At 36.0% G+C, this 72,089-nt stretch overlaps 3 protein-coding genes across 4 annotated transcripts in view; 1 reads left to right on the top strand and 2 right to left on the bottom strand.

Moving 5' to 3' along the window:
• nr5a1b (nuclear receptor subfamily 5, group A, member 1b) overlaps positions 1-430 on the bottom strand; it is a 12,998-nt gene extending 12,568 nt beyond the window's left edge. Inside the window, exon 1 of the mRNA XM_079847212.1 lies at positions 264-430. The gene's annotated coding sequence lies outside the window, so the exon portion shown is untranslated. The remainder of the gene's footprint in view (positions 1-263) is intronic.
• A 12,945-nt stretch (positions 431-13,375) lies between these two features.
• On the bottom strand, positions 13,376-44,121 carry nr6a1b (nuclear receptor subfamily 6, group A, member 1b). Of its 2 annotated transcripts, XM_079898510.1 has the most exons (10): positions 43,903-44,121; positions 35,274-35,309; positions 26,022-26,249; positions 24,542-24,597; positions 21,921-22,081; positions 20,529-20,735; positions 18,877-19,131; positions 16,694-16,815; positions 16,448-16,600; positions 13,376-14,784 (listed from the first exon to the last, which is right to left on the bottom strand). In XM_079898510.1, exons 1-10 carry the CDS (start codon positions 44,063-44,065, stop codon positions 14,669-14,671), a joined length of 1,497 nt encoding a protein of 498 aa, XP_079754636.1. In that variant the 5' UTR covers positions 44,066-44,121; the 3' UTR covers positions 13,376-14,668. The 2 variants fall into 2 exon arrangements, with proteins under 2 accessions (XP_079754636.1, XP_079754637.1); XM_079898511.1 differs by lacking the exon at positions 35,274-35,309.
• A 2,373-nt stretch (positions 44,122-46,494) lies between these two features.
• LOC307145168 (olfactomedin-like protein 2A) lies at positions 46,495-66,472 on the top strand. The gene is made up of 8 exons (XM_079848027.1): positions 46,495-46,653; positions 52,402-52,662; positions 55,440-55,547; positions 56,673-56,861; positions 57,644-57,902; positions 61,688-61,951; positions 62,190-62,375; positions 64,061-66,472. The coding sequence occupies exons 1-8, from the start codon at positions 46,585-46,587 to the stop codon at positions 64,672-64,674; spliced, it is 1,950 nt and encodes a 649-aa protein (XP_079704153.1). The 5' UTR covers positions 46,495-46,584; the 3' UTR covers positions 64,675-66,472.
• Positions 66,473-72,089: the final 5,617 nt, after the last annotated feature.

Raw genomic sequence — 72,089 nt, 5'->3', positions numbered from 1 at the left:
TCACATTAAATTAACAAGTAAATATGATCATTTAGTGCATTTAATTGAGCAATAATACTAATGCTGCCTATCTGTATTATTTTGTTAAATATCAATAGCCTATATTTCAGATGCTGTCTAAACATAGGCTAATTATGTGATATAAAAATATTACTTAAGGCCAACTAATAGAATAATCATTCTTTCACGCTGTTTGGTTGGAATGCAAATGGGTCCAAATGAACTCACGAAAGCATGTGATGTTGAAGTGAAAGAACTGTTACCTGTCAGTGACTCCTGCTCCTCTGCGGTGCTTCAGTGCTGCTGATCTCTGCGCGAGGAATTTAATCACTAGAGCCGCGACACCCGCGCGAGCCTGCCGGTTCACTTCGTGCGTGTTTCCCCGGTAAAAAACTGCGTGATGTCTGCGAGGACAGCGCGAGGGCAGCAGCTCTTTATTAGTGTTTGGCCTCGTGCGTTCACACAGTAGACATGCCCTCATATTCGCGCACACGCGCGCGCACGCACACACATACAAAAAAGGAGTGAATGAGCGACAGGAAGAAGCGCCTATCTGCAACAGGTACTGAGAATGAGGAGGAGACGTGAAAACGTTTTAGTTCAAATTAACGCTGAATAATTTCTGATTAAAATGAACTCTTATATGAAGTCAGCTCCCTAAGCAAACACTTAAATCAACAATGTAAAAAAGTTGTTTCCTTAAGGACAACCAACTTCATCTCAACTTAATTTACACGAAACTGATTAAAAAAATTAGTTGAACTTGTAAAAAAGGTTGAAAATTGCTTTGCGAAAATTTCGATGCGTTGTAAAAACATATGTTGTCATAACATATTGATCATAAAATGTTTTAGTGAACGTGTTAACATTATTTTTGCTGATTTTTTTTAATAAAAAACATCATGTGCACAAACAATTTACATTTATTCATTATTATAAGAATTATTTATAAATAGCATTTGCACGCTCATAAATGGTCCAAAGCGGCATGAATTAGAGTAAATTTTTGCTCAAATTTTAAAATAAATAAATAAAATAAAGGGCTTCAACACGTTTTTCCTCGCAGCGATGCCATAAACGAACTATTTTGGGTTCCTCTAAGAACTGGTAAGTGAACAGTTCTTAAAAGAACAATTTTATTTAGTGTGAATAACATTTCAAAAATCTAAATAGCCCTTATAAAGAACCTATTATATAGGCCTAATTGAAAGGTTCCATTGATGTTAATGGTTTTTTATGGAACCACTGATACCAATAAAGAACCTTTATTATTAAGAGTGTATTAAGAGCTGAACGATCAAGATCCACGTGACATTCAAAAGCATGCAGTGAATTAAATACGCTAATAGCAGCCGCAGCCCAATGACAGACTGTGATCTGATAGCTCACATGCTTTAGTTCAACTCTTAAATCAAAAGTTGTCCATTATTATTGTATTTTGACTTACACGACCCGTCATGCAATCGTTGAGATTTATGCATACATACAATCATCATCTTCATCACAATCATAACCGACTGATAAATCCCAGGTTTCCACAGACGACCTCTGATTACATTCGCATCTAACCAATAAAATAAGAATATAGATAAAACGAATAAAAGAGAGATAGCCTACCCATTTCAAAGACGGTAAACTATCACTGAATTATTATAACGTATAAAGATGTAGCCTATGCCTTTTTATCAGGGCATTTTTTGTTTTATGTTTTGCCTGAATGTCAAGTGCAAAAATGGTCACACTTAAAACATTTCGATTAAAACTGAGGAAGATTTTTCTTATGAAATATTATAACATTAGTGGTGTCAGAAAATTAGAGAATGTCCCCATTAATTTCACTATCAAAAGAGAAAGTGGCCCCTTGAATAACGTAGGCCATATATATATATATATATATATATATATATATATATATATATATATATATTGGATATTCAATATATATACATATTAGGATATAATGAAGTAATCGGCATTGGTTTTCAAACCGCACACACACGCGCAAACAAAACATCTTTCATTCTGTGACTCCTGCACGAGTGTCTCCATATGGCGCATTTCCCATCAGTCATTGTGCTTCTTAATCAATAACGAACACGAAACACAGCGTGCAGAGGTGCTGAAGATCGTTCTCCATCAAAGACACGTGGAACATGTGTGCGCACAATAAATACAATAGCTGACGGGCCCACTTTCATTTCTCATTAGCATATTAATTAATACACTTCAGGAAATATTTGAGTGGCACAGATCAGAGGGTGAGTGCCAGAACAACATCCGAACTAAAACATTGGTCATATGTCACCGTTTGATAAAAATAATCACATGAATCTGACTGCAGCCAAAATATACCCCCTCCCCACAGATGAAAAAAAAAAAAAAAAGATAATCACCGTAAAAACTGTGAATTCATTCAATTGTGATTGTTGAAGCTGGTGTCTCCTTTCATTTAAAAAAATAAAATAAATAACAAAAAATAATAATTATACAAATATTTGATCATATTATTAGAATAAACTATTTATTTGTTTAAAATATTTATATTTTATATATTATTTTATTAGCCTATTTATATTTTACATGGGGCTTTTATATTAAAGCATCATCACAATTCTATAATTTATTATCATGTATCACATAAAAGAGAAAGGCCCACATCCAAAATACTGGCCCACATCCATACATTTAGTATAATAGCTCCAAATAAAAAAGAAGCAAAAAAATAACAAAGCATATGTTTTTACATCATTATTTTGTTTGGCACATTATTATAATTCAATATATCATTATTAGGCCACACCCACACATTTGATACCACAGAACCAAAAATACTTTGCCATATTGCTTATTAACCAAAATTATTAGCCTACATTTGGATCATAATATAACACAACTATACATATTGGCCATTTATCATCACATTGAAAAGGATCTATTTAAGACCACCACCTAAAGCAGTGACAAAGTCTAAGAAATATTAATAAAAAGCCTAACAGAATTGGTTATTATTGAACTGTCATGCACGACACATGGTTCCCATTCACTGACGTGATAGATGTTCATCTCCGATATATATTTATAGTCTGTTGATCAAAATATTCTTCTGAAAAATGAAACAACAATAAGCACACACACACACACACACACACACACACAAAAAGATAAAGACTTTGTTCGCCCCAACAAGGTCGAAACCCCAAATGTCCAAGGAAGTTGTCACTTCTCACATAAGACCTGAACATCGCACCTGATTTTAGTTTTAAAAGAGAGGAGAGAAAGGGGAATAAAGAGAGATTCAAAAGAGTCTTTGTAGTCTTTGACCTTCGTGGCCTTTCCACCGCATGACTCAACTATAGTTGAATTAAAATGATATTCCAGGATAAAAGATGAATATCTTAAGAACAAGAATGAGAATTAAGGGGGGGAAAGCCTGAAAAAGGACTCGCTTTCATACTAGCCATACTTCAGTGCAATCTGTTAAAAGTGAGATTAGGTAATTAACACAGCTCATATAAAAATGATTCCTATCCTTTATTGGTCTATATACTCTACTATAAATGTGTTTACCAGGGTGTGTGTGAACGTGATTTTACTAAGTGCAACATGGTAAAATGGTTGTCTGTATTCTTATCTGTCCTTCACCAGCACACACTTTCTCTACACCACACTTCTGAAGATTGCTTTCCAAACACACACACTTACACATGTCAAGTGTGTTAAGTATGTAGGTCTGTAACAGCAGGATCTTGTCACTCCATCATTTGCGTCACATAAATTGAAAGCAGCTTTTTTTACGCTCACAGAATGGTAAACTAGACTTTGTTTACACAAAGTCAAAACTGAAAACACGAAGGACTCGATCTGACCTTTAAAAATTACTTGGTTTTGTTGATGTAACCTCCAGGTTGATTCACACATTGTATTTGGACCAAAATCAGCTCATTTAGAGATTTCCACACAAAGCTTGTTTTTTACGTTAACGATAGTTTTGATCAGGAGTCTGTGAATGTCTGGTATGGGATCCATGGAGGGATAGAAATTTAAAATATAAATTCAGAGTATCTATTTACACCAAGTGCAAATAGCCCACCTTGTTGGCAAAAGCTATTGACACGAACTCGCCCATCATTATCTGATTGAGTCAGGCAAATGACAAAAGAAATCCCACTACAGAATCAGTGGTGCATGTGGAGAGTAAGCTTTTGATGCGAGCCGAGTTTGAATCCGCCTTTTACCGAACTCATTCTTCTCCCTTTTCCCATCGCATATCAGCTCAGACTCAGAGTAGCATTTATTTTAAATAAAAAAATAAGAAAATATTCAAAAAGTGGAAATAAAGTGTTAGTTTATAGTTGGAATAAAGTGTTAAGTGGTAATTTCATGTACAAGTAATGTCCCAATCAAGCAGCATCCATTTATTATTTTAATAAATGTAAGCATATACACTGAATATGTTGTTATAATTGCATTGTAGCCTAATGTCTACTACAATACACTGAGGTGCAAATAGTATATATATATTTTTTTTTTCATGACATTTCTTATAGGCTACTTGAAGATATGATAAGCATTGCTTATAAAGTTATTACAAAATATAACATTAAATATATAGTATATTATAATATATACATTGTTAAAAATCTATTTGAACTATATTTGACTATCTATGACAGACAGACAGATAGATAGTAGCACTTGCTGTATGATTGCAGCAATATAAAGATTTTATTTGCTCTCAAATCAAGCTGCATGCACCACTTGTCACCCTGAACCTAAAACCAACATTAACAGAAATTCTTCTAAATTAGCATAACAAAATATTAATCACTGCTAAATCTCCCACTTAACATTAATCTTGCACAAAACCCCCCCCCATTATATTACACTTAATTTTAGCATTTACTCTCCCGTTCGAGTCCCATCAGCAAAGCATGCTGGGAAATAGACATCCCAGCCGTTTCAGTTAAACTTAAGTTCGTCTAAATTAAAATAAATAATTTCATAAAACTCAAAACAATGAAACAGTATATATCAGTAAATATATCAGTTCTGTGAACTTGAAAGAAAAAGAAAGTGCTAAATACTCATAAAAGTTAATTTGACTGAACTAATTAGTTTAAGTTTGTCCAACTCAAACCAATTCATTATTAGATAGACAGACAGACAGACAGACAGACAGATAGATAGATAGATAGATAGATAGATAGATAGATAGATAGATAGATAGATAGATAGATAGATAGATAGATAGATAGATAGATAGATAGATAGATAGATGGATGGATGGATGGATGGATGGATGGATGGATGGATGGTGTGTGGTAATGTGTGCGTTAGTGAGTGTGGCATTAGGCAGTGCCCCGACCCTGAGATGTGTTCTGCAATGACGTAAAATATTTCACCCCAAGACCCTCAAAACCTTGAGCCTGTTACACAGCTTATTTCAAACACTCTAATTTGTATAACACACACACACACACACACACACACACACATACACAAAACCATATAACTAACTCTGCCACGAGCGCTAAAACAGCCACGTGTGTGTGCATCAGGAGTGTTTAGTGTGTGAAGGTCTCTGTGTGTTTTAGTTTCTTATCTGAGTCATCAGGAGTATTTCGAACGTTCTGCACAGATAAGATTACTCATGACAGAGTGAACCTGTATGACTGTGTATGTGTGTTTAACACAGATGACCAAAAATGGAAGTGAAAAAAGAGAGATTTGTTCATCTTGAAAGAAAAACCAATGAGATATTGCGTCCTGTTCTTGTTTCCTCTACAGTAAACTAAGACAAGACAATTTGGCCACGAGAGGCCAAAAAATAGCTTATTTTCCTGCCATGTATTGATTCTGTACTTATAGTATTAAAAATCACTGCAACTCATGGACAGAATGGCCTATTGACACAAAAAATGGCCAGGGCAGGCAATATAATGTTCAATAATGTTAATTAAATATTTTTTATTATTAATTAGAGGAATGATTTTTTATTTTTTTATTCAGATATAGTTCAATGCTGCCCGTTCAGCTTTAGGAATAAATCTTGTTTCTGTGGAAATCAACAACAGCACTTTCCCGTTATCACAGGCTCACTTCCTGCAACTTATTTCAAATATTATATATATTAGGGCAGTTGCAGGAAGTGAGCAATATGGCTGTTGAGCAAACAATCAGTTGGTAAAGTCATTTACATCTGATTTTTAGGGCTGTCAAAAGATTAATCGCGATTAATCGCATCCAAAATAAAAGTTTGTTTACATAATATATGTGTGTGTACTGTGTATAATTATTTTGTATATATCAATACACACACATGCTTGTATATATTTAAGAAAAATGTGTAATTTATATATATAAAAACATTATATTTATATATAATATAAATGATATATAAATATACACAGTATATGTATGAAAATATTTCTTAAATATATACATGCATGTGTGTGTATTTATATATACAAAATAATTATACACAGTACACACACATATATTATGTAAACACAAACCTTTATTTTGGATGCGATTAATCGCGATTAATCTTTTGACAGCCCTACTGATTTTATATTCGATTTCGAAAGAAGCTTAAGCATTTTATTCCTAAATATTAGTAGGCTATATCAACAACAGGCAATTGATAGCATTAAAACAGAAGCACTGTCTTCTGACAGATAACTGTAGATTTGATAAGCCATCAAAAACTGAATGTTGTATCACAACGTTAGGCATTAAAGAAACTACTAATCTATCTGAGACTGCTTTCATTTTACAGCTTCTCAAACTAAGCCAACATGTGAATTGGAAACAACTGAGAAATTAACTTTGAATATTTGTCTTTGGCTTGTACCTGTCAATGTCGCCGTTGCTGCTGTGAACCGCTCTCACAAACCGCGGGAAAATTAAGTGTTATGTTTTAAAATGAACAGTTCCAGTTTCTGAAAACGCAACGAAGCACGCATGCGCAAGTGAAGTCGCCATGCATGACGGGTGCACTTAAAGGGATCGTTCGACCAGTGAATTTTAATATTTTACATTTGCACGTACACATTTGCCCGATGAAGGAAACACACAATGTAGGCCTACGTTTGTTCCTTGAAAATGTGCAAAAGGAGAATTTTTTGTTTTATTAAAAGTAAAGGCACACCCCTTATTTGGAGGGCCCTGTTGCATTGATATGTAAATGAGACATACATTGAGCTATTAGAGATTTAAAAAACAACAACAAAAAAATTACATTTATATGTAGTTCAATAACAATAACATTTTTGAGTACAATATTTGAAACTGCAAAGTTGTGGAGTGGTGAAAGAGATGTTTGTTTGCAAATTTTTACGAGAATTAGACACCAACCAAAATGTCAGATGAGAGGATATGGAAGTAAGTTTTCTTTTTAAGAATGGAGTGAGAGAATTAGACTAAGGAAGATAAGGTTGTGCTAAAAACAGTCACGATTTCTGTAGGCTACTCCCCGCAGGAAGGGGCGGAGCCTGACACAGGAAACAGGATCTTCACTTAGAACTTACACATAGAACTTTATTATGCTGATTCAGGATATCTGACTCTCTAAGTTTGCTAAATATGTTGTATTGTTCGGTTTATCCAAACTACTCCATCATAACAAATTGTGATGGAGAAAAGGAGAGAGAGGAAAGAAAACTGAATGAAGAGTGAACAAGGTCATGGGCATCTAAATTAGTTCAAGTGGACACTCAAAATTCTGCTCACAAGTCAAAAAGAGACAAAGACATTCTTCTATATACAGCATTTAAAGGCAACTCTGCAAGTTTTGACATCTGAGATCTACACAATGTACACATTAATAAAAAAAATTCTCTCTCTCAATGGCCAAAGGCTTCCTGTATTTTTCCTGTTGTTTCATGAATGTTGTTTCATTCTCAATTCATGAAGAGAATATAGGCTCAGATCTAAGGCAATTAGACTGAGGAATCAGAGGGCTTTGTCAGTTTATGCATTTTGATCGGTTGGGTATTAGCCACATAAATATCTATACAATTCCCTTGCAAGTTTAACTTCACTTCTGTGATGTGTCCGCCCACTTGTTCAGTCTTGGTTATGGAAGTATTTTTCCCATTCATTTTTCCCATTAAAAAAAAGTATTTCTTTAAGAGTTATAAGCCTTGAACCAAATCAACCAGCTATGAAGTGAATCACAACATTACGAACGTTGATTCAAGACTGAAGGTACAAGACTGTTAAATGTCGCTGTAGATTTAGCAGCACAGTACTGTAATAACCTACAGTACAATACTGCATTTCTATATTACAGTAAAGTACCGTAATTTGCATTGTATTGTGGGTCATTTTGTTTGAGCGGGAACATTTTACAGTAAATTTTAGTGTTGATTTAACCTAGCTGTAACCTGGCTGTAAAATGCCTGGCAAAAATACAGGGTTGCTGTAAACAGAGAGCGCGCGCGCCGCCCGACTGACGTCAGACTCAGAGCACAACTGCAGGCAGACGCAGATCACTCGCTGGATGGATGGATCTCACTCTGCGGATATCTGGAAATTTGGTAAGTTAATTTTGAATTTTATAATAAGGTTTTAGGATTTTACACTATAGTGTACAAATGACAGTGGAAGTTTAGCCAGCGACGGTTGCAAAAACACTGTTAGTTAGATCTGCTCTTTCACCCCGCTTGTCCCGACATTTTCAAATCTAACGTTAACTCGAGATTTGAACATTGAATTAACATTACCTTACGATTTATTTCGACCAAAACAGACTTGGTGATTGTTGGAACGGTGGAAGGACAAATCGAGGTGGTTAATTAACGTTAAATGTGTTATACGATGGTCTGCGAGATAAAATTACTGCATTTGACATGTTTGAAGGATCTTATGATAACTAAAATGTCTGTTATCTGTAAGGATCGTTTCCATAACATCCGAGCCCGTCAGTGGTAAAAACAAGCACTTATAGACATAACGTTATTTTGCTCAAAATGCTATATTTGCAGTCCGTTTCTCGGATGGCGAACTTGATGATACATGATTTTACGAACTTGTATGATAAATACTGAACCAAATTTAATAAGTTGTTTAGACACAAAAACACGTGAAAACACAGGTTAAAAATACTGCACTTTCCTTTGCAACGCAAAATGGGTGATTTGGTCTAAGAGAGATTGGCTATTGGTACCAGTTTAGCCTTTATTTCATTTCTATTTAGGCGGGAGACCCAGTTCTGTAGCATTGTGATTTGTAATGACAAATAATAATTACTATAATAATTAAAAATATGAATAAAGGTGTAAATTGTTCAAAAAAACTATCAGAGTTAATAATGATCTATTAGGCAACAAAGACAAGTAAAATGCATGCCAAAAAAGCAAGTTAGAATATTTAGAGAGGTCAAGTGAAGCTTAAAGTGAAGCTTATTTTTATTAACCTAGATATATTGTAAAGTTAAGCAGATGTATGAAATATATGTCCTCAACAAGAAACATAACAGTTAACTGAATAATATGTATTTTGATTTCTTACAGCTCTACAGTGTGGGCCAATTTTATTTGCAGCCTGGGAAGGAGTTTTCTGTAAGTATTAGCCATGTTAATACAATGTTTTAAACTTAAAGTTTTAAAATCTAAAGGTTACAATTTTTTTTTCTTTTTTTTATTGGCTGTTTTTTTTTTTTTTTTCTACAGAATTTTCTTTTACAATTTATCTCTTACACTGTCTGCTCATCTTTATTGGTGCTGTGGATAACAGGTTTTGTCATACGTGTTTTTGTGTGTCATGTCTTTTTCAGTTTTGGTCACCGCCAGGTTTCAGTACCACCTCAGCTACAGTGAAAATCTATGCAGTTTCTCAACCTCTCACATTGACTCTTTGGAACTTCAGCTTATTCACCGTATCCCCCAGAGTAAGATAAGTGAAGTCCATACATACCCTTTTCATCTCCGTACGTGCCGTAACTCTGTCTGACGCACCCACCGCTAGCCTAGCTTAGCACAAAGACTGAAGGTAAACGGCTCCATCTAGCATACTGCTCCCAATAAGTGACAAAATAATGCCATAATTTTCCTATTTACATGTTATGATTTGTATAGTCACAGCGTGTACAAATAACAAGGTCACATGAGACACAGACATCTTCTAACCATATACATACTGGCAACTATATTCTCAGAAGGCGAAGCACTGCTACTTCTGCGGAGTGATTTACTCCAACTCTGAACAAACTCTCTGCTCCTCACCACCGGGCTTCTCAGGTGCTGCGAGCAAATCACTCCGCCCAAGTAGCAGTGCTTCGCCTTCTTAGAATATAGTTGCCAGTATGTATACGGTTAGAAGATGGCTGTGTCTCTTGTGACCTTGTTATTTGTACACGCTGTGACTTTACAAATTACTAACCCTAACATGTAAATAGGAAAATGTTGGCGTTATTTTGTCACTTATTGGGAGCAGTATGCTAGATGGAGCCGTTTACCTCCAGTCTTTGTGCTAAGCTAGGCTAGCGGTGGGTGCGTCAGACAGAGTTACAGCACGCACGGAGATGAGAAGGGTATGTGTGGACTTATCAAACTCTGGGGGATACGGTGAATAAGCCAAAGTCCCAAAAAGTCAGCGTGTTCCTTTAACTATCCTTTTAAAAGCTGTTTACCTGTAAAGTGCTGGTGTAATGGACATGCAGTGTTCCTAAATTAAATGTTTTTTTCACAAATACACAATAGTGTAATTGATTAATAAAAATTGTTTTTGACAAAACATTGTTTGGATTGATTGATTTGCAGTTATTCTGAAGTTGGCGTATAATATTATTACCTGTAAATGTATATACTGTAATAACTACATATTATATAAATATAATATTATCATTATTAGTAATTTGAAAATTATAATATTTAGCTATAATGTATCAATATAGATATTACAGTACAATACTGTATAATTAATTACAGCAGAAGCAGAAACATTACAAAAATACAGTAAAAATACAGTAAAGTACTGTTTTGCAGTTTACAGTACTGATTTTGTGTACTGTAAAGTAAATTACAGTACAGTTACTGTAAATCAAAATACAGTAACTTGCTGGCAACCTTGCTGCCAGTACTGTACTGTAAAAATACAAGAAAATTGTTAACAGTGACGAGACGAACAACATAATCAAAATAAAAATTGTTTTTGGATGTATTGCACTTACTCAAGTACTGAGTAGCCTAATATTAATGAACTACATGTACTTACTATAGAGTTATGGTTAAGGTTTGGTTTAGGGTTAGTTACTTGTAATTATACATAATTTACTGTTATTATTACAGTAAATATATTTAGTAACGTGTAACTATGTCACCTTAAAATAAAGTGTTACCAAAACTTTTTTATTGCAAAAATACACTTAAGGAGTACTTTTGGCTTTTTGCTTGTTTCTGTTATGGAGATTTTGTTGCAGAATCATGGGTAATGTTGTTTTTCACCATGAGTTATTCTGTTAAATGTGCTTCATGCTGGCTATTGGCTTCAACAAAAGCATATACCATTGATTAAAAACTTTGTAACTCACAATACTGTAGGTCTATCTTTAAAGGTTTGTAAGTTATCATTTAAAAAAATCAATTCCTCTATTGAGAATATGAAGGGAATTTTTACGTCCGGAAATCTGACTGTTGCACTCTGGCAGACAGAAAAATGTTCTGTTGAATAATATTGGTATGTGACAATAAGTTTTTGAATTTTACTGAATGGTAAATTCAGTTTGAGATTTGGGGAAGGTGATGAGCAACAAATGCTGAGTTTATACATTTTGATCTGTATCTTTGCTGATCGAGTTTTACAGACTGTACAGAAATACAGGCTATAAGGTTCCTTCCTGTATGCTGCATATGTCCAACATCATAACTATATGGGCATGCTAGTTAGTTACTAGCCATGAAGCAGACTAACCAAAGCAGTTGATCCTTCACTAATACTAAAATGTTAACCAATCTTACCTTAGTTTCTTCACAGTGAGGTGAACCCATTGTATTTTCCCGCCTTTTTAAAAATCTGCAAGTAAATATTAAGAAATGCATCTGTAATTTCTCAAATGTGATAAAAAATTTGCCTTGATGCTGTTTGGTTGGAGGTGGTATTAATGGGAGGGGCATTCTTAGAGAGCATTTGATTGGACAACTATAGTTCAGAATGAGTCATCATTAGTTTTGATGATTAGCTAGATCAATATTTGAATATTATATTAATACAAGCTGGATGACTTGTGTTGCTAAATGGCATGCAATTAATTTTAAAATATATAGAAAATGCTGTATTACTGTTATGTTAGTCACTTGTCTCTGAGGCATGGTAAACACATTACTCATATTAAAACAAGAAAACACAGAGTATAACACTGTTTAAAGTTCAGGGAAGGAGGTGGTGGGAACCGGCGAATTCAATTAAAAAACTTAAAAAAGTAAAGCGGCAGCCCCCTCACGGATGACTGCTGCATATACACATAATAAATCATCAACATAAAGTCCAGGCCTGGTTCTTCATTGTTTCCAAATCAAGGGTAATGCGGATATGACGTCATTGACAGGCGACTCAATGACGTGGGCCGTTACATTGGTTCATTTAGATGATTTCTGGATTAAAAACATTGTTGGAAACATTTGGGATAATGCAAGTTCATAAGCAAACAAAATATAAAATTCTTCACCTACACTTTATTTTAAGGTGTCTAGTGTAATTATACATTTAAGTACTGAGTAATAATAATCAACTACATGTACTTACTATAGGGTTAATTGCATGTAATTATGCATAATTTATAGTTATTACTACAGTTACTACATGTAACAAAGACTAAAATAAAGTGTTACCCATTGTTCTAATGTTTTTTGTGTGTGGATATTTTAATCTGAAAATATTACATATTGTGCCTTTAATTTAACTTTCACTGGAAAACTTTCCTAGACATGACGCAAAATCGGGGCACGTAAGTGTCTGAACGTGATGAATGACGGGACACGCTTAGCCTCAATAGCGTTCTGAAGCTGTATTAGAGATTGTGTGAATTTAGTGTGTTGAGCACTGCACTTTGGCATTTTTCAGACCTAGGGCACTCTTACGCACTTACTTCCTTCCAGTCATGTGCACGTGCTCTCAAGTAGTCAAGACCCCAAGTGTGGCTATTTGGACAAGCCCCATGTGTTGTATATATCTACTAGTTAAATTTGTCACCATTAAGCAGTGCACCAGCACATAGATGGCCTCAAAGTGAACACATAATGTCTAAAAACAGTCATAGAGCATGTTAGATTAGATCTCCAAGGCCACAGAACCAGGAAAAAACAATATGGATGGAACGTAGAGCACAGTGGAAAAGACCAAACAGAGACAATGATGATAAATCAACACACAGAAACATGTTTATCAGGCCTTCTTTATGAAATGGAAAGAAAGTACAATGTTATTTTTAATGCTGTAAACATTCAAATTCATAGAAGAAAAATACAATTCTAAACAGATGAACAATGAATATAAACAGAAAAACAGACAGCTGAGCGACACAGTCCGTTTGCCGCCTGGTCTTTATATGTCATCAACTACAGAGGCACTTCAAGGCCTCAGATGGAAACAAAACAGAGCGAGAAACACGCGGGCACAAAGAAAATTATTACCCCCCCCCACCCCCGCCCGCCTTCGCTATCTATCAGAGCGAGCCTCGCATGCTATCCGCGAGTGTGCTGCTATACTCTATTCTCTCATTGTCTGCTGCTGCGGCAAAAAAAAAAACAGAAATGTAAACTTTCAAAGGAATGGAAGGTTAAAACCGCATAAAATTCTTCCAATGTTTCGTAATACTTGGAATGTTCCTCCGCACAACACGATGAGGTTTCATCAAACTCAACCCTCATCGCATAAAAAGGCCTTCCTGAGAATCGGCTCCTCTAGTAACAGTTAAAACACATCAACATGGTCAAAAATAGGATTACAAATGATCCAAAAAACACTGAAATGAGGAAAACTACAACTACGCCAAAATACAAACACATAAACCCTGTTCAAACATTCACACTTCCTTGAAGACAGACACATGTGAGAGGAAATCACACATGTAACACACACACACACACCTGGGCTAAAGAGTGTGCTTATTGCATTTCATTACCCCGGCGACTGGCTCAAACATTACCGGAAGTCTCCATCCCAAAGAAACGATGATCAACAGCGTGTATTTTGTGGCACACTCAACAGAACTAAGCTTGTGAGCTGTAGATGGTCGAAATGTCAATCATTTCAACTAGCTAACAATTGAAATCCCTATAGCTCAAAACGTAGCTATCATTTGATTAAGAAACACTGTTACTCGACTGAAATGCAGCACCTTGGCATATTTCATCAGTGACATCCTGTAACACAAGGACATTTTATTTCATAGCTAGTGGCTGCATAATTCAACAAATGATTACAGCGCGTTCATTTTCATTTGGATAATTAACACAATTGTCATATGTTTTGTTCAATTTCACTGGAGAATTCAGAAGTCTTAGCTTCAAAGGCTATGTTCCTGAGGTAATCTTTGCAGGCATCTTGAAATCTAATTTGGTTGTTTGCTACATTTGCTACAGTTCGAAATCACACACAAAACGGTTTTACATTCAACTTTGTCATGTAATAAATACATTGGGGGGAAACAGCTAGCTGGAGGCGAGGCTTATGTCCTGGAGGCGGAGCTGTTGGCCAGCCAGGGGTTTTGATTGGTTGTGCAGGAGTACAGTACTGCCTTAAACAGCAGTGGGAGCTGCTCCAGAGGAACGCCCATCATCCTACCTGGAACCAATAATTACATCATTAGCAGAGCAACATTTTGATTGGCTAACGGTTGCACGGTCAAACCACGTATTCATGCAGCATGCAAATTTTCTTTATGAAATACATTGCACGACAGGATATTAAAAGGAAATTAATGTGTTAGAGTGCTGGGTTGATTACATACAAATTGTAGTCCGTTACAGATTGCATGATGAAAATTGTAGTTATTAATGTAATCTGTTACATTATATATTTTAGGTAATATATTCAGACTACTTTTTGATTACTTTTGACCTAACACATTTAAATTATTGATTTGAATAGGACAATCTTATTGATAGCATATTGATATAAAAAGATATATTCCACAGTGTGAAGGGCGTTAAACATAACGTCAGGGTTTCCCAAAGTGTGGTTTGTGAAGGAACTGCAGGGGGTTAGAGAGTTCGTGAAAAGCTAATAATTTGTTAAATATGCCAAATGTCAAAATAAAATAACAGATTGATAACAGATCAACGAGGATAAAATATTTGAGTTGTTTAGATGCATGTCATGTGACCATCAGACTTCAGAGAACAGTGAACATGTAAAAGTGTTGTTAAATTATTCACTTAATTATTAAATATATTAGGTCAAAAGAGGTTCAAATGACTAAAAAAGTTTGGGAATAACTACATGTAAATATGAAATTACATTAATTTGTGCATTTTAATATGTTTGAAAGGCAAAAGCCTTCCCAAGACAATGATAAATGGTTAAATGACTCGCTGAGTGATAATTTGAATAATCATTAAAATGTGTTGATCAGGAGTTGATTAGTTATGCAATATTGAGAAAACACTCCTTAAAAGTGAAATGATTTCTGTAAATTCAGTGGTCAAATGTCGTTGCCTCTCAATTTTCCATGAAATTATAGCCGCTTGACTAGTTGGCAATCAATGAATATATAATCATGTAATAATTTTCATCTAATTTTGCGAATTTTAAAATGTAATATAATCCGATTACAATTTACAAGTAATTTATTTTTTTTGGAATCTGATTACATGATCCAGATTACATAATCTTATGAATACAACATGGGGTCGAGTTGAGTAAACTATTCCTTTAAGATACACTACTGTTCAAGATGTTTTTAATGTTTTTGAAAGAAGTCTCTTATGCTCACCAAGGCTGCATTCATTTGATCAATATTTCTGTTTGAATTTATTTTAAAATGTAATTTATTCCTGTGATGTAAAGTTGAATTTTCAGCATCATTCCTCCAGTCTTCAGTGTCACATGATCCTTCAGAAATCATTCTAATATGCTGATTTGCTGTGCAAGAAACACTTATTATTATTATTATTATCATCATCATCAATGTTGAAATCAGTTGTGCTGCTTAACATTTTTGTGGAATCCATGATACTTTTTTTTCAAGATTCTTTGATGAATATAAAAGTTCAAAATCTGCGTTTATTTGAAAAAGAAATTATTTTTTAACATTATAAATGTCTTTACTGTCACTTTTGATCAATTTATTTCATCCTTGCTGAATGAAAGTATTAATAAAAAAAAAAAATCTTACTGACACCAAACTTTTTAATGGTAGTGTAACTTAAGAAGAAAAAAAAAATCATCTTTTTGTGTTCATTTGCTCTCATCCGCAATTTCTCTCCAAACGTATACATATACACACCTGAGGTATGGCGTATCTCAGAAAGGCAGGTGATGATGTCAGAGAAGCGTTTGGGCCGGTGAGGGTGGAGATGTTCTGTCAGGTCGCGACACACAGACCAGTAACGTTCACTTAACTGTTCCAGCATGGGTGTGTTGGACAAACCTGCCACATCTACAACACACACACACACACTCAAATTACACACATCTGCTCTTGTGGAAAAAAATATCTCAGTGTGTATCAGGGTTAGTGTGTGTGTGTTACCTTGATTGAGCAGGGTGACCGTCTTTAAGCAGCTGAACTCCTCATTGCTGATGTTTAGTTGATGAAACTTACGAAAGAGAAAATTTAAGCTTTCCATGACCTCCATAGCATCCTCACCAAACCTGTACTCACACATGCATGCATTCATAAATATCATATTCTGCACATATAATTCACATAAAAAAAATCAGATAAACTCTATATAAAATATAACGCTTCACAATAAGGTTTTGTGTGTTAAATACATTAGTTAACATGAACTAACAATGAACAATACTTTTAAGTGTTTATTAATCATAAGTTAATGCTAATTTCAACATTTACTAATACATTATAAAAATCAAACTTTTTTTGCTAAATAAAAAAAATAAAGATGAATAAATGCTTTAAAAAAAACATACAGACACACACACACACACACACAAATGCACACTGTATATTGCTCAATGTCAATTCAAATTAGGTTGTGCATTAACTAATGTTTATAAATGAGACCTTATTGTAAGTATTACCAAAATATTTTATGTTAAAGTCACTATGAAATCAAAATGGATTTATAAACTATATTTAGTACACATGATTTAATACATCATTATTTGTTTGAAATTCATGTGCACTTGTAACATTTAATCAAAATAACTTCCCCTCCCTCTTGTAACGACATCTCTTCTTTAGCATGAGGGCGGGGCAACCTGTCACTCACATGAGATCCACCAATAGCAAAACACAACCATCCAATCAATTCCCCATGGACAAAATCAAGTCCCTCCCTACATTTATTCTTGTTCAAAGGAGTCATGACCTGCAATTTTCACTTTTCCACGAGAATCAATGTATGTTATGATTGCCTAACGATTATACACTGGCCGGGAAGCCGATATTTAAAAGTGAAGCGTTCGTTTACCCCAGGGTTCATAAACCAGCGCAAGATTTTGATTTCAGCCCCGACTTGACGTCATGACGGGGCAGGATATACCATATATGGACACCGCAGACCTGCCGCAGGAAAGTGCGCCCTGGCGCCCCTCCTCCCCTCATATTCAGTCGAGAAAGAAGCAGAAACGTAGTGCACACTGAGTTGCTCTGTTGTTGACTGCCAGAATCAACATGTAAAAGTGTTTTCTCTCCCAAGAACGGACCAAGCTGTCAGGGACCAGTGGATTAAATGCATTTTTAATGACGCGGTTCCTACAACCCTTCCCACTGGCTTAACGTTATGTGTCTGTGCTAACTAAACATTTTACGCCGGAATCCTTCACAAATTTGAGGCAATATCAGGCGAAGTTGGCATCGAAGCTCGGGAAAAAGGGGCCATTTTCAACAATCAGACACTTGCCTGCAATTGAAACAGTAAGAATGTGTTTTTATTGCTCTACTCTGTGTAACAAACAGCAGCTAACTGCTAATGCGGCTATTGTATGCTAGCGGGAGTATTAGCTTCGAGGTAACGTAAACATGGGGAATGGCTGCTAACGTTACTTTGCAAACAACAAATGACTGAGATCATCATGAATTCGGCTATTGTATATTGATTGCCTAACGCTTATATATGAGGCGCCGTCTAGTTTGTGTGTGTGTGTGCTGTGCTCGCGTCTCATGAGTATGTGCGCGAGTTTGTGTGTGTGTGCTCGCGTCTCATATGAGTATGTGCGTGGAGAGTTCATATACATGTATGTGTGACTACTTAGTATGTATGCAAGCGTGTTTCATATATGTGTGCGTGAATGAAGTTTGATTTAAGCCCTAAACGGCGCCTCATACTTATACACTGGCCGGGAAGCCGGTCGCGGCCAGGTCGGGTTCATTCATAATTTGCGCCATGATGTCATTTTGTAATGATATGCTAAAGCGTTACCTGCGGTGTCAACCCCCTCCTTCCTGCCACCAATCAACGCGCCCCTCATTTGCATTATTAAAATGACTGTCCACGACAGCCAAAATATCGCATCAGATCTCGCGAGACAATAATGCCTTCAGAAATAAGGGTCTGAGGAGCTCTGTGTTTATTTTTTTTCCACTTTTCTTTTTTAGAAGGGCCTGAAAGACTATAATACAGCAGTAGGTATCCAAGGTAATACTAGGTCATGACTCCTTTCAAGAAGCCGTTTCACTCGGATACATGGCACAAAAAGGGAAGAATAGAATATCATGGAAACTTTGATGGCCGTATACGTATATCTCACCTCTGTAGTGTCAGGCCGGACGGTGTGTACTGGTGTGTGATGTTGGCTAGTTCTCCCAGTATCTGTCCGCTGTGCACCGTGAGCAAGGAGAGCAGGGTAAGCTGATGCCAGGAAGCCCCCAGTAAACGAGTGCAGTCTTTGATGGACAGATCACTGTAGAACGGTAAACGCTTCAGCCAGACGATCTGTCTGAATAGCAGCTCATCAGCTATACGACACAGCAGAGCCAACAGCTCCGACTGAGTCACGATATACCTGAACAAATGAGAAACAGAGACACTTGGAATTAAACAAGCTGCATCTTTCAGCATCTTTAAGACTTTTATATGTAAATGAAAATCCTTTTCCATTATATGTTTAAGGGAGGGTAATACAGAATTGATTTGGCAATGGAACAATGATATTTAACCATTTTTTTTTTATATATGCACAAATAAGGTATACATACATTTTATATTTAAAATTAAGTTTGGTCAGTAAGATTTTTTATGCTTTTGAAAGAAGTCTCTTATGCTCACCAAGGCTGCTTTTATTTGAAAAACAGTAATATTGTGAAATATTATAACAATTTAAACTAACTCTTTTTTATTTGAATGTTTTAAAATGTAATTTACTCCTGTGATCAAAGCTGAATTTTCAGCATTATTCCTCCAGTCTTCAGTGTCACATGATCCTTCAGAAATCATTCTAATATGCTGCTCAAGCATTCCTAGTATTAATAATTGTCAGTTGTGTTGCTTAATATTTTTGTGGAAACCGTGATTTTCTTTTTCCAGGATTCTTTAATAGAAAGTTCAAAAGAACAGCATTTCTTAGAAATAGAAATCTTTCATATCACTTTAATGCATCCATTTTGAATAAAAGTATTGATTTCTTTCAATGAATTTCAGTTGTTGTTTGAACAACAACAACAAAAATCTGAGGGTGCAAAAGATTTCCAAATATAAAATGTCCTTCAGGAGCTTACAAGCAACTCATCTGTGTTTTGAACATTAATTGAAACATTGAAAAAACACAATGATTCAGTGAAATCAATCAAACTTTCTTAGAGATAGAAGTGATGCTATTAACCCTTAAAAGCAAGTAACATAAAATATACCTCAGAAAATGTATTTATTCCTGTTTTTTAAGACATTAGACAACCAAAGTGGATCCAAAGTTCAAAATGTTTATTTTCAATTTTACGGTTTGAATCACCCATTGAAAAAAATATCTAAAAATATATCAACATTCAGCTCAAGGTCAGCTGTCTTTTGACGACATGCAGCTTGTTACATTTAGATAAAGATGGTGTCAGAGTTTTTATATTAAGTCAAGTCAAGTCAACTTTATTTATATAGCGCTTTTCACAATACAGATTGTATCAAAGCAGCTTCACAGTATTAAATTAAAATAATACATCAATGTTTGTTTCTAGTGTAAAACGTCCACGTTTGGTAATGCTGATCAATAGTATTGTTGATTGAGTAATTAAATTAAGTATCCCCAAATATCCCCAAGTCAAGACCATTAGACGTGACTACTGACACAGACATTTGAAAACCTAATGGGCAAGTAAGAGTGATAATCCAACTAAATCTAGTCAAATCCAACTCATAAATTGTGTTTGTGTCAAAAGTTGTGTTTGATATGTAATTCTGTGAGAGTCTTACCCCTTCTCTATGACCATGGGTGTAGTGAGAGGTGTGAGGTCTTCAGCATCGAGTAGCTGGGTTGAGAATGTGTGTGATTGCGTCTTCAGGCTGCCGCCAGTAGGGGGCGGCAAAGGATATTTACACAACAGGAAAGAGTGTGTAAGTTGAGGACTGCTGCACTGATCTCTACAGGACACAGAGTACGTGCTCATATCCACAGAACGGCTGCAGAGAGAGAACGACAAACAAGGTTATATGTGCCATATATGCCCAAGCAATCTTAGTATATAAATGTAATTTGATAAAAACGGCACAAGTCAACATAAAATAACATTTGCAACACTGCTACTTTAGTATCATTGATATACTATTATGGTTTTTGTTAATATTAAAATTTTTTGAATTTCTGATTTCACTTTAATTTTAGTTAGTTTTAGTATTTTTTTTAAAATGTCTATATAGAATTAATTTAAAGTTTTAGTTTATTTAGTTTTATTTATTTTAGTACTTCAACTTTAAACAAAAATGGGGAAAAAATTCAGTTAACCTTTATTTTATTTTTATGGTTTTAGTTAACAATAACCTGATTTGCAAAACATTTCAAGTAACAAATTTTTAGTAAAAATTGTATAGGGTCACTAACGACCCCAGGAGTATAACAGTGTAAGTATATTTTTTCTGCACAACAATAATTTAATCTTTGATGACCACAAGGTGGCAATGTCTGATACACAATGATGACGTGACGTTTCACTCATAGTTACAGCAGGCAGAAAACAAAAGAATAAGAAGAATCAGCAAAACTTGAATTAGCTCAGCGATTTACTGCAGAACAAGTACTGAATGCAATCACATATTAGTGTCACTTGATGGTGGATCTGGTGAAGAAGCTGTCAGCAGTCAAAATATTAGATATAGATGTGGGTCGCTAAAGACCCAAATATGTAATAATGATTGGCGAAACATTCATACATTTAAGGGTTAAGAGTGAAAAAAGAGATTCACATATTTAAAAAAACATTAGCGAGGAACTTGATTTTATCCATCAGGAATTGATTGGATGGTGAAAAGTGTATTTTTATAAAAAATAAGAGGGCTCTATGATGTCAGCTGAAAAGGAAAGTTGTTTCAGAGGTGGAGCGAATAGTACATTTAAATGAAACAAACATTTTTCTCTTTGGAATCACATCCACAAGGAGTGAATGAATTAAAAAAAGTAAAAACTGCCTCAATTTTGAGCGTTTCTTTATCTTGTTTTGATTCACTGCTCGTGTTTGTGTCGTGGAACGAACCAACAAACACCTCATAATTCAATTTAATCAAAGCCAATTTTCCCTGCACATAAAAAGGGCAGACTGGGGTCAGTGTGTCCGTGTGTAAATGCATTAGAAGATCTCATTCGGGTCACACCTGGCTGACAGCGTGGAGAAAGATAAGGTCTGACCGCCCTCGGAGATATTGTTGCCAGGTGAACTGTGGTTACTGTAGCCGTGGCTCCACGTATCTGATAGTTCAGCTCCTTCTTTAAACTCCTGGCCAGACATGATTCGTTCGATCTCCTCCAGCGAGATCTAGAAAGAGAGAAATGGAGAAAATCAGAGATGAATGCATGCCATCGACTGCACTATATCTCTGAGCAGAACGTCACTGCGAGATAAAATATGGAGATCGGTCAATACTAAGCCATCTATTGAGAAATCCTCATGTGCTCATTCTTTATATTTACTCTTTTCTACAGATTTTCTTTTTGTCTGTTTTAATCCGTCAATAATAGACTAAATCAAAAGTGAATGGGGTTTAACTCGCCCCTAAACAAACTCTTGCTTATCTTCCGTGGACTGAAAGCGATTGATGTGTCGATTGTTTAACAGAGTGAGATGTAATCTAACGATTGAACTCATGTCCAATAATGAGGGAGAGTCAGCAGCAATGCTAACAAACATAAACACTTGATAACAAGGACACCAAGACACAAACTCTGCACATTCACATTCTCTATAGATTTATATGATGTATACATACTTATAAGGAAAAGAGAGGAAAGGAGAGGGTTTCTGTGTGTAACAATTGATCCCCATGTGTGGCCTTCAGAATCTCACTAAGCTCTCAGAGGAAACACAAAGCACTTTAGGTTCAATTCTGCAGGAATGCTCTGAGATTGTGTGGAGTAGAATGGACGACTCAATTAATTCATATATATATATATATATATATATATATATATATATATGAAGAGTTCAGATGCAAAAGCCTCTAAGTGCCATCTGAAATTTTCTTCTAAAATGATCATTTTTATAAAGCTTGTATATTTAAGTTAAGTAATTTCACTTAAATGCCAATGAATAGGTAATTTGCATTGCCATTTAAGTGAAATTATTGAACTTAAATATACGAGCTAAATGATCATTCTAGAAGAAAATTTCAGATGGCACTTAGAGGCTTTTGCATCTGAACTCTTCATATATACACATACACAGTATCTCACAAAAGTGAGTACACCCCTCACATTTCAGCAAACATTTTAGTTTATCTTCTCAAGTGACAATACTATAGAAATGAAACTATATACTGTATATATTTTAGAGTAGTCAGTGTGCTGTCTGAATAGCAGTATAGATTTACTGTCCTATGAAAATAACTCAACATACAGCCATTATTGTCAAAATAGCTGGCAACAAAAGTATGTACACCCTGATGATAGCCTGATGAAGTCACATGTCCTATTCATCATGTTCATGTTTTTGTCTGCTTGACAGGACCACACAAATTTGTGCTTTGAGTACAATTCTCTCATACTGACCACTGGATGTTCAACATGGCACCTCATGGCACAGAACTCTCTAAGGATTTGAGAATTAGAATTGTTGCTATATAATGACCCCAAACACACCGCCAAGTTGACGACTGCCTTGCTGAGGAAGCTGAAGATGAAGGTGATGGAGTGGCCAAGTACGTCTCCAGACCTGAACCCTATTGAGCACCAGTGGGGCGTCCTCAAGTGGAAGGTGGAGAAGCACCATGTGTCTAACATCCAGCAGATCCGTGATGTCATTATGGAAGAGTGGAAGAGGATCCCAGCAACAACCTGTGCAGCTCTGGTGAAGTCCATGTCCAGGAGGATTAAGGCAGTGCTAGATAACAATGGCGCTCACACAAAATATTGACACTTTGGACACAGTTTTGACATGTTCACTTAGGGTGTACCCACTTTTGTTGCCAGCTATTTTGACAATAATGGCTGTATGCTGAGTTATTTTCAGAGGACAGTAAATCTATACTGCTATACAGGCAGCACACTGACAACTCTAAAATATATACAGGTTTCATTTCTATAGTATTGTCTCTTGAGAAGATATACTAAAATGTTTGCTGAAAAGTGAGGGGTGTACTCACTTTTGTGAGATACTGTATATATATATATGTAAATGTAAATGTACTTTATTTATATAGCACCTTACATCAGCCGATAGGTGAACCAAGGTGCTTTACAACAGATTAAACAACAATTTAAAACAACACACCGAAAAACCAGTACAGTAATAAATGAAGAAATAAAAAGTAAAGAAAAAATAGAATAAAGATAAATATAAAATATAAAAGTGCCACCACACTACTGGGTACTAAAAGCCATTTTGAAAAGATACGTTTTAAGTCTTGATTTAAAAAGGCCCAGGTCAGTAACGATACACATCTCACTTATATATATATATATATAATGTATATTTAAAAAAACTTTGATGTTAGATGCGATTAATCACAATTTATTACAGAAAAATGTGCAAATATTATTTTATTTTTTTTAATCGATAGAATACATGTATTCAATCTATTAGGAAAAAAAAAAACACAATTGCACATTTTTCTGTAATAAATTGTGATTAATCGCATCTAACATCAAAGTTTTTTAAATATACATTTTCATATTGTAATTTTGACATCCCTATTTATCCAAAAGAGAGGTTTTGTCAGATTTAGCTCACTTCTGGGGGCAAATAGCAATAGCCATGTAGAAACGCACACAACTGTCTTACCTGTACAGGTCCGATCATTTTATTCCTCCCTCCTGGCATCCCATCCTCTCTGATTGCTGAAAGTGAGATCAAAAAGATCTGTAAATAATTGCATACTAGCATTTTACAAATACTATTTCTGCAATATTCAGTATATATACTGTGCATAGATGATTATTTAATATTATTTACCGAAATGTGCACCGCACAGTTCAAAAAATATTATATCCCACATGTGTCATTATATTTTCCATTTGACAAATGTTTTCCGTTTGATCATCTCTGACTCATTACTCGATGGGACTTTAAAAATACAAGACACTTTTGCACAAAATTGAAAACATGTATATGTATGTAATATATGCATTAAACAGTATATACTGTGTAGTATGCAGTAAGCAAGTCACTAGTATTGCAAATCAAACATTGCCAGGAGGAAGTTGGTGGTTAGTAGAACAACACAGACCAACAGCTCCCTCTGATGCACACCACAGGCAAGTACACTCAACAGTGTGTACCATAGGCTAAAGTGTAGAAATGGTCAATTATCTATATGTATATGTGTGAGAGAGTTTAGCCCCAAGTATCAGAGAGGGACGGCATGCTCTGGATCAAGAAATTTGTTATCAGAACCATCTGAGCAACTCATGATTATACATGCAGCGGCGCAACCCAGATCTACAATCTGATTTCTGTGCGTTTTTTTCCTTCAGGCATGGTTAATCAAACCCTGATCTATATCACCTAATTTACATAGTGGTAAGATCAGATATTTGCCTTTAATGAAGCAGCATCAAAGAACAGACAGAGAGGGACAGTTAAGAGGTAAATAAACCTTGATGTTTTTGTGTTTATACAAAAGACGTGTTGCATAATTTGGGTGAAATTGTAATTCTGAATGGATACGCGTAAAAAAGGAGAGAGGGAAAGAAAAATAACAGGGGCAAAGAAAAAGATTAAAGGATGTTTAATAGAAAGGAAGTTTTAAAGATATGAAATCTTATAATATTCATAGCATCAAAGAATTAAACTAAAAATGATTCGTGGTTATTTTTACTTTGATTTGGATGATAAAGAACTTTCGGTGTTTCCTATTATTTTCATTGCATTAACTATTATGCATTAACTAAAATTAGCGGACAATGAGCAATACATTTGTTACAGTTTTTATTAATCTTTGTTAATGTTAGTTAATAAAAATACAGCTATTCATTGTTAGCTAATATTAGCTAAGGTCCATTAAACAATATTAACAGATACAACTTTTCATTTTAATAATGTATTAATAAATGTTGAAAACATTAACTAAGATAAATAAATGCTTTAGAATTATTTTTCATTGTTAGTTCATGTTAACTAACGTAGTTAACTATTGTTAACAAATGGAATCTTGATTTAAACAAGTTTCTCCCTGCATTTCTTAAGCACTTTGGATTTAATCTGCTGGTTTAAATCATCATTGTGTGTGTGTGTGTGTGTGTGTGTGTGTGTGTGTGTTCACCCTTGCGGTTCATTCCCATCTGAAGGCATTTCTGCAGTCTGCAGTACTGACAGCGGTTGCGTTGCTTGCGGGACATCTGGCAGTTCTTGTCCCTGTTGCAGCGGTAGATGCGCTTGTTGCAAATACTGCGTTTGAAGAAGCCCTTACACCCCTCACAGGAAATGATGCCATAGTGCAGTCCAGACGCCCGGTCACCACAGATCAGACACCAGCGCTCACCCCCGTCCTCTACAGGGAAAGAAAGAAAGAAAGAAATGTCATTTAATTGCATGCAAAATAAAGCGAGATGCCTCATTTTCTCATGTCCCCCGTATTCTTGATTTTAACATTTTCAGTGAAGTCCATAGTCATATCAGCTTTGTATAAAAACAATAAAAGTCTATGATATGTCCTAATTTTGATAGCTAGATCAATGTTTGTGTGACGTTTTCGCTATCTTTATGGGGACAAGATGTGTAGGACATCACAAATAATCTACCAAATAATATCTTAATTAAAATAAATAAATAAATAAAAAAAAAAGATACATGAATAATAAAATAAAATAAAAAAATGTAAAAAAAAAAATTTTGTTTTAATATATTACTGAAATAAAATAAATGTATTTTTATTTTATTATGAATAGTTTTTTTTTTACTAAAAATAATACATTTATTAATAATAAAATATGATAAATGTCAAATATAGAATTGTATTTTTATACATTATTAATAAGGTGAAATTAATTAAAATTTCATCAAATAAAATGGGAATAACTTATAAAATTCATATTTTTGTCTGATTAGCCATTCAAGACATATGAAATATGAACAGGAAGATAAGAATGACACACAGATGTCTCTGTGACGTCTGATAGTAGGTTAATCTGAGTTTATCGAGCTGTTGAAATCATTGCAATCTTAAACGTACACATTTTTTAAATAAAGTTCTAAAAGTTCTTATCTAAATCTCAGAGCAATAGAGAGGATTACGCAAACACATTGCCCGGCCGGCACATATGCGCATGCCAGGAATCTTCTGCAGTCTCACTGTGTGTTTGAAATGACTTACAGCATCATGCGGCGTGACCCAGATTTTACTACAAACCAAAGAGACAGAGAGCCGGCAGGAAGGGGGATGGGAAACATAGAAAGAAAGACAACTGAATGCAACATTCAATCTATATTTAAACAATAATCACACGGTATTACAGCTGGACTGATATTCAAACAAAAGAATATGTAAAATTCCATGCAGGGAACACATTGCAATGATTATTCAAATGAACCTGTGGAGAACCTGAAAAGAATCAGCTAAACTTGACAGATCTCTTCATTTCTCAGAGATGCTGGTGAACTGTAGAGGGAGCAGGTGAGCGCGGGGGTCACGGAGAGGTCTTCTAAAAGCCTGAACGTCGTAAACGCAAAGGAAAGCACTCAACCTAACCCTGAACTCCAGAGCCATTTTACAACCCTCAGGAAGGTTGTGTGTTGTAAGGGCACAGTATTGTTGAGGATTGGGTCAAACACAGGTCAAACTTTATAGCAAACGGGAACTATGGAACACACATTTTTAAAATTGAACGGGGTGACACACACACACACAGACACACACACACACACCCACTCACTCTCACTCACTGTAATGCACCCAATGTCTAAGTAAAAGATAAAAAAAATACCCCCAGGCATAATCATCATGCAACAAATCCCATCACATTCTGACAGGGACAGAATAAGGAAGAAACAGGAAGAAAAAAAAAAAAAGTGCTTCTCAATTGATAGGTCAGAAATCTCAGGTCTGGTCAGACCCTGACAGACATTTTCATTCAATGTTATTTTAGCAATTTTGCAGTTGGATCTGATTTTGCAGGTCACTGTGATTTTGCCAAGTACATTTTGACCCTGGAACAACATTTCTGTCCAAAAATTTAGTCCCAACCATATCCATACCCCTAAACCTATCCCTACCCATAAGTTATCCCTAAACTCAGAGGGAAATGACAGGTGAATAACACTGATGTAGAAGCACCTAATCCTGCTTTTAAGCCTAAACTTGACAAACTGTGAATTTGTCCCTCAAATCTGATTGGAATGTTGTTCCAGGATCAACAAAGATGTCGATTTTTCAGTATAAATTGCAGTGCGGGTCCTCGTCTTTTGGAAGTGCAGCAAAGTAGATTTGCTTTTGCAGCGCTGAAAACAGCATCTTCCTGATATGTCAACAACACAAACCAAACTCTTCCAGGCCTCAGCTACAACTGTAGTATTTGAGGGCGGGTCAACGTAGACCTGGTTTGCCGGCAGCCAATGAAGACTGGCATTATGCAATTTGTTACAAACCTCCGTAGGTTCGAGCAGGAAGTAAGACTGGAATTGCTGACGACTCGTTTCAGGCAGATCAGAATCGGTTCGTTATTTTGGGAGACAATAAATGAGGGATAATGTACAAACATCCAGCCGTTTGTTATCGCAGAATAAACCCCGACAGGGAGATCAGGACCACAATGCGAAGCAGAGTTTATTCTGCGATAACAATGTACATTATCCCACCTATTACAAGGCTACTTGCCACGCAAGTAAATAATTAGACATGAAATATTGTAGAAATATTGTATTAGCTCTTTAAATGCAAAGCTTCCGTGGAGAAAGCAGTTGCTATCAAGAAGCAAGTTCAAAATAGACGGATATTTAAGAAAGATGTACAGTCATACCACTTATTACACGGTATATCACCACATAAATAAGAGATATTGATTTGAAACGAAACTTCAAAATCTTACCTGTTTGTTATCTGATAATCCATTACAGTATACAAAAAAAATCGTTGAAAAATGGCATCAGCTGTGTTTGTATGAAACAAGAGAGCGAGTCTGTGATACCAGATGACAATTACATATCTGTACAAAAAACATTGATTTAAGTATTATTAGTTCACCAAACGCAAAACTTCCACAAGGAAAAAACTTTCCTAGCAAGCGTAAAGCACCAACTTTTTACCGGTTGTTATTGGGGAATAACGTACCGCTGGATGGCGCGATTGACCAATCAGAATCAAGCATTCCACAGAGCTGTGTAATATTTCTACTTTGATAGTCTTTGATCTTTGAAACATTGCAGATCTTTAACACTCACAAACAGCTATATTACACATATGCACACTGTTTCACATTCCATTTAAAAACATAGTAGGTAGTACACAGTGCATCCTACATACCGTATTTAGTAAGCTAGTACTCTACTCTGAACAAGCCTTTGATTCTGCTGATCAGAAGGAACAGGCATTTCACAGTCAGTGTGTGATGATGATGTTGGCTCATATAGTTCACTTCACAGCACCAGAGGAAACAGCAGGAGCAACAAATCCCTTGATTTCCCTACATCCCTGTGTCATTCTCACTCCATCTCTCTCTATCCCCCGTTCATGCTGTTCTAGATCTGTCAGTGTGTATTACCGCCACCTACATTCAGAAGCATTCTGTGTCTTGCTATCTCGTCCTAGCACTTTAGCTCATTTATATCACTCACGCATAACAAAACACTGAAAATACGGAAGTAATGGCTTTAGAGTAACTTGTTCAAATAAAATGGGCTTCATCAAGAAGATGTCTAATTAAATAAAAATAAACGCACAAACGAGGGTTAATCTTTAAACTGGTAAAAGAAGAATGTAAAAGCTGAAATGACTATGAAATCAGCTGTTATTTTATGTTATCATGATTTCAACCTTCAGTCTTTAAGTTTGTAGATTGAAGGTTCTGAAGATGATGATGTGGGGGATTCAAAATAGACAAATCAATGGCTAAACCACAAGCTAACCGTTGCGCATGCTAAACTTTTAGTACTAGTGATGCACTTATCTCAGCTAAAACAACATGAACATTACCCTTGTGAAAAAAGAAGTGCACTTAATTGTATTGAATGTGCACTTGTAGTGTACTTCCAATAATAAAAAAGTGTACTTTGTTGATGATAATATAACATTAAAGAAATAAAAGGTCACTTAAGTGTACTTAAAGAGAGTACACTTTCACGAGCATCTCCTTAAGTACACTTTTAAAAAGTGCACACTGATATAACGTCAAAATAAAGGTTTTACTTTACATTGTTTTAATAATCTTGTCATGCTTTTGAAAAATATTAACATATTGACTAACATACTAAAGCACATGTAAAGTACTTGATATTAATTTTAACTGTATGTAGTCTGTGTATTATTTGATATTACATTTAAAGTTCATATATTTAAATTGTACTAAATAAATAAGTACTCTTTTTAAAGCATGCTAAAGTGTACTTTTCCACAAGATAAAACGCTAAAGATTTACACTACAGATTCCTATTGCTGTAAATTTCATTTGACTTTACTTATCAGTCCTCTCTCGGATTGAGAGTTAGGAAGGGTTTAAACCTGCAGAAGAACCTGATGTGACCTGATCCAGCATCTAGATCATTGGTCTGTGAACCCCAGTCCAATCTGATGGGGTTTTAGATATGCCTGGTTAGTACACATGTTCCTACATAGTGCGTTGACCTAGTTGTGCGAGAGAATCACCATAGGCAAAGAGGATTGTGGGAAATGCACCCCGAGTGTTCAGAAAGATTAGACACACAAAATACTTTGTAGGTATTGGACAGGTGTGTGTTTTTGCTCCCAGCGGAAGGCAAAGCGTAACAAACCGCATGATTTAGCTGTATGAAAACTGCCCAGTGGCGAAATGTATCCATCTACCACATCTCCTCTTTCCTCTTTGATCATTATCTTTCATCAATTATTCCCAAGAGTCTCCCGCCCCCCCCAACATCTCTCTCTTTCTGTTTGTCTTTCTCTGTCTACGCAAATGAACTCAGCCACAGCCAATCAGAGAGCTCCAATTCAGAGCATCAGGATTCTCAGCCAATCAGAATCCGTCACTCAATGCACATGGACAAATTCGCAGCACATCATTTGGGTCATATATAGTTCATCTCAAATACGACGAACTCACAATGAGGATGTTAGCTCTGTAGTGACTCATCCAGCAGTGAATGTGCATGTTTGTTTACCACGGCAGCTTCATGATGCGAGCACGAGAGATTCCTCCAGAAAAGCAGGCATTCCTCCAGATAGCATTCAACTCTTCAACATCACAGGAGAGTCAAGGTAACTATGTTGAGGTAAGATTGGCTTATTCTTTCTCTTTTGATATATTTGTAGCTTTCTCCATCACTCTGTAAGTTCAGTTGCTCTTGTGTCTGATTCAGCTGGCTCAGCTTTATGCATTGTGACACTGACCCAGTTCTACTTGGATCCATTTTGCATATGCAAATGACTGGAATGCTAATTAGAATCAAATTATTATATTAAAAGAAAACAGTATGACACTTTTCTATATAGGATCTGAATGATTATCCATGTTTCAAATTCAAACTTAAAAAGAGATATATATATATATATATATATATATATATATATATATATATATATATATATATATATAATATATATATATATATATATATATAATGACTATTTTCAATTTACTATAATCATATTTCCACAGTATTTCAATGAATACTATGGTATGGTACATATCCTTATACCATGGTATTTAAAGGTTACTCCAAAGAATATCATGGTACAAATAAAAACATGTCAATATCACAGAATTTTCATATAAACCATGGTACTGATTTAACACTATTTTCATGTATCAAGTTATTTCAAAGAATACTGTGGTACATAATCAAATAACATACTAATACCATGGTACTTTCATACATACCATGCTACTGAATGATTATCATATCAATGTACCATGATAGTTTCTCAAACCTAATAAATGGCAGCAGCACAACTCCTTCACAGGATAATAGTATATAACTATTATTATTATATATATTTTTTTTATTTTACAAATGAAATAAACAATATTTTCAATCTCAGCCAAGGTAACAAAAATCAGACTGCTTATGAATTTGAATGAATACCACTAAAGACCATCATACAATAGCAGATGATTGCAACCACATACTTTCTCTAAATAATAACATATGCGTTCTCTCGGCATATAATACAATACTAATTATATGCTAAAACATCAGCATATATTACACAATCGCTCAGTGTGATCTGCCTGTTAGATGCTCTTCTTCATATTAAATTTAAACATTTAAACCAATTTTTAGCAACTTTTGCATATATTATTTTACTGTAAAAGACCCCATGTGGTGAAAATCATTAAAAATAAGAAAAGTTTTTAATGTTGTTTATATGTCTGTGTGGTGTTTTTAATATACTTTAAGACAAACCATGTGCAAATTCATAAGTCAACACCACTGCAGAGTATTTTCTCCTTAAAACTGTAATGTATCAAAGACAGTCTCAAAACCACAGCCTGTTTCCTGCAGTTACAAACATGTAACCAAATTAACCAATCCTGTCAAAGTGCAGGCGGGGCTTTTCCACAGTGAGCACAAGAACAACTTTAAGAAGGGACAGGAAAATTCGGGTGCATATAGCAATATAGTGGGTGAATTATGTCTATTACCATGTTATGATGAATTATGAGCCTTTCTCCACTGGCTTTATGTGATGTTCAAAGCATTTCTAAAGATGCTGATTTTCAGAAGGCAGCTGTCTGACTCTGAGATGGCGAACGGTAACATGGTTTGTGTAACAATACCAACACATTATTAGCTGTTTGATAAAGGCTAATCATATGAAATTAACGTTTACTACAGCTGAGCGAGTGGATCAGGAAGGATCCGAGCTAGTGTGAGTGAGTGAGTGGAGGCGGGGCTAATTTGCATATTCATGAACGTTCACGTTTACTAAATGAAGCAAGGGTGTACTGTAGAGTTACATTTAAGCTATTTTAAGGCATGAATAAATTATTTTCACAGGTTAAATTCTATTAAAAACTATTTTCACATTTAAATATGTCATTCTGATGATCAAATCAATGGATAAAAATGGACTGCAGGGGGACTTGAAGTATAAGATAAAGACCTTTACTGACAATTTTTCAGCTTGTTAAATTGAAATGGCAAATCTAGATAAGGTTCAGCATATTTCACATTGAGTTTTGGACATGCATATACACACCTGGTGCATTCTGGGAACATTCAACGCTGTCGGTGAGTTTGGATGCATAAGAAACCATCGACCGTTGGCTGTGCCCTGAGATTACCACATACTACACACGTCAACACTCTCTCCTAGCAAACAAACCGGCGCTTTCCTCATTATTACGGCTGCGATATACATTCATTGATGTCGTTGGGTTTAACATGCGAGCGACTCACTGACCAATGAGTGCAAACTGCAGGAGGAACACTGAAACAACGTCTGGTAAGACATTTCAGGCACTACATTCATGACCTTCAGACTTAAATACTGACAGACCTTTGCAGACAAAATAGTGACCTACAGATGTCAAATTAGCTGAGAACCTCTCAAACCTTCACTTGAACAAGCACAGGATGGTGTAAAATGTAAGGTAAGCAATGCTGCACTTTTGGTTTTTACAGCTCTGAATGGAAACGACACTGGACAAAATTGAGCTGAATAATGTCACTATTATCTTCGGTAGAGCTTCTTTACAGATGAAATTGAATTTGTTTCATAATCGTTTAAAAAAGGATTTTACAACATTAGCATTATTTTTTACAAGTATTTTCATTTTTATTAATGTGAAGCTGCTTTGAAACAATCTGTATTGTATAAAGAGCTATATAATTAAATGTGTATTGACTTGACTAGAACACTTGATTTTGATTGGTTAACCACAGCATTTAGTGGTGAAAAAGTTATATACACTGCCACTAAATTGTATAATTGACTGTTGCGTAAAATTATAACATTTGAAATGATTACATTTAATATAATATTAAATATAATTATTAGAATACCGTAAAATTAGAAACAATCCAAATCACCAAAATACTTTCAGCCAATCAGAGGCTTACAATTCCTGCTTGTTTACATGTTGTGCCTCATTGCTGACCTAACTTTGACTTCACAGACACAGGGAGTGAAGGTGATGTCACCAGTGTGTGTGTGTGTGTGTGTGTGTGTGCTTCTGAAGAGCTCTTCCGATGCTTTACAGCTTAATTGGTTTCTCACATAAATCAGCTGCTTTCTCTAACAATGTTCGACACTGACTTGTGCAGCTTAACAACAGCATGTATGCATGCATCACAGAAAGACTTGCTGGCAACATAAGATCAGAAGCTCCTGAACTAATTCTGACCTCTAAAAAGTGCACTTTTACCAGAGCTTTGGAGAACTCGGAAGAAAGAGCTCTGTGATGTACTCTACTGGTGAAGCTGAGTACTGCAGTCACATTTTACTCTGGAGGTTTGTTTGTTTTTGTCCAGAATGCAGAACTATAACTCTCTTAAAGGAGAACTCAATTTTAACATTGAGCTCATTTTTTTGTAAATTTGGAGTGCTGTCAGTACAGAGAACAACGACAAAAATCGGTATTGCCTACACCGTGTTATCCTCTTTTTAAAATGTGCACCCTGTTGACTTCAATGGGGCAAGTTTTAAACCTGCGTTTAGCCTGCTTTAACATCCTTGATTTGTCATTACAAGTGCACAGCCATGTGAGTGATTCCTTCAGAGTTAACACGGTGAATCTGACTGCAGTAGATGTGAAAGATATGAATAAAAATGAAGTTAATTCGGCCAGCGAAAATACCTGTATTTACTTCCTGTTTTCGGTCAAAGTCCATAGTAGTCGATTGTCGAGTTCACGCGCGTGATCATAGATACTAAACCTATGCGCGTGAACTCGACAATCGACTACTGTGGACTTCGATCGAAAACAGGAAGTAAATACAGGTATTTTCGCTGGCTGAATTAACATCACTTTTATTCATTTCTTTCACATCTACTGCAGTCAGATTCACTCGTGTTCACTCTGAAGGAATCACTCACATGACCTGTGCACTTGTAATGACACATCAAGGATGTTAAGAGGCTAAAAGCAGGTTTAAAACTTGCCCCATTGAAGTCAACAGGGTGCAAATTTTAAAAAGAGGATAACACGGTGTAGGCAACACCGATTTTTGTCGTTGTTCTCTGTACTGACAGCACTCCAAATTTACAAAAAAATGAGCTCAATGTTAAAATTGACCGGAGTTCTCCTTTAAATGCCTCTTTAAAGGCCCAACCCTATAATGTTCACTATTTATGGTCTGAAAATGTTTGAGACACAGAGCACAGAAATGAGTGTGCGATATAGCCAGTAGGTGGCAGCATGGAGATCATTGGCAGTTTCCTCACCTGTGTCATCTTGGAGGGAGTTCTCTTCATAAAAACCTGCAGATGAGGGAAAGAGTGAGAGAATATGAGGGGAAGAGAAAACACTGCTTTTAGAATGTGTTAATGAGCTACTTTATTCCTTTTATATAATTGTGTTGTTTTATTTCCACATCTATAGAGTGAAACCGCACCCGTCAACTTTTTCAGCAGCGTTGGTTCCGGAAGCTTCTTTCCCCATTCATTTCTAAAAAGTCTATGTTAAAGCGTTTTAAGCCATGAACCAAATCAACCAGCTATGAGGTGAATCACAACACTATTCAAACTGAAGCAAAAAAATATTTGAGAAAATCAGCCAAAAATAAAGCCATGAAGGTATATATGGTATAAAGACTGTGTAAACGACTTTGGTGATGGAAAGAACTAGCATTGTGAACAGCATAAGCGAGTTAAAAACAATGAAGAAATATAAAAGTACTCATTTAAAATGTAGATTATATAAAAACAATATATTTTGAGTTTATTGCAAAATATGCATATATAATCAAATATTGAAGTATTTTGAGAGTGTAGGGAGACAGACTCTATTACGTCATTCGCGGTGCTTAATGGGAGTGCATGCGGATTTAACAAGAGCTTTTGGTGCGTTTTTGCTTGTTTCGACTCTCTTGATTGGTGGAATTTTTGTGGGGTAATGATGTATATAGTATTCTATATAGAATTCTATATAGTAGGGAAGTATTCAATTTCAGATGCAGCGAGTGACTATCGTAACAGACAAAAACATTTTAAAAGGGTAAACTGACTTTAAATGGAGTATCTTGTATCTTCAAAAAAATGTAGTAAATGATCATGAAACTATTCCTTTAAATTCCTTCAATAAATATGCTTGCAGGAATTTCTGCCATTACCATCATCTTTTTCATGCTGTAAAGAATGTTAAAATGTTCTGCGATGGAAACACTTAAAGTTCATCTTACCACACAGAACATCAAGACAACTTTAAAACAATGCCTCTTCTCATTCCTAAAACAACACTTTCTCTATCTATCTTTCTCTCATACACACACCCATCTGCCCATTCCTCTCACTTCTGTCCCTCAGGACACGACCTCCGCGACCTCTTCAGAAACCGCCACGTGTGTGTGTGTATGAGTGTGATCTCTTGGGCTCGCTGGCAGCTGTGTATTTTTGATCTGCCACACGCAGCGCATCTCACACACACTCCAGCAATCCACGGCATATGGTGGACCAGAACACACAGGCTCCTTGAAGATAATCTAATATCTATGATGGCTGTAGGCCGTTGGTATTGAGCTACAGGAGCAAATACTCACCGTCTGCCTTCTATGCCACACACACACACACATTTCTCACTTCATCAGGCCAAGCTACAGTACTTAAATAGGCGATGTTAAACAGGTTACATTATTCAGGGATAGTTCTGTTCATTCTGGTGTTGGTAATACTGGTTCAGCAACTTGGGTTTTCAGTGATTTAAACACATGCAGTGGCTCCAAAAAGCACTTGGACGCTTCAGCCGTAATTAAAAATGTTTGAACGTCATTGCATTTGATGATAAAATATCAAACCAAGTGGCATTTGCATGACAACCAGAAATTACACATTACAATCTATTGGTTTATCATTAAAATACTTAAAAAAAAAAAAGAAAAAAAAAAAGAAATCATAATATACAGTGGTGGTCAAAATTGATGGCACTCCTGATAAATATGATAAAAAATGGCTGTAAAAAATAAATCTGCATTGTTTATCCTTTTGATCTTTCATTCAAAAAATTCACAAAAATCTAACCTTTCATTGAAGTAAAAGAATTGAAAGTGGGGGTAAATCACATTATAAAATAAATGTTTTTCTCCAAAACACGCTGGCCATAATTGTTGGCACCCTGTTATTAAATACTTTTTGCAACCTCCTTTTGCCAAGATAACAGCTCTGAGTTTTCTCCTATAATGCCTGATGAGTTTGGAGAACACCTGACAAGAGATCAGACACCATTCCTCCATACAGGATCTCTCCAGATCCTTCAGATTCACAAGTTCATGTTGGTGCTTCTCCTCTTCAGTTCAGCCCACTCATTTTCTATAGTGTTCAGTTTAGGGGACTGGGACGGTCATGGCAGAAGCATTTTGTGCTCAGTTGCCCATTTTTGTGTTGATTTTGATGTTTGTTTTGGATCGTTGTCCTGAAGGAACATCCAACCACGGCCCATTATAAGATTTCTAGCAGAGGCTGTCAGGTTTTGATTTTTTATCTGTTGGTATTTGCTAGAATCCATAATACCATGAATCTGAACAAGATGTCCAGGACCTCCAGCAAATAAATAGGCCCACAACATATAAGATCCAGCAGTATATTTAACCGTAGACATGGGGTACTTTTTATCCCTGTTTGCACCAAACACATCTGCTGGGTTTGCTGCCAAAAAGCCCTTTTTTTATTTCATCTGACCATAGAATCCGGTCCCTTTTGAAGATCCAGTCGTGTCTGACCACTGAATATGCTGGAGTTTGTTTTTGGAGGAGCGAGGAGGATTTTTCTTGAAACCCTCCCAAACAACATGTGGGGATGTAGGGGTTGTTTGATTTTTTTTTTTTAGGCTTTCTGACCCCCAAGACTCAGCTAATGCCTGCAATTCTCCATCTGTGATCCTTGAAGAGTCTTTGGCCACTCAAACTATCCTCCTCACCGTCCATTAAGACAATATAGACACACGTCCACTTCCTGGCAGATTCGTAACATCTTTAGTTGATTATGACTTCTTAATTATTGCCCTGATGGTCAAAATGGGGATTTTCAATTCTTTAGATATTTTCTTACAGCCACTTTCTATTTTGTGAAGCTCAACAATCTTTTGAAGCACATCAGAACTATATTCTTTGGTTTTCCTCATTGTGATGGATGATTAAGGGGATTTGGCCTTTGTGTTTCCTCATATTTAAACTCCTGTGAAACAAGAAGTCATAGCTGGACAATTTCATGTTCCTAATCACCCTGGTGTGCTAAAAAATTTAAATATTAATGGGAAAATACTTCAGAGATATTTTTCTCATAAAAAATTCTAGGGGTGCCAACATGGCCAGCGTATTTTGGAGAAAAACATTTATTTCATAATGTGATTTACCCCCCAATTTCAATTCTTTTACTTAAATGAAAGGTTTGATTTTTGCGAATTTTTTGAAGGAAAGATCAAAAGGATAAACAATGCAGATTTATTTTTTACAGCCATTTTTTATCATATTTACCAGGGGTGCCATCAATTTTGACCATGACTGTATCTATAATAGAAGAATTAAAAATATTTAGTACTTGATTCAATGAATTAAATTGAACGCAATTAAATTCATAATTTTTTTGTGTAATTTTAAAATTGACAAATACTTTTTGTGGCTTTGAATATTTTCGAAAATGACATTTTATTGACTTGACTAGCAATTATTTTAAATAAATAAATATATTTATATGAATATCAATAATTGTATATTTATATGTAATGAAAGCAACTGAAAATATTTTGAATAAATAAAAAATAGATATGCTGATATCAACATCAAATAAAAGTGTATTTTATCTAAAACAAGAATTTCATGATAGCAAATGAAAATGTTTTTATAAATAATAAATACATTAATATAAATGTTTATTTTTATTCACATAAAAATGTTAATGTCTTAATAAATGATAATACATATATGAAAATTAATATCAACAAATGTCTTTATTTACAATTTAAATGACGATTTAATGATAGCAAACGACATTTTTGCACTCTATCAATTGAATTACGTCGTTCCGGAGAATCAATTGAAAAGGCTGCTAGTTAAGAACTGCATTTTTACATTTTCAAAAAACATCCCTTAGTATGATTTATAAGCAGTTTTCTTCATGGGGTCCAAAAAATATCCCCATAAAGAACAAGATCGGATATAGCCATCTTTGTGGGGACATTTTGTCCTCATAACGTAGGGTTTACCAGGACACACACACACAGACAGGCAGCAATATACACAGGTATAGAGACACACACACACACACACACACACACACACACACACACACACACACACACACACACACACACACACACACACACACACACACACACACACACACACACACACACACACACACACACACCAACACCCCACCCCCAGCCTTCAGAAGAAAAGGATGAGGCTGCCCAGATGTCTTCTGTTCCACTTGGCTGATGGAAGGAAAGAGGGATCGGGAGGGGAGGTGTACAGATGTAGTAGTGATATGTAACCTGAATATCCATTTATTTTCCATTTTCCAGGGCTTCATCATTCAGATCCAAGGACATGAAATCCCAGCCAACCCCCCCGCGCCTCTGCTCATCACAATGTGTGTGCGCGCATTGCCATGTGTGGTAATCCACACTCAAAAAATACCTAAGCCTAAATTTAAGGCTTAGATTTGAATTGCATTCAAAATTTCCACCCATTTGGATAACACATTTTTAACATAAACAAAATTTTATGCGACGCATATTTGTCAGTGATGCGAAACAGGTACGATTTCTGCACTCAAAAAAATATCATGGCATAGTTTATTATTAGCTCTTTACATCTATTTGATGGTATTTAAACAATCATATTCTCAAAATGCATTTAATCAAATGGTTTAGAATCAGCATAAATCTTTTCATTAATCAGGAAACAGGCAGCATTTAATTAGTTAGTAATGAGATTGAAACCAATTGGATTTATTGATGATAAATATATAAAACACATTCAGTTTATTTTTGCTATATTACAGAAAACTTATCTGTTTCGTACCGGGTTCATTTATGTATGGCTGACAAATATGGATTATAGGGCTGGGCGATGTGGCCAAAAATATTATCACAATATTTTTTCTATATCCATTTACACAATATCAATATTGATCAATGAGAATTAACGTAAACATGTAAACTCCACAGAGTAGCTATCTTTTATTTAGGGCCACAAGAAATCCATTTTTTATTTTTATTTTTCCTACATTCTGTGTTTTCCTTTTTTTTGGGGGGGGGGGGGGGGGATTCTGTGTCTTATGATTTTTTTTATTTTATAATTATATATGCATTTTTAATTTTTGTTAAATAAGATGCGGCACAACAGAACTGCATGAATGTAAAACATGGATGAAAAATATCTTGGTTGTATGATATTCCTTAGAAATAATAATAATATTATTACTTTTAGAAGCACATTTTAGTATACAGTAGTGTTATATTTCTGTCATAATTTCTTGAAATTAAACCAAACTTTTATTTTGATGGTTTGTTGTGAAGATCTTTCAGTTTTATCTTTTACACGACAACGTTGTACTAAAAACGGAAAAGTTTTTCCTTTGCGTTTTTCGCGTGCAGACGATAACATTGTCAAAACGATAATCAAAACGCTGTATTATTCATGCCAGGCAAGTATAGTTAGCGATTTCACTTAAAGAAACACTACGCCTATAGCGACATGCACTGTCTGGCTGTAGTTTGTTCATGTTAAAACTGTAGCCCTAAGTATTTTGTAATGAGAAAAATAGTATAATAATTGTTTTCTTTCTTACTTTTACCATTTCATTGTTAAGCCCTTGTAATTAAAGGTTTTCAGCTGTTCATGAATATGTCTCGAATACTTGCAGTACTTTTTCCAAATTAAATTATGTGTGAGAATGCTTAAAATAGACATATATTAATAATTAGTGGTTAAGCTAATGCATCTATCACTACTGTAGCTTATGGGATGGCCTAGTGATTCAAAAAAAAAAAAAAAACCCTTAAAGGGATAGTTCACCCAAAAATGAGATTTCTTTCATTTATTAATGAACTTTTTGAAGCGTCACAGTGGTAGTTGCGAATGGCTGTCTTTGGAGGGACAGAAAGCTCTCAGGTTTAATCAAAACTACACACACATAAATGGGTGCATGAAGAACCTTTAACATCCATGGAACCTTTACATTCAACGAAAGGTTCTTTATGGAAATTCATTAGATTTTAAGATGTTCTTTAAAAAAAAAACATGGTTCTTCTACGGCATCGCTGCCAGAGCCTTTATTTTTAAGAGTGCTGAACATCTTTTTAGGATGTTTATGTTACGTTATCTATAAAAATTCAACCTAAAATGCAGAAAACCGATACAACAACATTAAAACGCAATTTTTTAAAATTGCACATAATATTGAAAAATTAATGAAAACAAAATCTCTCATGGGACAGAATGAAACTACCTGTTCCGTCAAAGTTTCTATGGCAACAAGGGGGTCGAAACAAGAGGTCATGGAATGGCCAGCGCAAAGGGGGGTTTTATGATCCCTGTGTGGGTGGGTGGACAGGAAGTTTATCTTCTATGTGTTTATGATGTGTGTTTGTGTGTTTGTTTATTTGTGGGGGAAGGGCTACCAACCTTAAAGACTAAATTGCAAATCAGACACGCACTCTCTCTCTCTCTCACACACACATACGCATTGGGTTTCCATGTTTTGTGGGCACTCTCCATAGACATAATGATTTTTATACTGTACAAACTGTATATTCTATCCCCCTACACTAACCCTAATGCTAAACTAACCTGTCACAAAAAACTCTTTGCATTTTTACATTTTCAAAAAACATCACTTATTATGATTTATAAGCAGTTTTACTCATGGGACCAAAAAAATCTCCACAAGTTAAAAAAAATTCTGGTATTACTATCCTTGAGGGGATTTTGACCCCATAACATACAGTAGTGAATAAATACCTAAACCACACACACATACAGACACACACATGTACACACACACACTTCTTTTTTACCTAATTGTGCAATGAAGGAAATCTGAGCTTGTTTTGTTGTTGTTGTTTTTGCTTTATAACAGATTGATTTACATAAATCACTAAAAATGAATTACTCATTTACTCCTCTATAGTGAAAAATGTTGCATATAAGACACTTACATGTTGGCTTCGCCTTCCTCTTTCTTTTTCCGCTCTATAAGGTCAGTGAGAGTAGAAAGGTCACTCAGAAGTGAAAGGTCAAGGCTGTTGACTATACAGTTGTATTCTGGTATGTGCAGTGACCAATCCAGTGTTGCTATAGCAACGCTGATCATCTAGACTTAATGTAACTGTTAAAATGAGGAGTTTCAGTTTGCTAAAAATTTAAATTAGTTGCGGTGTGTGTGCATATCTGTGCCAAACAGATGCTGGAAACAGCTGTAAAAGCTGGGAAGTCCTGGCAACCTTTGTCTTTGCAAAAAGCAAGCTGGTCATCTTATGTGCGTTTCTTTCTTGGAAAACTAACATAATATTTGACTGAAGGCTTTTCTCTCTTCAAACAAACACATTTAGAAGACACTTGCTCATGTACAAGTATAAATATTATACAAAAGATTTACACTATGCATGGATGATAATATGCAATAATATGATAATATGATAATATGACACAAATTGGCATACTTATGCACTATTCGAGGACATTCTGTGCTATTATTAGTGTGAGAGTGTTCACACTGAAAATTCCTAATAGAAAAAGCGCACTTTAAATATCCGGATGATGACCTTACCTAACCGAAAAAAGAAAAAAAAACTATGTATGGAATGTTGGACAGCTTCAATTATAGTTGGACTCGGCAATGTTGAATGGCAAAATAACCTTATACAATTCATGTACTATATGGATGAGTACATTGCGTATAAGTACTGTATAAATGCATAGTGTATAGTGCGTCATTTGGGATGCAAATACAGAAAATTACCTAATTATCCCCTTCATTAGTTTGAAAGGTTTGAGATTTCTAAAAAATAATATAGCATAAATGTTACACTATATTAGTGTAGGAATGGCTTAAAAGTCAGCTTTTGATTCCAATTTCTCTTGCTTAAGGCAACAATTGCTCATATTAAGAGATGACTGAAAAAAAAATCACCTAAATGTGTTTTGTGTGGCAATATATAAATGAACTGATTTTAAATAAGTCAGAAAATATTATTTAGTATGACTGGAACAACCTGACTGACTCAAACAGACTCGAAACAAATATCTCATGGTGCAAAAAAAAAAAAAAAAAAACCTAAAATGAATTCATAAAACTTTTTTTAAGCCTTACCCCATAAGACACATTATTCACAAATATTTTTAACTGAATGATTTTACTTTTTGCAAATAATCTTTTTTTGTTGTTGTCGCCTACAATGGAAACGCCACTGATTAAAAATGTTCCAGCTGGTTGTTTGTTGTCATTGACGTGTTTTTGTGGCGCTCGAGGGTGATTCGCTCAAGTTCAAAAGTTCATCTTTTACGATTCCTCGCGGATGTGCATATAAAAAACATTCCTCAGCAGCGCTTTAAAAGACCTCACTGTCCCCAATCCCCAAACTCCAGCTCTATACGTCCATTCATCACATTACACACACATTTTACTCATATGTTACAAGGGGTAAAACTACAGATTGCGTTAACATTGCTGAAAGTTGCATTGAGAATGCTCTAAAATTCACTAGCTATTTATATTACACCTGGGAGAGATAATAGCCTATATACTTTGCCTGAATTTTGACCTCATGCATTACACATAAGATGCAGAACTGGATATGAAACACCTTAATTTTCATCTGAGACTCAATAACTGTGCACGGGCACCAGAAACTCACCGCTGCTCAGTAATTTGTCCCGTTTGGAGAAGTGAAATCCGTTGGCTCGGTTCTCCACCTCCATCCTCCTGTAGATGAACTGAGCGAGCGTGTCTCTCCGCGGTCCGCCTGCACTCTGAGCTCTGACTGACCTCCGCGAGCCCTCAAAGAGCCGCGCGCTCATGTCAAGCGCTCGTGTCAGCGTGAAAACACCTTGCTCGGGTCACGTGACGACACGCCCCCGTGTCGCCATCTGGGATTTGCAGTTCGTAGATAGATAGATAGATAGATAGATAGATAGATAGATAGATAGATAGATAGATAGATAGATAGATAGATAGATAGATAGTTTATTTTTTGCATACATTTAGCTTTATCAAATGTTTAAAAATAAACTGAAAACGTTTTGTCACAGATGGTTCATGCTATTTTGCTTTCCTGTTAATAACAACCAAGGGCCGTCATTACGAACTCTATAGTCATATTTTAGACATTCTGAACACTTACTGTAATAAAGTTTATAAGGGAAGCACAGAAGCCAATGGAAGTCAATCCAATGGCTCTTCTCGCAATCATTCATCAGTTTGACTGTCCTCTGCTGCCGCACAGTGGCCATTTACATCAACACACCTGTCATTGAGCTTTTGAAGAATGCCTGACGTCAAACCAAGACGACCAGAATACCAAAAAAAAAAAAAAAAAAAAAAAAAACCTTCCAAATTGGACATACATACAAATACAACCAATTATTGTAAGGTTTTACATAGTTGTAAAGGTAAAAAGGCAACAAGAGACAATGTGAGCACCCTAGTGGGGGGAAAAAAAAACCTTTATTTAAAAATACATTTATTTCATACTAAGTATATTACAAACCATTAACATATCTACTGAAATATCGCTTGAGACTTACTGATATAAATATCATAATTAAACTTTATTTGGAGCACTTTATTGCACAATGCGCATTTATTAAGCCTAAAATGTGTTTTAATATCACTAGTAAGGATAGTGTGATCTCTCTATAACATTAGTCTTTAAATGCAAGATGTTTAAAGTGAACCTGAAGTATTCTTGCAATAGTTCCTTTTTAGCACAATCAAATTAGTATATCTTTAGTTGAACTTCAGCACTATTTCTGGATAACAAGTAGGCCTACATTTAGTACAAAATTAGTTGTTCCAATTTAGCTGACTTTAAATAGCCTAGGCTATATCAGTTTAGTATACCAACAGTACAATTGCAGGGTATTTATATTAAGTAGGCTATATGTAAATGCATTATACTTAGCATAAAATAAAATGTATTTCAAATACATTTTAATATATTTATTTTTCATTAGGGCAGGTATGATATTATTGCATAAAGCGCCCTTTTCCTCTTGTATATTATATTATATAGGCTAGATTTATGTTTTATTATTATTGTAATGCTCTAGTCTATAGTCGCTACTGGCATTAATAAAACAAAAATAAAGCATACAAATTTAAATGTCAAATTTACATTTAATGCCAAACCTTAACCATAATCTAAATATTCAATATATTTTAATATATTTAAAAATATATTTATCTATATAAAGAATGAAATTCAACCAGTTGTAATATTTATTACGTGAAAACTATTTATATAAAAACTTACACAAATTACGAAATTCCACAATTGTGTCGTCATTTCCACCACTGCTACTGCTTTGTCACTATTTTATTTTTTCTTTAAGTTTGAACTTGGTTACCAAGAAGGCAGCAGTGAAGAAACGTAATGTGTCTGTCAAGATAATTAATTGTGAACATTAACTGTCAAATTATGCAACAAACAAATCAAACCAAAAACACTTTTTAAAACTGTGAGTAGTGTAGGCTACATTTAATGCTAGCTATGATATTAGCCTTAGCAAAACAAAGTCGGAGATTTTTTCACCGTCGTTTCCATCACAGATTAAACACGACACATGATTTGAGATGCGGTGGAAATCTCCATGGCTTTATGAGTTATGACATAGGCCTATATTTTGAAGTATGTTAAGCATAATTTACCACATAAATTGTCATAGGCCTATATTATTAACATGCAAATAATTTGAGTTAATAAAACTATATTATTAAATAATAATCGTCACCTTCCTAAAATAATTGCCTAAGTCATTTTTTGACAAAAAATATTTTTGTATTTTTGTATTTTTTTTTTTTTGCATAAGTCATCTCCTCATGATGCTGGCCACCTCAGTTGAAAAGATCATGCAATTCTACCCCTGTAGTAGCCTATAATGGCCTATGTCAAGAGTGTGACTTAGGCCTTTTTATTTTGCCTAAGTCAAAAGACAATGAGACTTAGGCAATTTTACAAGCTTTTCAAGATGGCAGCTGCATCAAGAAGAACGAAAATCTGCTCAACCTCAATTATTGGTTCAGTTTTTTGTGTTTTCTGAGAAACCTGAAAAAAATGACTTGGGCAATTATTTTAGGAAGGTGACGATATTCATTACTATATTCAAATTTACTTGCCTTTTTTGGGGCGTCCAGTAGGTGGAGGTGTTGAGAGAGAGAGAGAGAGAGAGAGAGAGAGAGAGAGAGAGAGAGAGAGAGAGAGAGAGGTGGTAGTGGTGGTGGTGATGATGATGATGATGATGGGTCTGTAGTCGGTGTAGTCGCATCAGCGCACATCTCACACATTCACACACACAGTGGAGCTTCATAGTCCGGCGAGATGTGGGGGATTGTGGAGCTCGTGGCTTGTTTACTTATGATGTCCAGTCATGTGTCATCTCTGAACAAGGTAAGAAAGAATTCAACTTTGAGAATGAGTTTTGCATTTATGTGCATTCATTGAAAAGCTTGTTAAGATATTACTGCAGAACTGTTATTCCAGAACATGCAAAACTAGCCTAAATGTTTTATTTACTAATTGTATTACTAATTATCACTATAATGAATTATTCTAAAACATATATATATATAGAATATTATTTATTATACTCAGTTGCAAACAAAAACAGCAATTTATTATATAAAGTAATTTTATAAATATCAATTTTGTTAACTTTATCAGTTGGAAGTGGAATGGCTTGTTTTCAAGAACATTGCAGTGGAGGAAAAAGCAGATTTGATCATGTTCAATACAGTTCAGTGGGATTTGGTGTTTTTTATATAGTTAAAATGATTATTCGCACGGGCGGGCACTTTGAAAGTGCTGGGATTAACCTCTTCAACATGGCACACACACACTGAGCGCAACGCAAGCGCCACTGGCACGAGTTCAAAGGTCTTGGGTTCATGATTGGAAAAATATCATAAGACAGTCTAAAATCACAGGTGCTCAATTCTGCTCCTGAAAGAGTCTGCTGTGTTGTTCTAATCTAATACACCTGCACAATAGAACATTTGATTGATCAGAGGTTTTTCCATTCATAACTCATTAGCCTTATTGTTAAAATGAAAAGAGTTCTTCAGATCACCACACCTCCAGACACCTTTTTACAGATTGAAGAGTGGTTCCTCCAGTAGAATCAAAACGGTTTTATCTGTTGTTTTAAAACCACAGAAACAAGGGGATCAAACCGTTCTAATAATACTTTTGTGACTTGCCTGGTATAGAAATTGTTTGAAGGGCAAAAAAATAAGCCCTGATTTAATTTGCTTTCAACATTGACCTAAAAAAAAGGTAATATTGGCTCTAATCTTTTATCATTTGCATTTAGTATCAACTTTGTCTCTGATGTTTCTACTGAAATTCCTATGATTTTATGGAGCAACTAAAAGTGTGCATAGACTGATTATTTGCTCTTGGAAGAATTTGATGAGTCCGTATTGAAATATCTGATATTGGTGTCTATCTTGGCAAATCTGAGTGTACTTTGAGACATTGAGATCATTTCTCTAACTCTAGAGGAGACTTTTTTTTTTTTGTCCTCAGGAGAAACATCTTAGAAGGAAAATACCATTTGCTCTTTATTTCATTGCTGTCTACACTCTTAAACACCCTTTTGGAACCTTTTTTTTTCTTCACATAAATGCCATGGAAGATCAATTTTGGGTTCCCCAAAGAACCTTTTTGTGAACAGTTCTTAAAAGAACCTGCATTTTATTAATATAAAGAACCATTTTCCACTATAAAAACCCTTGGTCTAATGGAAAGGTTCCATGGATGTTAAAGATTCTTAATGGAATCATCAATGCCAATAAAGAAGCTTTATTTTTAAGAGTGAGAGAAATGTTCAATTTATGTTTTTTTTCCTAAAGATGCCTGTCATTTTCAGATAAACCGCAAGACCTTGAGGAGCAGGTGTGTTTGATTATAGTTGATCTGAACTCAGGAAGGTCTCCAGGAGCAAACCTCAGCATCCTAAATCATGGATTTGAGAAACATATAGGGAAAGAGTGCAGAGACATCTTTAAAAAAAAAATAATAATAATAATATTCCAGCATGCTGCAAGACAGCTGATTTTCTAATCCATCATCCTTCCATTATAAATATAAATGTATTTTATGGTGTCTTCAACGTCTTCTATGTTTTTCATCCCAAACGTTCCCATTGCCCCTAATGAGAAGTGTTTACCACTTCATTCGAAGCTTTCTTTGAGCCCTCCAGCTGTGGCGGACAGATGAAAGGCTGATGTGTATGCAGCGAAAGTCACTTCAGCTAAAACGGTTGATTTACCACGAATAAAACCACACATGAGAAAACGACACTGAGACGTCACGACGCATCAAGAGCCGCACTTATCACAGGTCACGGCTCACTGGAGAGGAGGACAGGGCCCCAATACTCACTTTTGGAGGATTGTTTTCTTGCTTTATTCCTTGCACTTAATTGTTATCTATGCTGAGCACAAAAAATGTGAGGAATGATTTTCCTATTATCAGCGTAAAGCCGCTTTGGAACAATCTACATTGTTAAAAGCGCTATATAAATGAAGATGACTAGATTTTTTTTTTTTTCACATGCAAAGCTTGATGCCATGATGCTAATTTAATAAGAAATGTTTTATCCTTGCACATCATATTTAAAAAAACAAACAAATAGTGCCTTCGTAATCTTCAATCAAAATAACTTCCCTTTCCTCTTGTAAAGGCATCTCTTTTCTTCTCTGATGATGGGCCCTATTTTAACGTTCTAAGCACATGGTCTTAAGTGCAGGGCGCAATTACACTTAGGGCGGGTCCGAATCCACTTTTGCTAGTTTAATGACAGGAAAAATGGTCGGCACGCCCAGCGTATGGTCTAAAAGGGCTGTCCCTATTCTCTTAATGAGTAATGGGTGTGTTTTGGGCTTTACGTACAATAAACCAATCCGAGTCTCATCTCCCATTCCTTTGCTATTTACATGGCGGAATTTGCAAGCTGAAAGACTGAACGCGTCTCCTGAGAGTAAACGGATCTGCTCGTGCGCGAGGTTAAAGCACGCAAGCAGACCATCTACGGGACAAGCCGGATACCACCATATCTTTATGTACACAATAATAATCTCTCAATTTTCATGTTTAAAAATGTTTGTGTGCTGCTGTGTGTCCCTGTGTGTTTAATAAGCAGAGTGTACGCACGTTGTGGACCCGCCTATAGGCTCATATTACTAATGTGCCCTTTAAAAAGCAAAAAAAAATACTGCGCCATGGACTTTAGACCAGGTTTCAACATTTTTGAAACCTCAAATTGCCTCAAAATAGCAAAGCGCCAACAATGCGCCTGAACACACCTCGTTTTCAGACCAGCAGCCCATGGGCGCACAAATGGGCGCAAATGCATTTGCTATTTAAACAATGTGGCGCAGGACGTGAAAATGATAACTGCGTTGGGCTGAAACTAGCAAAAAACACTTGCGTCGCGCCTGGTGCTGCATTGCGCCGGATGTATGATAGGGCCCGATGTGTTTACTGGCGTGAGGGCGGGGCAACCTGTCACTCACATGAGATCCACCAATAGCAAATCACAATCATCCAATCAATTCCCAATGGACAAAATCAAGTCCCGCCCTACATTTATACTTGTTCAAGAAGCCGTTTCGCTGGATTATACGTCACAATAAGGAAGAAATGTCCATCGCAAATATCGTTTCATGCCGACTTTAACAAATTGCTCTTAAAAGTGGGTCAGTCCAATTTAAAAAGTCTCAAGGTGTGATAGAGGAAGGGTAGAAACGAGATGAGAAAGACTGTGTGAAATGGTGGTGGATGGTGGTGGTCCTGAGAGAAAAATTCACATGCTTCTGTTTTTTTCTTTGTTCCTGGCAGTGCATCAAAGATTGATATGTAGCTAAATTGCTAATTATTTCAGTTTAAATTTGAAGGACAAAAAGCCAGTCCGGTTCCTCGCATGTGATTACAGAGGATTTGACCTATAAGGAGGATTACTCATGTCCTTCGACTTTTATCTGTCCTCTCCTCGTGAAGTTTACATTTCAGAGTTCTCACAGTTGTTATGTCAGCTGCTGTGTGAATCAGAGTTTGTGCGTTTGTAAGGATTGTATTTGTGCCACACGGGATTTGAAGCACATTGCGTTTGGCTACTGAGTGTTGATCATCGTTCTGCACCTGTGCTTGGTGGTTACAGTCAGAGCTGAGATGGGGCAACAAAGAGAGACAGAACTATATGATTCAGCATGGACAGAATAGACAAAGTTTTGAGGTCTGTGAGAACAAAATTAATATTTTTGTTCAGCATGGATACATTAAATCAATCAAAACTGACAGTAAAGAAAGACATTTGAAGTTACAAACCATTAATATTTCAAGTTAGTGCTGTTCTTTTGATTTTTCTATTCATCAAAGAATCCTGAAAAATGTATTACGGTTTCCACAAAAATATTAAGCAGCACAGCTGTGTTCAACATTGATAATAATCAGAAATGTTTCTTGATCAGCAAATCAGCATATTAGAATGATTTCTGAAGGATCATGTGACACTGAAGACTGGAGTAATGATGCTGAAAATTCAGCTTTGCGTCACAGGAATATATTTTTAAAATATATTAACATAGAAAACCATTGTTTTAAAGTGTAAAAATAAACATATAAGGCATTTGGTAAGCATAAAACAAAACACCCAAACTTTTGAATGGTACAGTATCATACAGTTGTTTTGCTGTCAGCATGAGTATATGGTGTAAAAAACAATATTGCTACATAGTTGTTCTATCTGTTTAACTCAATATAGCTATTAATTCCTTGGGATTTGTCATCCTGCCAGCATCTCAGTGGAAGAAATTCATCCCTGCTGTGGAAATCAGATTGGATTGGCTTATTTTAGCACAACACAGCTGACACTTGCCCTCTGTTTGTTTGGAGACTTCGGTTGCTGTCCTAAACATGCCAAATAATAGCTGGGAAAGAGAAGAGGCAAACTGATTATATTGTTAATAGATCATCATGGATGTCAATGAACTGAACTGAGAAAAAACATATAGAAGTGTGGGGCAATAGAATAAAAACATGTTTGAACAGCGAGTTTGCTCATAATTCACACATCAGTCACCCACATACCCTTCACACAAACATTATCAGACATGCGGATCAAGCAATACGATCTTTCTCACGTTTTAAATTACCAAAGTTGGCAGGGTTTGATGATTTGTGTTTCCATTTGTTTTTTAAGAAGGTCTCAGGATTCCTGAAGAGGATATAAGTAATCCAAGATGTTAAACTCTCTCTCTCTCTCTCTCTCTCTCTCTCTCTCTCTCTCTCTCTCTCTCTCTCTCTCTCTCTCTCTCTCTCTCTCTCTCTCTCTCTCTCTCTCTCTCTCTCTCTCTCTCTCTCTCTCTCTCTCTCTCTCTCTCTCACACACACACACACACACACACACACACACACACACACACACACACACACACACACACACACACACACACACACACACACACATACCTGCATGCATTTGTCTAAATGCATTTATACTTTCTTTGCATAGTGTCTAAACTGATCTGAATAAGGACACACTCTGTATGATGCGGTTTTCTGTTCTCAGAGGTCAAAGGTTACTCGTTTGACACCATCTGTTTGCTTTCCACTCAGTCCATTGACAATAACAGCCCAGAAGACAGATGATGGTCACTCTGTAGCCCTAAAGAATGTGTATTCTACAGCTTACGTGATTGATTTACTCGTGTCAACATTCACTAGGTGATTATGGACTGGTCTGTTGAAGTTAAGATGTAAAGAAAAAAATTGTCTTTATATGATTAGGAGCAAAACTAAATTCGCCATATGACTTGACACTAATGACATTTTAGTAATTGAGTAATGATGGAGCTTGTAAGGAGAAAAGGTCATAGGTCACTGTGGCACATGTGGCTGAATTCTGTCGTGTGGCACTGGTGACCTTTTGACCTCAAACTTTCATATCTGATGTCAGGAAGACAGCTCGGGTTTAAGCACTGATCAATAAACTCAAGTCTCAGGCTGGTTTGCATGTCTCTGAAGAGAACTAAAGTGAACATAGTTTTGCAAAGTGGCAGAAATGACACTGAAGTAGGTCATTGGGTCACAGCACACAATGTAATTTCCATCACTTTCTATCAATTTCCTTTTCAGATCTTCGGGGAGGAACAAGTCCGCATGACATCAGAGGGATCCGACTGCCGCTGTAAGTGCATCATGCGGCCTTTGACCCGGGACGCGTGCGCTCGCTTGAGGACTGGAAGTGTGCGCGTGGAGGATTTTTACACGGTGGAGACGGTGAGTTCCGGAGCCGACTGTAAATGCTCCTGCACGGCTCCGCCATCCTCTCTCAACCCCTGCGAGAACGAATGGAAGATGGAAAAACTCAAGAAACAGGCGCCAGAGCTGCTCAAGGTACACCTGATACTTTTAAAACACATCCCATTAAACATATCCCATATCCCTTTGGCAGAGTTCTTGCATGATAACCGTAGCTTAAGTTCTTTCATGTCCCATTTGCAAACAGTTTTTTTTTCTTGTCTTAAAAATAAACTTCAGTAATTTGTAAATGGTGTAAGCAATTTTATTTAGTAAATTTATTTTTATTTTGTGTTTAGATATTTTACTGAATTAGACAAAATAACTGATTAAAGTCACCATGAAATCAAAATTGTCTACTATTTATTTTTTATGAAATATTACAGCATATGATGCATCCATACACATTTTTATTTATTTATTTATTTTTAAATTCATCGTAATCTATAATCAAAATAGCTTCCCCTCCCTCTTCTCTTCTCTGATGATGTGTTTACTGGTGTGAGGGCGGGGCAACCTGTCACTCACATGAGATCCACCAATAGCAAACCACAACCATCCAACCATCCAATCAATTTCCAGTTCACAAAATCAAGTCCCGCACTACATTTTTTATTGTTTAAGAAGCCGTTTCACTCAGATATGAATTACAATAAGGAAAAAAAGACACAATCACAACTTCCCTTTAATGCCGACTTTAAGCAAAAGACTTTTGCAGAATCTAACTGTTTACTATAAAAAAAATAATTAAAATGGTAAAAAAAGGTAAAATAGTAAAAAATAGTAGCCTCTTACAAACTATAAATAATATTAATGACACAGTTGTAATAAAAATGAATATGATGATTTAATATTACATTTACCCATAAAAAATATGTTACAGTAACTACAGTTCACATTTTAATTTAGTAAAAACATGGTACATGTTTGTGAGGATAGCCTAAAATTGTACTTTTAAATTTAATTTTACAGATCCAGGCTATAAATTAACACTTGACTCACTTAAACATTATGTTATTGGTATATTAATCAAATTCAGCATTAATGATGCTCAGTCTATAACTTCAACCTGTTTGCACTCAAAAATATAAGCCCGACTTTAAACAATCTACTGCAATGTACTAATGCATTTGGATGTTACTGATATGCTACTAAAAACATGACTGGTACACAACTGTGACATAACTTTAAAAGAAGTAGGAAAGGAAGTGCTGTTTTTGAGGTTATTGGAACACTGACTCACTTTAGAATGTTAAACGGCACAATTCTGGGCATGTATACGGCGCACGTGTTCGCAAGTGTGTTTTTATAGCACCTGTCCTCTTTCCTCCACACCATTCCTGTCTGGTTCACTCTTTCCATCTTTTCTTCTCCCTTGTCCATCTGTCTTAAGCATTCCAGTCCATATCTCCACATTACACACACACACACACACAGAGCCACATGACAATCCAGATGATCAGTCCAGGGTTTTATATTACTACAGTCAGGCCTGGCGCCAAGGACACACTACTTGGGGGGGGGGGCTTTTATATTTCTCAGACTGAAAAGAAATCGCATTTGGGGTTGTGTGGTGGGACCCCCTAAGTTTAAAATCGCATTGGGGGGTGTTGGGGGGTTTGCCTTGGGACCGCTGCAAGCCCCCCCTTGACGCCAGTCCTGACTACAGCTCTGCTAAAGGCTGCAAAATCATTCAGCAGCCTTTAGTCAGTAGTTAAACACAATGATATTAATATTTCCACCTAAAACATTTGCTGATCGTGTGCCGTTTAGCTCCAAACATGTGGCTCTATTTTAACCTCGCTGCAGTTTCTTCATATCTGTTGATGCTCCATGAAGCTGTTAATCATCACGACAGTCAAGCTGTTACACGACTGAACTTTCTGCGGCACGAGTCAACAATATAAGCATATGAGGAATTCACTCTCATGAAAAAAAAAAAATTCAGTCTGTTAAAAACACCAGCTTAAATCTAAGCTAGTTTTTATGGAAGCTTGTTTCTCCCATGAAAAAAAAAAAAAAAAAATTAAAAAGCTAATTGTGGCTTTTTATCTCATATTCTTTTATTCTCGCAATTACGAGTTATAAAGTCATAATTGTGAGTAATAAAGTCACAAATGCGAGTTATAAAGTCTGAATTGTGAGATATAAACTTACGAGAAAAAAGTCATAATTGCAACATGGATTCCACACGGCCCAGATGTGGGCCGGATCTGTGCCGACACTATGTTGCTGTCTGGAAGCTTGTAAAAAGGTAATTGCAACTTTTTTTCTCCGAATTGAGAGATATAAACCTGCAGTTGCGAGTTAAGTCAAAATTGCAATATATAAACATTTTAAAAAAAGAGTTTATATATTGCAATTCTGACTTTATATCTCACAATTCAGAATTTAGAGATATAAACTTTGTAGTTCTGAGGAAAGAAGTAAATGCTGCAAGTTAAAAAATCAGATATAAACTCGCCATTCTGATTTTTTTTTTCTCTCACAATTGTGACTTTATAACTAGCAATTGCAAATTTATACATCACAATACTAAAAAAAAAGTCGCAATTACCTTTTTTATTTTTTATTTCCTGGCGGAAACAATCCTCCAGACAGCAACATAGAGTCGGCACAGATCCGGCCCACATCTGGGCCGTGTGGAATCCATGTGTACCAGATGTGGGCCGGATCTGGGCCGACACTATGTTGTGAAGATGGTTGACCAAAGTAACAATATGTTAATCATTATTGTCAATCACTGATGTGACGAACTGTCAAACATTACTGCAGATTGAAAATAAAACCCAAGCAGCTGCTTTGTGAACCTCCAAAAGTAATTTTCCACTCATGTTTCATTTGTTGAAAGTCACCTGATTCTTTGTGTGCAGTTGCAGTCCATGGTGGACCTTCTGGAAGGAACTCTCTTCAGTATGGACCTTCTTAAAGTTCACTCGTACATCAACAAAGTGGTGTCTCAAATGAACAACCTGGAGGAGGTGAGTGTGATTACACTGGCCGTGTGCGTGTGAACACACACATGTGGACATTAATGAGCCGTGGCTGGGTTTAACTGGACATTCTGTGGCTACACACAATGCTCTGGCTAAAGTTATTAACCGTTATACCACTTCGCTTTGGCTTGAGGGATGGGAAATTAATGTGTGTGTGTGTGCGTGTGTGTGTGTGTGTGTGTGTGTGTGTGTGTGTGTGTGTGTGTGTGTGTGTGTGTGTGTGTGTGTGTGAGAAAGAGTGGGACAGAGAGAGGAAATGACCAAAGGATGAAAACCACAGTCATGTAATAGTCACACTTATGTACTCTGTTTTTATTTCCAATTAAACTTTGCTCATTATCGGGTAAAGCTGGGCTAGAAATCTGCACCACAATAAATTTACTGCATGTACACTGAGGGTCATTATCAAATACCTTACATATATAGTCTGAGACCACTAGTGAAAATGCTTCTGGTTTGCTTTTTTCTAATTGAATTATACTTTTAATTTAATTACACACAGTCTCGTTTAGTACTAAAGTTTGGGGTCAGTACGTCTTTTTGAAAGTTTTTGAAAGAAATTAATACTTTTATTCAGCAAGTATGCATTAAATTGATCAAATGTCAGAGTAAACACATTCATAATGTTATGAAAGATTTCTATTATTTCAAATAAATGCTGTTCTTTTATTCATCAAAGAATTTTGAAAATGTATCACTGAAAAAAAATGCATCAGTTTCCACAAAAATATTAAGCAACAGCATTGATTATAATAATAATACTAAATGTTTCTTGAGCAGCAAATCAGCATATTCGAATGATTTAAGAATGATTGTGTGACATTGGAGACTGAAGTAATGATGCTGAAATTCAGCTTTGCATCTCAAGTGTTTTAAAAGACATTCAAACAGAAAACAATTATATCACATTTAATAATATTTCACAATATTACCATTTTATTGTATTTTTGATTCAATAAATGCAGCCTTGGTGAGCATAAGAGAATATAGACTATTATTAGCAGCATAACAGTTTGAGTAAAATGTTTATGCAGATGTATTTATGTACAGTTAAATGCAGAAGTGTTGTTGTATATAGTAGTATGATGTAAAGCCGTGTACCTCATCCAGATGATAAAGATGAACCTCACTCGGGAGAATGACTTTGTGAGAGACAGTGTGGCGACTCTGACCAATCAGCTACGGCAGTACGAGAACCATTCTGACATCATGATGAGCATAAAGAAGGAGCTGTCCAATCTGGGCCTTCAGCTGCTGCAGAAAGACTCCTCCTCCTCAGGCCCTAAAAGCAAAGCACAGGTAAGCAAGGGTCATGACCTTTCATCTCTGACTTTGATGGTTTGACTAGGTTGTGTTCAGAATGGAATACTGCATACAGTTCAGTTTACTTCATACTCTTTTTTTTTAAATAGTATGTGAAAATTATTCAATTTAATTCACTTAAAGTCCAATTATGCTTTTTACATTTTCAGCTACCTTTAGTGTTGCTGTTTGAGTATGAAAAAGGTCTGCAAAGTTACAAAGTGCAAAGTACAATTTAAAAGGAGCCATTATTTATATCAGTGCACACTGTTTTTGAACTCCTTTAAATGACTTGATTGTAGTCTTGAGTTTCTTCCAGGAACATACACATCACAATATTCCTCATTTAAATAACTCCCGACCAAGGCATACGCAGAGAACGGGGACAGAATAGGTCCCCAGTCCCCTTTAATAGTGTGCTGCACTATATCACATGATCATGTTCCCCATTTAATTCAGTGAGTGGCACCCAGATCCTCTCTGACATAAATATGGTTATTTTGCAGTTTGGCTGTGCAAATCAAATGGTTATTCAAGAATGAGATGTTAAAAAAGTTAATTTGTCAATGGAAATGGAAGTCAAAGTTTAGTGCATTGCATTATTGGATACAATATCTCAGTTCTGTTCTGGCAGAATACAAAAGAAAAATATGCATACTGTGTGCATTTGTAATATGCGACATATCTATATAACTGCATAGAGTTTATGTAAGTGTTAATATAGTTTTTAGGATGAGATCTCTAACATCTGTTGAGTTAGACATGTGTTATGATTGTAGGACACACTGGGGACAAATATCAAAGATGCTTCAAAGTTTCCAGCAAAGAAACCCGAAAAAGGGAAACCTCCACCAAAGCCAGTGAAGGAAAAGCCAGCCAAGCCAAAGAAAGAGACCACAAAACCAAACAAACCCAGTAAACCAGAGCAAACAGAACTGCCCAATAAAACCAAACCATCACAGAACCAGCCAGGACTCATCCGGGGAATCACATATTACAAAGCCACCAAAGCCGATGAGACGAGCAACCAAAACAGAGGTAAGATACACATTATTTACACATTATCTTAGCCTCTAAAGCATTGGCATTGAATAAAAGACATTACTCTCTTTACAAACATTTCTCTCTTTAGAGATTGTGTTGTAGTGAGGTATGAGTTAGCTAAATTCTGGGGAGTAACTTCACCAATTTTGCTTGCAGAGGCAAACTTATATAGATCAGAAACACCTAGAGAAACATATTCTTAAGGCCAATTCACACTGCACTAACAGACAAAGGTTGTGTCGACTTTGGCGTCTGTTGGCGTAGACTGGCTCTTGTTTTCGCCAAATGAACGTTGAAACGGCATTTGTCGGGTCGTAGAATGTTCAAGAAGTGACGAACTGTAATCTGGTGATTGTCTGCGTCGTTCACCGTCTGTCAGTGCAGTGTGGATTGGCCTTTATAGAGACATTGTTGTTTCCTTTGTGTTCCCCATTGAAGCACAGCTGCTTGTATCCATGCCAGTCCAGACACACACACACACACTTAGATATTAGCACAGACACTATCATAACTTAAGACACATGTGCACACGTTCATACACACAGTCATTCATTTTAGACCACTTCATCTGCTGAAAGGGTAGAACTGTTTTCTGATAGCAAGATAATGAACTATATTAATAATCCACTCACATAACCATGTAAAGAGCAGAATAAAATGCAGACGCATCGTCTGTGTCACATTATCCACACTAAAACAGAGACAAGAAATTCCAATTCCCTTTTCCCAGGAAAATATGCACTGATGATAAATGAAATATCACACACACACACACACACACACACACACACACACACACACACACACACACACTTGTGCACTTCGCTATTTGATGGGGACACACCTTGATTTCTGTTGTTTCTATATGAATTTAATTATAAATATACTAATGCTAAATCTAACCCTGAAATAAAACTTAGCATTTTTACAGTTAAAAGAAAGTGTTTTCTTTATATATGAACCTGACAACAATTTCTGCTGCATCTACTGTGGCAAATAAAGTCCTCAAAGGGAGGTTTTGTCAGATTGCTCTCTCTTTTGGGGATATTTTTGGGCCCCAAACTACAGCCAAGTCCATGCACACACTGTACTCTCACATAATGAACATCTTACAGTGAGATTCGATCTCAGTATCTTGAGACTAGATGATCCAGCACTCAAGTTAACAGGATACAGTGTAGGATGCCAGCCAGAGAGTGTCTTTAGAGTCTGAAATGACAGCCAACGCACACTAATGAATCAGTTTTAGTTTCTGACATGACATTCATATCGGCATTAGGGTTTCTACAAAAAACAGCCAAATGTCTCCAATTCAACAGTGTTTCCATTCATGTGGGCTTTCAGCCTCACTTCCTGTTTAAGCTTTAGATGTGTGCCTCTCGCCCGAAAGTCTCCATAGTTACCGCCGTTTGCTTGACAGTCTGTGTGATTACTGATTCTTTTTTTTTCCTGAGCTATAAAAGAATGATTCTGAAAGCACCACAATCTGTTGTGACTTGTAATGTGGTCTGATCTAATCTTGTGTTATCCATAGGCGTAACCTAATCGCTACTTCCCAAATTGGGTCCCGACTATTTCAGTGCACGTTAGATACAATCACAAGGAATTTGATTAAGGCATAAATTACTGTAAATGAACGGCCCTAAGATGGACACACTTTTGAAAAGTTTAGTCTGTAAACTAGCACTTTGGAAACATCTCATATTGCAGTTTTGGCTTACAGATAAAAACCCAAAATTAAGTCGAGCTTTAAAACTCTCGAGATAATACAAAAAAAATGGTAAGAAAACTGTGCCATTGTGCCAACATCAAACATGTGGGTTTTATTCTGTGCACCATTTAAAGTTGGATGTTGGATATTCAACAGATATTCAAGATTAGGGGTATAAAATGTAAAATTAAGAATGGTGGCACTGGTAACAGCCCTGGAGATGTTGGAAGACGCCGTATATAAGGAAACACGACTATGCAAGCATTCAGTTTGCAGGTGTACGATTATCAACAGAGGATGATTTACAGTTTCAATGCACACTTTTCTCTATCAAGGTACACCTTTCGTGTTGTGGGTCAAATAGATCCGCATTTGGTTTCCATGCAATTCTCCAAAAATAAAAAAATAAATCATGTAAATACATAAAACCTATAGTCTTCCGGTTTGTATTTCCACAGCATGAAGGTAAGATCTTATGGATGAATCTTCCCGATCTACTGACATTTATTATGACATGCTCTTACAAAATTACAATGCTTGTGATAACTTTCGTTAACTGTACAATAAATACATCCACTTCAGCTAATTACTCTTTGACAGCGATGCCATGGAAATATAGAGAGCTACCACAGAGCTTCCAAGTAGTGCTTTTTTTCAAGTTGGAAATCCTGACTTTTGTTCGTTTAGTTTAATTTTCATGGACTTTTAGTTTGCCTTTCATTATTTCCTGTGTTCTTTGTTGCTCCAATCAGTTACCATGGCATTTCATTGGATCATTACACCTGTTAATCTCTTAGTTCACTATTAAGTATTCTGAAGTTCCTGTGTTACCTCAGTTCATTGTCGGCTATTGTTTGTGTGTGTTACTCTATGTTGGATATTCTTTTATTAAATACCTTTTGATTAGAACTTTTGACTCATGTTTGTCTTTGGACTCTTTGAACTTTGACAGTTACACAGCATTAGTCAGAATAGAATTACATAGTTTAAGTGTTTCATCTGTTAAAAGAAACTATCTCTGTCCATCAGATGCCTTGTTTTTGTTCATGTCAAATTGAATGTGGCATCCCCTCTGACTAAGGACTATTTAACTTTGTTAGCGTGTCTTGGCTATTGGACTGCATGGATTTGTTTGACTGGTTTAAGATAATGCATAACAGAGCTATGATGCAAATTCAGTATGATCAGTCCTGACAGGAATGCAAAGCCAATACAAAAGCCGGCGGACCGTGCGTAAGTCAAGTAAAAATTTTCTAATAAACACAAATTACATTCACTAATAAATTCGATGTTTATTTTCGCCGTCCCGCCCAATGATCTAATGTACAGTAATCAAATCCATTCTCTCGTTAAATATAGCTTTCCCTCAATCCCGTGCTACTCTAGCAGGTGCACCACCACAGTAAATGTATGGTGAGATCGAGCGTGTTACATGCTCAACGTGACAGCGGTTACAAACCAGGTGTATTCATATTCTTGGAGAGCAGATTGGCAAAATACTCACTCAAACGCCAACTTGCTTTGTTTTTGGATGCAAGTCATTTTGTCCTGGAAGTGTTGAGTAATTGGTGTCGAAATAAGTTTAAAACTCAAACTTCAACATGTCAACAAAGCTTTATTGGCATGACGGGTAAAGAAGTACAATGTTTCCAGAGACTTCATGTACCCACACAGAGCAGGTGTAGGAAATAAAATGAGTCTGTTCTTGGCTAGAATCTGTCTAGTATTGAATCTGTCAATTTATATATTGTTTTTAGCATTTCAGTATAATAATGTGGTTTGTATTCATTTTACCAAAGATGGATTAATTTGATCTATTTGATGATTTGCATGAACGTTTAGTTTCATAACAACAATTCAGTAAACAAGTTTTAGGTTTCTGACAAAATTTGTCAAGTTGCTTTGATTTTTTTTTTTCAGACAAAGCTTCATTATATGCAAATATGTAAAGATGTTACCGCCAGTGCATAAGGTTGTTGCCTGGTTTAGAGTGTGCTGTGCTTTTATTGAAGTGTGACATGTGAGATGATTTTAATCTCTTGCTCTGTTTCTGTTGTATTTCTATCAGGTGAAGAGAAGCCTGATGAAACAGACACGTTGCTTGAGGTGGAAGTAGAGGAAGAGGAAAGTGCAATCGCTCCCATCACCTTAGCAACAGAGACCACCCCCGAAACTGTACCCACGACAATAACAACAACAACAACAACCACTCGTCCCACAACAACAACCCAGAGGACAACAACACCTAGCAGAACAATATACAGAGAGGAACGACCGGCCCCAACGATTGCACTAGTGCTGGACAACACCAGCAATAACTCATACATCGCAGGTACACTAGGCCTATATTAACAATAAAACTCAGTTTGTACAAAAGCAGCACCACAAAAAAGATCCTAAACTAAAACCTATTTGTTTAAAATGAAGTAAACTGGAATGAAATAATGCAAAGTAAATATAAAAACTAAACTAAACTTAAAACTCTGCCTACATTTTTTTTTTAACCAAGCAAAATAGTTGAATCCTGGTGCATGTGTGTTGTTGGGCTGAAACTGTTGTTTTTTTGGCAGTTAAAGAGCACAGCTGTGAAGGGACGCTGGCGTCGGTGGATCTGCCGGTCAAACAGCACAGCTACGGCAGGAACGAAGGCGCGTGGATGAAGGATCCCACCGCCAGAGACTCCAAAATCTACGTCACCAACTATTACTACGGCAACAACCTCGTAGAGTTCCGGAACTTAGACAACTTTAAACAGGGTGTGTAAAATAATTCTGTTCTTTAGAGACATACAAATTAATGATGTACTTATTTATTCAATGCAGCTGTCTATAGATAGACGGAGAGACAGATATTGATTGGATAGTGTGTGCTTTGAGTTAAAAGCTCTTCATACTGTTTTTTTGTGAAACAAAAACAGGGATTTTCCATTGGAAAAGGTTTGGATTTCTAAATAAGTGTAAATGTGAATGATTTGGATGTTTGGGAACAAGCCAGTTTGTTTGTGTCTGGATGTGTGCCTGTGTGTTTTGCTGAGTGAATGTGTGTGTGTGAGCTTGGAAGATGTAACAGTTGATTTTGGTGTGCTTTTTTTGGTGAAGCGTGTGTTTGTGTGCCTGTTAAGACTGGTATTAATAGATTTCTAAAAACATTTCCTGTTAAGACAGAGCCAGCCAGGGGAGTCATAAACTGATTTTTTTTTTTTCAGTGGCAGTCTTGGCCACTTTGCAGTCCCTCCAGGATTTCACGATTTTTTGTGTGATTTTTGCGATCAAAATGACTGATTTTGTGGTGGTAAATTTCAGAAATTTGTGAAAAATTTTGCGATTTTTATATTATATAATTAGGACATCACATTTACCATAATAGTATTATGTCAGATGCACAATAGTCATACATGACACAAATCACAAACAAAATGCATAAAGCTTGTTTATTTTGGTCTAATCAAATTCTCATCAAAATTAACTTTTAAAACAACCTATGGGCAATTTTTCTACCTGACCTATGTACATTTTAACAGCAGGTGTAGTAATTTATACTGTAGAACTGTGTGTAAATCCTAAGTTGAGGGGTCCTGAGCTGCAGTAGGCAACCAGTTATTTATAGTGCGGCGTTTTGCATGGCGTCCCCACTGTGTATAGCTACGCAGTACGAAGTGGCCGTTCGAAAGGGAACTACTCAGTTACTATCGTAACCTCAGTTCCCTGAGAGTAGGGACCGTGTATTGCGTAGCTGGCAGCACTATAGTAACCTGGTAAGTTGTCGCTTCAGTCATTAAACCTGCTAAAACGGCGTTTTTCGGGGACTAATATCTTTTACTGTCTACAGAGCCCGTCTTTCTCTGCTGTCTATGACTAATATAGGCTAAGGCCGCGTCCCCTTGGCGGGCTCTGACGTGTAATGGCGTGATGCTAGCTGCAGAGGCGCCCGCGCTATTGGATGTGCAGTTGCCGCAGCACAGCCAATGAGTGATCCAGACACTCACTGTGCTAGCTGTGCAGCTGCAAATCAATAAATCGAGGAAAAGGAGTTTCCCCTTTTCCCGCAACATCTGTATCCACGTAAAAATGCATTGAAACTTTAATTAAACTAGAGATATTTCAATTGGGTGATTATAATTTATTGTTTTGTGAGGTCTTTTTCATTTTTGTGATTATTTTGCGGTTAAATTAGGAAATATGCAGGATCGCAAAAAAATTCGACATTTTGTTGATTTTGCGTTGTATTCAGCGATCGCGGAATCGCGAAAAACTGGAGGGACTGACTTTGGTCAACAAAAAGTTGCTTGGCTTGAAAGTGACCTGTCTGAGCTGTGCTTTATACATCTCTACACCTATGACACTAGACAATGGAACTTTATGGCCGTGAAATTTCACTATTGTGACATTCACTCCAAAAATTTAGCAACATTTTACCCGCTTTCCTCTCTCTTGTCCTACAGGCCGTTGGAGTAACCTGTTCAAGCTCCCTTATAACTGGATCGGAACGGGTCATGTTGTGTACAGAGGAGGGTTTTACTATAATCGTGCCTTCACAAAGAACATCATCAAATACAATCTCAAGCAACGGTACGTAGCCGCCTGGGCTCAGCTTCACGACGTCGTCTATGAAGACACCACACCTTGGAAGTGGAAAGGCCACTCTGATATCGACTTCGCCGTGGATGAGAATGGACTTTGGGTAATTTACCCGTCTGTTGACGATGACTACGGACAGGCCGACGTCATTGTAGTCAGTAAACTAGATCCCAATGACCTGTCGGTCAAAAAGGAGACCACGTGGAGGACGAGACTGAGGGTAAATTCGTTCGGGAACTGCTTCATAATATGCGGCGTCCTGTACGCAGTGGACATTTACAATCAGAGGGAAGGGGAGGTTTCGTACGCGTTCGACACGCTTACAGGGGCCGAGGCGTCTCCGCGTTTACCTTTCATTAACGAATACGGGTTGACCACACAAGTCGATTACAACCCTAAAGAGAAGATTCTGTACGCCTGGGACAATGGACACCAGCTCACCTACAACATCAACTTTGTAGAGCAGGAAAAGAAGTGAAATCAGACTTTATCAATGCCATCTACTCTACACTGCAGCGAAGCAAAAGCCACTTCTTGTGTATCTGATCACGACTGCCTCATTGGTTCCACTGACAAACAGACTCATGAAACGGTTCATCGCGTCCTAATGAACTTTAATGTACATTTGTTTAAGATTATATAAGGACAAAGGGATTACATAACTTAGAAGTTTAGTAGTTGTGTGCTGCTCTACAGTTCAAGTCAAGTCAACCAATTTCAACTTTGATCCCACATGCCACTGACCTTTCAAAGCATGATCATTGGAGAATTCGCATGACGTTCCTGCTTTACTTTAAAAATTTAAAGATTTACCCGTAAAAATTGGCCTTCCGTGACAGGAAAGAACTTTGCAAGTAAAATTTTTCACACAGTTAACTTGTCCTTAAGTGCACTGAAGTCCTAATGCGATTCATGTGAAAGGTTCTAAAGAGCTTTCCATTACAGCTTGTTGAACTTTGAATTGATTTTTTTAAATATCTATTAAAAAATGTTTACATAATTTACACTGTTCTAACCAGGCATGCCGCAACATTTTATACATTTAATTTTTAGTGTGTACAAGTATAATAATGGATAATAAAAAATAAAATAATTTTTAAGTAATAAAATGTAAGTTATGCAAGTTTTTAATTACTCTTTTTTTTAACTTTTTGTCTAGTAAAAATCTAAAAAAGCTTTAAACATGATAACTTTACTTGAGAAACAACAATGCATAAAGTAAAACTTTTTTTCATGGATTGCATCTTTAATACCAGTGTATTTCGTCTCGTCACTAACAAATTTAAGTATAAAATGTTCAAGTATAAGTATGTTTAAGACAAAACACATTCATGTTTAGATTATACTTCAAGTAAATTGGTCTTGTTTAAAGGATTTTTAGATTTTACACTAAAGCATTTATTAAGAATAGGATTTCGAGCAGCAGACACCTATCCTTTGCATTTCATTGGTCCAAAATCCGGCTCACACACTGCGGACAAAGGTCTCGTATCGCTCCTGGTTAGGACACGTGTAAACCGTTAAGTTACGAGTTACGTGACATGCTCCTCTTTACTATAAATAAAAGCTTACATGTCATGTCAACTATACCAACAACATAACGCAACCACCAATCTTTCATGTACCTATCATGATATTCTATAAACATTACAAGCATTCAAGACACACCTGCAGGAAACTTGGTGCTTGTTTTCACATCAAGAATGTGCCAGAAAATTGTCTTCCAGTGTTTCGGCCAATATAGCCTCAGTGGACTGGTAAAGCAAAGCATCATAATGGAGAAAGAATGCTTTGTGTGCTAATGCGAGCGTATGATTATGTTTGTGAGTCTCTCTAATGACTGGGCAGGGTTACGTATAGAATGTTTAAACAGACAGGTCGTGCGAGGAAAGCCTGTGTGATGCATGGGTACAGATACATACGTCATGTATAAACAGTTTACCAGTGTTTAGAGTGTTGTAGTTTTTGTGGTTTAAAAGCGTTTTCTTGTCCTCGTGACCACTGTAAATAGCAGAATATTTTGTTTTGACTGAGTTTTAGAAACACAATCTTCCCAAGGGGAAGAGATTTCCGAGACTCTGTCAATGCAGCATGTCTGGTTTTAATAAACTCTATTTGGATTGTGTTAAATGTGCTGTTGGAGTTGTAAGATATATTTCTAAACATATTAAAAAGACTGCTGGGATGGAAGTGGGTGCAGTTTGTGGGAGTGTGTGGGTTTTGTTAAGAAAGCCTTGAAAGCCATTAAAATTTAATTGGACCCTATTTGTCTTCTTAATGCGTGTTACGAGTCTTATTGTCAATGATTAATCTGCATTTTTGCATTTTTCTTTAATCAAAATGTAACTTGCTCTTCTTGTGATTTGACTTGATATCCAATGCAATGATCACGTTTCACAATCCAGTCGATGGGAAAATGGGTCAAATGTTGCAGCCGATTTATGTCACAATAAGGCAGTAGGGTCGTTGCAACTTTCATTTCATGCTGACACAACTAAAAATTTGACAGGCCTTATAATATTTAACAGTAGCTTGCTGCAAAATATTTTATTGGTATTTTTGCTAAGGAAGGCAATGCAGGCTGTCACATTTTTGATACAGTGTAAATATTTCTCCATTATGACAATTAGCGTTCCCTTTGACTGGGAACTTGGATCTGGGTACTTCCTTCATAGAGCAATAATGTTTACTGGCAATAATTGGTTGCACATGGTTACATAGTCAAAATGTAATTAGAAATATAATTGAATGACTTATATTAACACATTTTTTTAATTTAAACAAAATTACGGTCTAACTTTTATTAATGCCGCAATGCACTCTGGGAGCCCAAGCACCAGCATACTACTGTGAAAATCACACTATTAGAGTTAATCTGCAAAGAGATCACTGTAAAGCAAACACAGATACTCGCTGTGATTCTACAGATCAGTGCTGTTACATCAGTCATTTCCTGAGCCTGTTCACTCTGAACACACACTATACATACAGTGTGCATTTAGTGCAATTACTACTGCTTTGAAAATTACTGTGAAAGGACTATACACAGTTCTTTGCATTAAGGATCTATATGACTGAATTCAAATGGTGTGTTTTATCAGACTTTGTTGCAATGGTTAGTGTTATTGTCAGTGGATAATTGGCCAGAAAATGTGTTTTTGTCGTCTTTGACGGGTTTCGCTCGCTGATGGGTGGTTCTGTGTGGTAGTCCAGTGTTTTTGGCAGTAGTCACCGTCTGTAAATCATTCAGATTAACTCAAGAGACATTTGTTTTAATAATTGTGGAGTGGTGTTATGGAGAATGAAACTGTAAATTCTGTAATCTGCAATTAATCAAACTCACAATGAAGAGAATCAGGCAGCGGATGAGAGATGTGCCTGAAAGCGCTTTATGGTTTTGGCTGATATAGTTGAGGAGAAGTGGGACACTAGTTTCTCAGAAAATACACATGTGAGGATGTTTGAGCATTGCTGATAATAATTCACATTAGTTATTAATGTTGCCTAATAATAAAAAAAATATATTACTTGAAATTAAATAAAAAATATTTGCTTAGTTTGAGTTGAAGTACTAAAATAACTAAAACAAACAAAAAACTCAAATTTAATAAAAACGATATATGCATTTTTTTAAAAATCTAATAAAAAAATAATAATTCTCAAACGTTTTTCAGCTAATACGTTGCCCACACTATAAAAAGTTTCCCCAATTCAACTTAAAAACTTATGTTCAGTTGCTGCTTTAAACGTTCAAGTATAATAAAGTTTAATTTACAAGTTATTTCAACTCTTGAGTTGTTGAATCTATAACTTAAAATTGAAGATAAATTTATGTAACTTTTGGCCCAGTAGCATTTTGCAATATATATATATATATATATATATATATATATATATATATATATATATATATATATATATTGTATATATATCCTACTGCTCATAAAACATTCACTACTAGGCTTAAGAGATGTAAGATGGAAAGGATCTCAAGCTGACTAGCTGAAGACGTTATTGTAGCTATAGGCCTATACCATTAATAGACATGGCACTTCCTTGAAAATAAATTCCAGCACAACAACATATATTTACACAGTATGAATATTGAAACCTGTAAATTAATCTGAAACTCATGCACATTTTCATTATGTGTTAAAATTGTAATCTTAGTTCAAATGGAACATTATGTATTATTATGTACAACTGTACACATAATTTAAATAAGCATGATGTATTGTCTAATGCCCATCTAGATGGTATGCATAATATCAAAATATAGAACTGTAAAATTAGACAAAAAGTGTGGACTCTGAGGAAGTCCACAAGTCCGGAGTGTGTCATTTGGGACAGGGCCCCAGAAGCGCTGTGTTTACTACGTGAACAGTGCCAGAGACTGACACGGAAGAGAAGCAATTGTTGAATAAAGTCATATTTTTATTTTATTTTTTCGCACGCAAAAAGTATTTTTGTCACTTCATAACATTAAGGTTTAACCACTGTAGTCACACGGACTGTTTTAACAATGTCTTTATACCTTTTTAGGCCTTGAAAGTGGTTATTACGTTACAGCCTATATGGGGTCAGAAAGCTATCGGATTTCATCAAAAATATCTTAATTTCTGTTCTAAAGATGAACAAAGGTCTGACGGGTTCGGAACGACATGAGGGTGAGTACAGAATTTAAACTCACTATCCCTTTAAGGAACACGGTAGCTGGTTTGTTGGTGGTTCGTGGTGGTCTACCAGGCCTCGCTTGATTCACCAGCTCCAGCAGTGGATGTTCTGCTGACACATACATTCAGGGCATATATGTGTTTGTGCATTTGTTAAGGCTTCAGAGGTTTCAGGGATTAAAAGTGAGCCCCAGATTATAGAACAGAGGAAGCTCACTCTCATTATCTGGCATCTCATCCTGTGGTATTTTAGGCTGGGGCAGCGGGGTTTAGTTAGCTAAAGTCCTCCAAATGTGCTTCTACACACAGACAAAAGTGTCATATGTTATAATTTAATGTCCAAAAGCAACAATCCCTCTGAGGCTTCCTGGGGTTAAGTGCTGCATTCAAGGGCACGTTTGATAAATGAGTTTTGTGATTGTTCTTATGGTCCACCCTCATTCAAGACTGAATGTGAAACCGTATTCATTTAAAAGTGTGAAAAGGAAAGAGTGTCAGTAGTGTCAGGATTAATCGTTAAAAGATCGCGATCTTATTCCTAAATGACAACGATACCTAAAAGTACGATCACAGTGTTTATTCAAATCTGCATTGGCGCTGCTGCTTCGCCAGAAAAAGCAATTGTCACGTAACTTATAGGTATGAAAAGCTTCACAAACAGTCTTTTCAACCACACAGTATCGCTATTACTGTTACAATAATTCAAATGATCACAGAAGTAGCTACTGGGATTAAAGTTTACAGTTCGGATATAAACACCGATGTCTACGGTTGTGATAAACAGCCCCTAAATCAAGGAATTGTGACTTTTTTCCTCAGAATTTGCGAAATATCTACTCGCAATTGCAAGATATAAACTTGTGAGATATAAACATCTGCCATTTTTGTTTAGACCAGAGCTGTTGGAAAAAAGAGTGTTGTGGCACTCGCACTCCCATTAGAACTGGAGACGTGGGGAAAGATTTGAATAATCACAGGTCAAATGTCATTGTCATTTCTTTTAGTAAAAACATGGCTTATAAACGAATGCTGTGGATGGAAGGCGGTAAACGGAATGTTATTAAAAAGAGATGCTTGTGTATATTTTTATTGATCATGACAGCAGTAATTAATCAAATTGGGAAGAGTATTACAGCAGGCATAAACCCAAACCCACAATGGAGTCGTGCGCACTTTTGGCATTTTATAAAGCTGATTCAGATGTCGGGCCTGCGAGATCGGGAATTGTGACAAACAAATGTTTGCACCATCTGCATAATTCCTTAGTGAAAATATATTTAGTGTAAATGACACTGTCAGATTTATCCTTTGAGAATTCATTGTGAAAATGTGCACAAACCAAGCAAAACACAAGGAAATGAGCAGCTTTAGTTTGGAGCTATTCCTGATGTCAGGGTAACAGTGATTCTTCATGGATTCCCTTAAATGGAAGAAACATCAAAATAAGTAAACGATTCGGATTTCCAGGACTTTTCTTTGCTTTTGTGGGAATACGAAAGTGACTCTCTCCTTTCTCATGTTCTCTTTGTCTCTAGAACTAATTTTGAATATCAGCTCTAAATGTAGAAACTTTCCCTTACGAAAAAGAAGTTTATTCAAGTGTGCTATTATTTAAACTAAGAAAGTATACTTTCAGTCTACTTTTTATGTACTTCTCAGAAATATACTTTATGTACTTCTCAGAAATATACTTCAAATTCCACTTACTTGACTTATACTGACAGAAAAGTGTAAGTATATTTGGCCTATACTTGTTGATCGAGATATACTTAATTAAGTATTCTAGGTATTCTTGGCTTGTACTTGTGTTTACTATTTTGATTGAGTCGCCTATTAAATACTTTTTTTAAAACATAATATTACACACTGTCTTATAAACATATTCAAGTTTATATAGTAACAAGCTTTCTGGTGGAATAGCTTATAGAGGTAAATAAAATAAGCATGGAACTGAACCTGATCTTGTACAATCTGTATCTCAATATTAGTTTTACTTGATCTTAGTGCTGCGTTCGATACTATAGATCACACAATACTCTTAGATCGACTACAAAATTATACTGGTGTTCAAGGACAAGTATTAAGCTGGTTTAGATCGTATTTATCTGACCGCTACCATTTTGTCTATTTAAATGGAGAAAAATCGATCATAACTCCAGTAAACTATGGAGTGCCGCAAGGATCTGTGTTAGGCCCTCTGTTATTTTCAATATATATGCTGCCACTTGGAAATATTATAAGGAAACATGGAATTAGTTTCCATTGTTATGCTGATGACACTCAAATATATATTTCATCACGGCCGGATGAAAACACTAAATTATCCAAATTGACAGAGTGTGTTAAAGATATAAAATATTGGATGACGCGCAATTTTCTTTTATTAAATCCAGACAAGACAGAGGTACTAATCATCGGTTCAAAAAACCGCCCACAAAACCTCTCACAATACAACTTTAACATAGTAGGATGTCCTGTTACTTTATCCTCTACAGTAAAAGACCTGGGTGTTATATTAGACTGCAACCTGTCTTTTGAAAATCATATTTCATATGTTACAAAAACAGCCTTTTTCCACCTTAGAAACATTGCTAAGCTACGTAATATGCTATCAGTTTCTGACGCAGAAAAGTTAGTTCACGCATTCATGACCTCAAGACTAGATTACTGTAATGCTTTATTAGCTGGTTGTCCTGCATCCTCAATAAACAAGCTACAGTTAGTCCAAAATGCCGCCGCTAGAGTTCTAATTAGATCAAGAAAATATGATCATATAACACCAATTTTATCATCACTACATTGGTTACCTATAAAGTTCCGTATTAATTACAAGGTATTACTGACTTATAAAGCCCTAAACGGCTTAGCTCCAGTCTATTTAACGGATCTTCTATCGCCCTATAATCCATCGCGCTCTTTAAGATCACTAAATTCGAGGCTTTTGGTCATACCTAGGATATCCAGATCCACCAAAGGAGGGAGAGCATTTTCACATTTAGCTCCAAAACTCTGGAATAGTCTTCCTGATACTAAATTATCAGGAAGACGCAAGACGCATCTCTTCAGCCAGGCATTCATATAATACTTTTAATCTTACAGTTAAATCCGACCTCTAGTTCATAAACGCCAGAGGAGAACTGGCCCCCGACTGAGCCTGGGTTCTCCCAAGGTTTTTTTTTTTTTCTCCATTAGGTCTCCTGATGGAGTTTTTCGGTTCCTT

Source organism: Squalius cephalus, assembly GCF_949319135.1.
Source record: "Squalius cephalus genome assembly, chromosome: 17".
Lineage (NCBI taxonomy): Eukaryota > Metazoa > Chordata > Actinopteri > Cypriniformes > Leuciscidae > Squalius > Squalius cephalus.
This window is presented reverse-complemented; position numbering and strand designations above follow the sequence as displayed.

What these genes read in the sequence shown, in the direction of transcription:
- nr6a1b (XM_079898510.1), bottom strand. Translation starts at nt 44,065, where the DNA reads ATGAGCGCGCGGCTCTTTGAGGGCTCGCGGAGGTCAGTCAGAGCTCAG. An exon ending in GATGGGAATGAACCGCAAGG is followed by an intron (nt 24,598 to 26,021) that starts GTGAACACACAC and finishes TCTCACTTTCAG; the next exon opens with CAATCAGAGAGGATGGGATG. An exon ending in TGAGATACGCCATACCTCAG is followed by an intron (nt 14,785 to 16,447) that starts GTGTGTATATGT and finishes TATTGGTTCCAG; the next exon opens with GTAGGATGATGGGCGTTCCT.
- LOC307145168 (XM_079848027.1), top strand. Translation starts at nt 46,585, where the DNA reads ATGTGGGGGATTGTGGAGCTCGTGGCTTGTTTACTTATGATGTCCAGT. An exon ending in GACGAGCAACCAAAACAGAG is followed by an intron (nt 57,903 to 61,687) that starts GTAAGATACACA and finishes TATTTCTATCAG; the next exon opens with GTGAAGAGAAGCCTGATGAA. An exon ending in CTTAGACAACTTTAAACAGG is followed by an intron (nt 62,376 to 64,060) that starts GTGTGTAAAATA and finishes CTTGTCCTACAG; the next exon opens with GCCGTTGGAGTAACCTGTTC.